Raw genomic sequence first — 61328 nt, forward strand, 5'->3', positions numbered from 1 at the left:
TTTGTTTGAATAAGGGTTTATTCCTAGTGGTCTTTGTATTGCAGAGCTTAACAAGTTTAGATCCCACTGAGATTCTTGCTACTCTAACCTGGACCCTCAACTGGATGGTAATGTGCACATCTAGAAATCCCTTTAATTTCCCCCTTAGAGTCACCATTGTGCTGAAACTGAATTCAATTATTTCAATGAGTTCTTCAGTGATGGGTTTTTGGGTTTTATCCTGGGAGTAAATTCCACTGGGACTCTTTGCCTATCTGATTAAATATATATTCATTTTCCTTGGTGAAGGTCTGCCAAATCTTTGATTTACCATTAGCCATCCTGTCTGTCTATTGTCTACAATACTGCTACATGTCTAAGGAAGTTCACAGAACAGAAGACAGTTATAGACCCATTAAACCTGTCCTCCAAGCTTCCCTTCCAAGGACTGATAAGTTCACAAGGTCTTGATAACCCGGCATCATTTGGGCAAACTTTTAACAGTTTGAACTTTTTAAGACCATACAGCAATGTTCTTCAGTCTTGCCTGTGCGTGAAAAATTGGCTTTGGGAAAGATATTCTCTGTATATTCTCTCTGCCAGGAGACTGCTGATTAATGACCAGAGACTCACACAAGCAATAATTTCCCTTTTAACCTAAACAGCCTGTTTGTCCTATGGTTTATCTCAAAAGACTTGGGGTATCTGCTAACAGAACTCTGACTTCTATTTTCTCATTTTTGCATATACCTCTCTTCATGACAACTTCACCAAAGGCAGTTTAGAATTACAAGTGGCCACTTAGGGAAACTTTTGCTCATTTGAGAGGTACGTTAAAATCAAAAGAGGAATGAATCAGATGATAAGGGCTCTTAAAATCTACAGGAGCTCCTGTTCTAAGTGGCTTATATGAAATGTTCACATAAATTTCAAGAAATAATTCAAGAAATTCCAAAAGAGGGGAAAACCTCCTAACGCTTTACATTTTGGCTCTTCTAAGGAAATTTCTGCTTCAACTGTAACTTAAAAAAAATTTTAACTGCTATTAGTTAAGCAAAGAGTTACAAGAAGAAAACCAAGGCATTCGGAGCTTTTAAATGTAATTTAAAGTCTTCTAATTTTTTTTTTTTGAATTTCAATCAGCAGTTTATTACACAAATTTCAAATGTGGAAGCAATTACCTCTAAGATTTCTTTGAATTGAGTTTTATCAGACAAATACAAATAATTGTAAATAGTCTTAAACCATCTTATGGCCTTTAAAGAAACTCAACTCCTGTCAAAAATATTCACATTCAGTTATGACCGCTACTCCACCTGTGGGCTTTCTGAAGGAAGTGTTCACAGATACAAGCTTTTCACTTGTCAATTCTGCTTCTTTTTATTTTAAAGAAAAAGTGTGATTCATCCACTACACATATGTTTAAGTTTATCTCAATGACATTCCTGTGAAATTCAATAACTACCTTAATTCAATGTCTGCACATATATTTTTATAGATTCTGAGAAGAATCACTGAAAAGGATGAAGAATCTGAGCTGGAAATGTATAGCGTGAATTTAAAGCAGAAACGTACACATTTTTGTAAAGTCTTCTAAATTTGATTTATGTATGCAGGTTAATAACTTGTATTCAAGAAAAAGTTCATTGGGACTTCCCTGGTGGCGCAGTGGTTAAGAATCTGCCTGCCAAAGCAGGCGACACAGGTTCCATCCCTGCTCCAGGAAGATTGCACATGCAACTAAGTCCGTGTGCCACAACTACTGAACCTGTGCTCTAGAGCCCATGAGCCACAACTATTGAGCCCGTGGGCCACAACTACTGAAGCCTGTGAGCCACAACTAATGAAGCCCATGCACCTAGAGCCCATGCTCCGCCATGAGAAGCCACAGAAATAAGGAGCCTGCATACCACAGCAAAGAGTAGCCCCCGCTCACCACAACTAGAGAAAGCCCGCGTGCAGCAACAAAGACCCAACACAGCCAATAAATAAATAAATTTTTAAAAAAAGAATATTAATGAACATTAATTTGATAATCTTGGATAAACAGACGATATAATTTTACTATACATGTGCTCTTATTTAATAACTGGAGTAGGCAGTTCTTAGCTATCAGGTTCAAAAGGATGTTCAGATGCCCTTAGATTATGTTGGTATGCATGTACATTTTGAAAGAATATAAAAGAATTTGTGTAGGTAAAGGGATGTCCATGCAGAGTAACAAACACTTTTTCTCCCCAGATTAAAAAAAAAAAATTACCTTAAAACAAAAAGTGTCTAGTTGTGCTAGAATATAAAAAAGTACTTTCTGTAAAGACAAATTTAAGAGTATACAGAAAATGTAGGTTTGAGGGGTGAACTTTGGGTTCATAATGAGCTACAAATAATAGGTTAGAAATAATTAATAAATATGTTAAAACTGTTGACAAAGTTGGTTTAATATGATGAATGTATTCACAGGGATAGGCTCATGAAACCATTACTAAATGTTGTTACACAGAAGATAAACAGAAAGAGCAAAACTATAATTTAGATTCTTTTTGTCTGGGAAAGCAGCAATGCTATCTCTGTGCTGAGAATTTTCTTCCATCATTATTAAAGAATACCACGCTGAACATTTTGATATACTGAAATCATTTCTTTAAAAAGTTCCTCACTTTTGAAAATAATAAGTTCATAATAATCTGCCACATATTCTTTCATCTTTCATATTTGTGCACCAAAATTAACAACAGTAGACTATTTTTCAACAAATGGTATTGGGACAACTGGATATCTACATGCAAAAGAATGACTTTGGAGCACTTCCTCACACCATTCACAAAAATTAACTCAAAATAAATCAAAGACCTAAATGTAAGAGTTAAAACTATACAACTCTTAAAAGAAAACACATGAATAAATCTTCACAGATAGAATAAATCTTTTCTTAGATATGACAGCAAAAGCGTAAGAGACAAAAGGAAAAAGATAAATTAGACTACACCAAAATTAAAAACTTTTGTGCTGCAACTATTACTCTCATCAAGAAAATGAAGACAATTCACAGAATGGGAGAAATATCTGCAAAATCATATATCTGATAAGGACTTGCATCCAGAATATATAATGAACCGTTATAATTCAGCAATAAGAAGACAAATAATCAACTAAACAATGGACAAAGGATGTGAACAGACATTTTCCCAAAGAACACAAACGGCCAATAAGCACACGAAAAGATGCTTAATATCATTTGTCATTATTAAACTACAAATCAAAACCAGAAGGAGATACCACTTCACACCCACTAGAATGGCTACAATCAAAGAAAACAAAAACTAGTGTTGACAAGGATGTGGAGCTATTGAAACCCTCATACACTGCTCAGGGGAAAGTAAAAGCTTTGGAAAATAGTTCAGCAATTCTTCAAAAAGTTAAACATAGTTACCATATAACCTGGTATTTCCACTTTTAGGTATATACCCGAGATGAAAGCATATACCCACATAAGAACTTATACATGAATATTCATATAAGCATTACTCATAATAGCCAAAAAACTGTAAATAACCCAAATGCCCACCAATTGATATATGGATAAAATGTGGTATAATCGTACAATGTAAAATTATCAGCAATAAGAAGGAATGAAGCTCTGATACATGCTATAACATGGATGAATCCTGCAAAATTATGCTAAAGGAGGTGAGTCATTAAAGACCACATACTATATGATTCATTTATACAAAATACTCAGAAAAGGTAAATCCATGGAGACAGAAAATAGATTCATAGTTGCTTAGAGCTGATGGGGGTTCTGGAGGCTGGGGATTAAATACTAATAGGTATGGAGTTTCTTTTGGGTGGATGAAAATGTTCTAAAACTAGATCATGATGATGGCTGTATAATCCTGTGAGTATACTAAAAAACATCGAATGGTACACTTTGAATGAATTTGATGTTAGGTGAATTACATTTTAATAAGGTTTTTAAGCAGGCAAATACTGAAAGCAGGTATATACACAAAAGTTGTGGAAATAGAAGATGCAGAATTTAAAAACTTGATCATTCTAATAAATCCATAAATCTAAAATCTAAAAATGAAAATGTCTCACAACTATTGACCTAAGAAGACAGCCATCCTCTCTTCAACAAAATTATTGGCTATCAGTTTTCAATTAATTCTTCATGTATTGCATTTTGACAATACAAGAACCAAAAAGTAATAAGGTAGAACCTATTAGATATGTATTTGAAATCTAGAATCAGCATTTACAAGATGGATATGTTCCAGGCTCATACATGACAACTCATGTATAAATTCAGAAAACAATGCCCTTATCGGGTACAAATATCATCAAACTATGAAAATATGAAACATATTTGAGGTTGCTATTTTCTCCTTATTTAAAATTCTAATAAAGTCCTTTACTATCCTTTTTTTTAATTCAGTAAATTATTCAAAAAGTAACTTAGAAGCATTTTTAACAATGGATCTATTGGGTATAGATGGTAAATGATATTACTGTTTTTCCCAGTACACTATAGATATTGCCTGAGATTACTTCTTGCCTTTGGATATTTTTTACTCACGTTCGTATCTTGTCTCCTCTGACAACTCTTTATGATTTTGCCTTTCCCATATTGAGGCATAATAAAATTGTTAAGATGTCTTTTTTGCCTAAATTCTCTGAGTTTCCTTCACTCTATGGAAAAAAATGAGGAAAAAATGTTTGACATTCTCAAAATTTTAATAAATTCAAAACTATTCTAAAAGTTCTTTTTAAAAAATCAAACTTAAAAACCCATGGGCAAGAATTTTGTAGTTTCACTAAGGACTTGAGGGGATTTGTAAAGCTGTCAGATGATAAAATTGAAAACTGGGTGTTTTGATATGAACTTGAGTTGCCGAGGGCTCAGCTATCTACTTGGTAGTGATCTACTTTCTATGGATTTATGTAGTTATTTTCTGCTGTTGCTATTGTATCATTTACCTATATCAAATAAACGTGTATCTTTTGCTTGTGAAAAAAAAATCAAACTTAAAAGGAAAAAAAATTGACAAATCAAGAGTTCAGCCTTCCTAGGTTAAACTATGTGTAAGTAAAATTTGTTGATAAAATGTTTCAGTGTGTCTTTGTCCCTTCAAGCTGCTGCAACAAAATACCAGGGAAATCCATAGTATATAATTAACAGAAATTTGTTTCTTACAATTCTGGAGGCTGTAAGTCCAAGATCAAGGTGCCAGCGTGGTTAGCTCAGGGCCCTCTTCCAGGTCACAGAGGTCTCCGTGTATCCTTACATGGCAGAAGGGACCTTTGGGAGGAAATTGGTCTCCTCAGGAGTTTACAGGAATAGCTATTAAATCTTTTACTGTGGAATTTGACTGTGAACCTGTCAAATTCCACTGTGAAAGATTTAATAGTTGTTCCTTTAAACTCCTGAGACCAATTTCCTCCCAAAGTCATCTTCTGATATTTGAACCTTCCTCATACCATTAGCCCCAGTCTTCATTATTATAAAAACTGAAACTTTACCACAAGTCAACAAAATACTTCTGCTATAATCATTACAGCACTGTCAGCAGAACCACCCTCACCAGGGGAGAAACAAATGCTGCAGTTATTGTCACTGCACTGGTCATTTCCTCCAAGATTTTTCAGACATCTATGAAGGAACTAAGCTCCACTGAGAATGGGTCCACCTCAAGGAAACAATTACTGGCTTACTCTTGTTGTGACAAAATATATCTATATTCCTGATATTATCTGTAAGTCACCAGGAATTATGACACCAACACCAGGCTTTTGCCTCCCTCCTACACCCAAACCTATCTTGGGTGTATGGAATAATTAAGAGGCTTTCTGATACTTAAAGCCCTTTTCTCTCCAGTGTAGCATGTATCCTTGAGAAGGATAACAACAGACTTCCAAAATGAAGCTGGTATTGGCCACTTGGGAGAGCTCTCAGAAGTGATAACAGACTCTCTTTATGCATGCTGTGCAAGAGTACTACTCCAACAGCAAGAATAATACAGTTAGAAAAGTGTTCCAAATTTTGCCTCACCCTCTGCTGTGAAAGCCCAACAAATCAGTTTAAATACACTACCCAGGTCTGTCATGGGCAATCACACAGTCTTTATATTCTCTTGGCAAGCCAAGGGACAATTTATGTTTAACTAATATTTTGTATTGTATCTCTATAAAGATCAATGAACAGGTGAGATCCTGGTGGTTTTTGGTCAATGGGCATCACCAGAGTAAGGCAAAGGGTCCCCTTTGAATGAGACACAAAGGCTTTCTCTTCATACATAAAAGTAATGAATGCCATATTCTATATATACAAATGTATAACAACATTACCAATATTAAATAAAACTTGATCGGGGCTTCCTAGGTGGCACAGTGGTTGAGAATCCACCTGCCAATGCAAGGGACACGGGTTCAATCCCTGCTCCAGGAACATCCCACATGCCGTGGAGCAACTGAGCCCGTGCGCCACAACTATTGAGCCTGCGCTTTAGAGCCTGTGAGCCACAACTATTGGGCCCAGGTGCTGCAACTACTGAAGCTCACGTGCCTAGAGCCTGTGCTCCATAACAAGAGAAGCTACGGCAATGAGGAGCCTGCACACCACAATGAAGAGTAGCCCCCATTCACCACAACTAAAAAGAAAGCCCACGTACAGCAAAAAAGACCCAACACAGCCAATAAAATAAATTAATTTAAAAAGAAAAAGATTTAAAAAATAAAAAAATAAAACCTGATCAATATTAATTATGGCAATTTTGTTAATGAAAAATGTATGAATTTGCAGATACAAAAAGTGACAACCAATCTGTTAATGGAAAAAACTTTTTTTTTCTTTTTTTTTTTTGATCGCACAAGGCTTGTGGAATCTTAGTTCCCTGACCAGGGATTGAACCAGGGCCAAGACAGTGAAAGCACCTAGTCCTAAACATGGACAGTCAGAGAATTACCCTGAAAAAACTTTTAATCTTAAGAAATACTAACTGAAAATAATTTCTCCATATGTAAAAATGTATATTTGATATGTTTTTCCAAAAGTCCCCAAATTTTGATATAGTTCATTTTAAGTTAACTATTCTAGCAAACCACTGTAAATATAAATGAAAAATTATAAATGCAATGCATTTGGCACACTATTGTGAATATGCTTTATTTTTAAGTAAAAAATGAATCATAGCCAAAACAAAATGTTTTGCCTCTGAATATTTTCAGTCCAGTTTAAGGGAAAAAAGTCATTAATGATGAACATATTTTCATTTACCAATGTTTTTAATTTTTTATAAAGATTTTAATTACGCTTCATAGTCACTAAGCAGTTTTTAAACTTAGGCTTCATGATGCTTTTGACTTCATGCTTTCAAACAGAGTCATTATCTTCAAAACATGACAAATTTCAGAATCCATTAAAAATTATTTTATTCAAATTATGTTTTCCAAAAGAGAGGGTTCTGTGCTAGTCGTCTTTGAAAGTTTTCATACCTACAAAAGAAAAAGCATATTTATAAGAAATTTAATTAGAATCTTTCGTAATCTGACAAATGATTCATCAAAAAGTAAGTAACTTTACATGTCATTTCTAAAATGCTAAGATTAAACACAGAAAGCTAAAAAGTTAATCTGGGAATTTAATTATTAACTTATAAAAAGACAGCAAGCATAGTGATTTAACTGGCTGTATCAGAAAGCACAAATCATAATAAATTTTATTAATTTTTTTATCTTTTGAAAATCTGAGAGCTAGAAGGGACCTAAGAAAAAATGAAATCTAACTCCTCCTCCCTCATTTCATAGATGAGAATAATTTGCTCAAGGTCACATAGCTACATTATAACAAAGCTCAAACCTAATACATTCCAGTACAATCCAAGCTATATACCATGCTACCACTTCTCAAGAAACTCGCCCTATGCATCTCCCCACCACTGGGATATTCAAAGTGAAAAGAAATATCTACAAAACAGAAACAAAGAAAAGCTGAAGAAACAGATTTATTAATGTACAGGGTGCAGTATAAACCACTCTGATGTTTTATACATGTTTACTTTAGATCAAGACTTTCTAAACTTACAGAAAAAAAGTTTTCATTGATATTTCAAGCCTCATTGCATTCACAACTCAAAATACAAAAAAAAAAAGTACAGTCCTTAATTGTGGTCCCTAAAACATAAGAAATTGTATTTTCCTGTCTTTGTAAATCCAAAATGGCTACTATATAATGGAATAATATTTGGGGTAAAAATTATTCCAAATCTGAACTCTAAACTACATACTTTTTAATGGCACACAAATGTTAATGTATGCTGATGTCCACCAATAAAAGAATATTTTTAAATGTCAAAGAAGAAATACATTCACAAGCAAATAATATATATACATTTGTTGTAGGTTACTAGAAGCCTTAAACATGAGAGCTACAAAATGCCCCATACCATTTCAGAACCACATTTGCCGGAATGAACATTTCAGAAGGACTTGGTGTCATCTGGGCCTGAGAGACAGCAAATGATGAAGCAAAATTGTAGAAGTTGTCCAACATCTTCTGTGTGAACTAAAAGTTAATAATAAGTAGATTAACAGAGTATACTAAATACTGCATTTAGACCTTAGTATTTTTAATTAAAAATATCACATTAACTTGTTTTAAGGACTGTTGAGTTCTAAGACAGTCTAATGCTGAACCTTAAGGCAAGTCATAAAATGACTTATGGCACAAAATCATAACAATCTGCCTTATGTACTTTCTTTACCACTCAAAGAATTTCTATGATTATCAAATATTTTTAAGTTTATAACATAATCATTTTGGAAAAAAAAAGAAAAAAATGTTTTTTCCTTCAAAATATCTTCTTTCATCTCTACCTCTGGAGATGCCCCTCTCTTCAAATACCACCCTCATCAAATCAACCTGTTTTCTCATATAAAATAGTAACCATATCTAGTAAGTCTTTTTCTTGCCAGAAAGATAAAAACAGGTATAAAAAAGGAGCAACTGGTTACTTGCCATCAATTACAAAGAAGAGAAAGGTGACACTACTCCATTTCTATTTCCTGGCCTGTTTGTTCTCAATGACCCTCAAATGGGTGAATCCACTAACATCCTCCAAGTCTCCTTGGTAGAAACAAGAAGTAAAATGATTCACATTTCTTGAGAATCAAACGGGTTTAAGCACTAAATCCAAAAGTTAATGAACTGCTAATGATAATACTACCTTTTATTCGCTCAAAAATAATCTTCCCAATATCACTTTCTCAGAAACAGAAAACTAGCCATGAAGTTTCTTGCTGTCTCTTTTCTCCATGAGAAGAAACATCTTATTAGGGTTTTTGTCTGTTTAACAATATCAAGACAATCTAATCCAAGCGACTCTACTGTTAAGGTATTTGAACCAATATAAGAGTTCAGTAAGATCACTAAATAAAAGATCAGTAACAGGAGAAAAAAAAAATCAACAGCAACTCTCCACACAAGCCACAAAAATTTTTAAATGTAACTTTAAGAAGATCCAATTCATAAGAGAAACAAGCTCTGTCTAAGACACCTTGGGGAAACGCTAAGACAAGCTGATAATAAGACTCCTGTGGAAAATGTTTTAAGACTGTCTTGAGAGACAAGAAAGAAAACAAATGAAAGGACTCACACCATGTTAAGTGGAAAGACACGATATAGTCATGGACAGGAAGACTTAAATGTGATAAAGGCATATTAAACCTATAAATCCAATGTTATTTTCAACTAAATTCCAACAAGATTTTTCATGGCATTGACAAGCTGATACTAAAATTATTATGAAAAATACCTAAGCCTATTTTGATAATGAGGGGGAAGGACTTGGCCTACCAGATATTAAGATTTTTACTGGCAAAGGGATAAGCAAATAAACTAGTTGGAATAAAAGAGAGAGTGAAGAAACAAACCTAAGCATATGTGACACATAATACATAACAAAGATGCTATTACTCAGAATAAAAAAAAATATGGACTAACTATTCACTTAATGGGACTAGAACAACTAGTTTTCCATAGGGGAACAAAAAATGAGTTTCGATCCCTTCCCATACCACACACAAACACAATTCAAAAAGCAAAACGTTAAAAGCCTTAAGAACTATAAAAGAACATAACAATCTTCACATATCAGGGTAGGAAAGAATTTCTCAAACACAAAAACCCACAAATCATAAAGGAAACAACTGATAAAACGTGTCTACAGAAAAACAGGTCTGTATGCAAAAGACACCATAAACAATACTAAAGGAAAAGCTCGGAGAAAAAATTTACAACATATACAACAAAGGATTATTATTCAGAACACATAAAGGCCTTTTCCCAAAAAGCTAAAATTAAAAAGTGCTAAAAATAACACAATAGAAAATTGGGCAAAATTATATAAACAGTCAATTCCTATAAAAGAAAATACAAATGCAAGCCAAAAATGTGAAAAATGCTCAACTTCACCAATAGTCAAAAAAACAAACCAAAACAATAGTAATATTGTTTTCACCTACTAAATCTGGTAAAATTTTAAGGTCTGATAAATATTACTAAGGATGTATAAAAACATCTACCAATAAGGAAATGAAAAAACAAACTGTGGCTCACTCGTACACATGACATATGACAATTAAAACAATCAATTCCATGTATCAACATAGATAAATCTTTACAAATAATGCTGAGTGAACAATAGCAAGCTGTAGAAGTTTGTGCAGTATGATACCATTTATATCCATTTTCAAACATATGAAAGAGTAAATTAATAAGAAGGAAAAATAGAAGAGCCAGAAAAAAAAGGGATTCAACACAGAAGAGAAATAAAACGAACTTCTAGAGTAATAGTGAAAGAAAATAATACCTTGACAACAGCTATGCAACAGACCCAGAGAATAATCAGTCCACAGTGGAACAACAAAGAGCATTCCAAGAGGAATATTTCCATGACAAATTTTAAATTGCTATATATATTGAATGTGAATTTACACTTGGCAGAGTTTGGGCATAAATTATTAGAAATGGAAACACAGAAATCCATGTAAAGGAAAAAAATGAGGAATTTATTAACCAGGAAAAATGAAAAGTTATACAGGACAAGAAATATAATCATAGCACTAAACATGGCTCCGTTCTAAAAAGTATTTACCAGGTCATAATACTGAAAACTGAATACTGACAATGAAAATCTATATTGGAAAGGTGGGGAGAAAAGATATCTGTGTATGTTAGGGAACAGAGGATTAAGAGAGCTATATCACCTTAGGTAAGTCAATGGAAAAATTGCTATTACGTTTCTTCTGACACATGGAAGTAAATACAAGAAGAAAGAGGAAAAAAATGAGGGGGGAGGTTGAAAGTGACTGCTGCTGAGGAGCAGAATATAAAAGGTATAACAGAGCACAGCTGTTTTGCATGTAAAACTACTTGACTTTCTAAACCATGTACTACTGATAAAAACTAAAATGAACTAAGAGCATAAATTAGAAACATGCTTAAACACACATACAAATAGTACTGTACATATTTTGTGAATATGAAAAAAAATTTTTAAGTACTGAAATACAGATGGTGAAGATATATAGTTAGAAGAGTAGCTACCTGGAGAGGAAAGGGAAGAAGAGAAGCAGAGAGCAGTGGGCTGTATCTGTAACACTTTATATAATTTTTTAATTAGTAGCAAATATAGCAAAATGTAACAGTTAAATCTAGGTGGAAGACACATGGAATTCTTCAAATATACCCCACTATAAAGAGAGCTCCGGAAGGATGGGTATTATTTTATTTTGTCTACCTATTTTTATCTATTCTTAAAAAATGCCTCGCACATAATAGGTACACAATAAATATTTGTGGAATGCACTCTTCTATATATTAAAATATTTCATAATAAAATGTTTAATAAAAAATACATATGCTTCATTAAAAGCTCAAATAATTTATAATTATAGAGTAAAAAGTCTTCTTGCCCCTCTCCAGGAATAACATCACTTTGCCATGTATTTTGCAAACATTTTTCAAATACAATCTATATGGGACACTCTAAGTACTGTTTTACAACTTGCTTTTTTTCAGCAGTTAATTTTTTTTAATTACTGACAAAATTTTAAAAACCCAGACTCTGTTATTCTTTAATTTGGCCCATTCTCAAGAGATCATATGACAAATTGGCGCTTAAATTCATGGCCACAATCCTCAAAAATGTGCTGCCCAGCAAGCCCAGAAGGTTTCCCTAGTGCATTCATCTTCCTCCTCTCCTAGAGGACTTATTTAATAATCCTTTTGGTTTAGATTTCCAATACTTCCTTTCCCCTCAGTCTTGGCTGATGACCTTGCTCCCTATTTCACAGAGCAAAGAGAAGGAATCGAGAGAGTACTTGAACAAGTTCTCATCAGCACATTTAGCCTCCTCCCGTGTCTGTCTGTGCCCATGTATTCACTACAATAAACACTGTCCGTTATCCTATCAAAAACCTCCCAATATGGTCTTATTTCCTACTCAAGGACACCACTTTCGCAAGTCTCCTCACTTTCCTGTAGCATCAATTTTTCTGTCACTAGTGCTTCATTCCTGTTGGACACGATATAATATCTACCATTAAAAACAGAAAGACAGCTTTGCACAGTGGCAGTATTGTAGCCAATGAGGTTTATCCGACGTGTGATTATTGCTAATTGAAAAACAGAAAGACAAAAAAATTCCTTGTCCCCATACCCCGCCCCGCCCCAAGCAACCAGACCATTCATCTGCTGTCCTTTATGACAACACTGGTCAAGAGTCATCTATATTCACTGTTTCCATTCCCTCCTCTCCAACTCACTCAACCAGGCTTCAAACTCCCTTTGCACCTCTATGAACTTTTGTTAAAGTCTTTAATGACTTCTACCTTGCTGAATCCAATGGCTAATTCTTAGCCTTCATCTTACTTGACCCATCAGCAGTGAGTACTATTGATCACTTCTTTTTTCTTAAAAAACCAGTCTTCTCTTGGCTTCCAGAACACCACTTTTGGGTTCTCCGCCTACTTCAGGCTGCTCCTTTCCTTTTATTTCTCTGTATCTCTTAAGTGTCTCAACTTCGAAACTGGCCCAAGCTCTGTCACTGGTCAATTTTTCTATTTACAGTTACTTCTCAGTGATCACATCCCCTTCACAACTTTAAATACCACCTCTACACTGATGACTCCCAAATTTTCATTTCTTGAACTCTAAACTTGTCATCTCCAGTTGGATATCTAACAGGCATCCCAAAGATAGTACAACCAAAATTCAACTCCTGATTCCACTCGCAGCCCATACTTGTTCTTTTCACAATATTCCTGTGTTCTATTTCTTGGATCCAACATCAATGGAGCCACAGTTGATGTCCCTATATCAGACCTCATATATGATCCACACCATGAAACACTACTGCCCCCATCTTCAAGTTATCTCCAGAAATCAACCACTTTTCATCACCTCTATTTCTACTTCTTCATACTCCCTGGTTCAAGTCATTAAAGTCTCTCACTTAAGATTTTCACAAGAGCCTCCTAACTAACCTTTCTCCTTCCATCTTTGCCTCACTATAGTTTCTCTCCAAAGCTGCAAAACTGATGCTTTAAAAATATAAGTTAGAGGGACTTCCTAGGTGGCAGAGTGGTTGAGAATCCCCCTGCCAACGCAGGGGACATGGGTTCGAGCCCTGCTCTGAGAAGATCCCACATACCGTGGAGCAACTAAGCCCGTGTGCCACAACTATTGAGCCCATGTGCCGCAACTACTGAAGCCCATGTGCCTACAGCCCATGCTCCACAACGAGAAGCCACCGCAATGTGAAGCCCATACACCACAATGAAGAGTAGCCCCCACTCATCCCAACTAGAGAAAGCCAAAAGCCTGTGCACAGCAACGAAGACCCAATGCAGCCAATAAACAAATAAAATAAATTAATTAAAAAATAAAAAAATAAAAATGTAAGTTAGGGGTTTCCCTGGAGGCGCAGTGGTTAATAATCTGCCTGCCAATGCAGCGGACGTGGGTTCGAGCCCTGGTCCAAGAAGATTCCACATGCCACGGAGCAGCTAAGCCCATGCACCACAACTACTGAGCCTGCGCTCTAGAGCTCGCGAGCCACAACTACTGAGCCCAGGTGCCCCAACTACTAAAGCCCACGCACCTAGAGCTCATGCTCTGAACAAGAGAAGCCACCACAATGAGAAGGCCATGCACGGCAATGAAGAGTAGCCCCTGCTCTTCCGCAACTACAGAAAGCCCGAGCGCTGCAACGAAGACCCAACAAAGCCAATAAATAAAAATAAATAAATAAAATCTAAAAATAAATAAATAAATAAAAATTAAATAAAGGATTACTAATACATAACAACAACAACAAAAGTAAGTTAGATCACATTACTCTCCTGCTCCAAACTCTCTTATGTTTTCTCTTCCAAACAGAATACAAGCCAAAGTCTTTACAAAAGCCAATGAGGTCCCATATGATTTATCCGGCAGCCACCTCCCCCATAATCTGCAACCTCATCTCCCATCTCTCACCCTTGCTCACTCTACCCCAGCCATAAAGTTTCACTTTATTCTTCAAACATAACAGATTTCTACCTCGGGGCTTCTGTACCAGCTGTAAGTCTGCCTAGATCATCCTCCCCTTCAGGCCTTTGCCATACAGGTTAAAAGTCAACCCTTATGGAACTGTGTCACTTTAAGCTTCACGAGGACAAGGATCTTGCTTATCAGGTTCACAACTGTATACCCGCAGCCTAGCATACTAATTGTGGGAGGAAAAGGGGTAAAGTTAATATTTAAACCCATTTTTAAAAATCACTTTGAGCTATTTTATCACTATAAAAACATGTCTCATCAAAGCATTTTAAATTTTAAAATACCTACAGAGAGGGAAACAAACTAAAAATATTCATGGAAGCCAATAACATGTCATACGTGTTTACCTTCATTTTCATATGAATTCTACCACCAGGCTAATTTCTAAAGTACAGAATGTGATTTTTTAATTATTTTAGAAAATAATGAAATGTGCATTCCATTACCTGAGTGAATGAGTCAACTGAAGATACAGCAGCATTACCTACAGGAGTCTGCTGAGCCAGGCTGTCCAATAATTCCACTGAAATTCCAATCTGAGCAACAGATGGAGTTCGGACAATATTCATGGCTCCAAAAGGGTGTTGGCTTCCTTCTCCTGAAAGAAATTAACATGTGCCACGTATTTTAAATTTAACTTGTATACACACAAATTCCTTTATAAAGATGTGAAGAACATCTGCTCCATATGCACTAAAAATTTCTGTTACATGAAGGTTTGTCTCTTCTCAAATAAATGTAAAAGGATGCCTAGGCTTTACCATATTAACAATTAAGAAAAATGAAATTTTCCCCACCAGAAAAATTGCTGTTATTTTTCTAAAACTTATAAAATTATTGCAGCTAGAAATGGAAATTAAGAGAAGAGAAAAACGAGCATTAATTAGATAAAAGATTCTCAATGCTAACTCTGAGGGAAGGATATTTTTAAAGATTTTTAGAATTAGTTTTAATATTTTCTCATTATTCCACTAAAGAGCTTTCAATTGCCATTAATACTGGTAATGACACAGTATTAATGTGTCATTAATACTAAATTTTTTAATTTACTAAATTTCTTAAATCACCTCACTCAACACCTGATGATCTGTTATCAAATAAACAATAAAGAAATTTGCAGCTTATTTGGAAAAGACTTAATTTTCTCTTTACAATATATAAAAAATAAAATAAAATATATAATACATACATATATAAAATATATCAAATGTATATTTGATATTTCTGAGCCTCTGTCAGCTAATTTATATGTGAAAAAATACAGGCCAGTTTTATTAATCCACATAAGACATATTCAGAAAAGTTAGTCTGATGAAAGAAAAAAAAATCATATTATGAATAGATTATTGGTTTATCTGGTCTTTTAATATGACTATACAATGTCTAAACAAATACTACAGAACAAAAATCTGGGACAACACACATTCCTAATAACTAGAACACTTATTGCAAGTATCAAAACTCTTACTAAATTTTGAAGCATATGAATACAAACCTGTAACTGTATTTTTCTGCGCTTTAAAAACACACACACACTTCACTGCATGTGACTGGTTTAAGATATTTTTGGTATTTTTAAATTGTTTTACTTAATTTTCACATATTTGTGAATTTTCCAGGTTTACTTGTTATTTCTAATTTCTATCAATGTGGTCAGAGAACACAGTTTGCATGATTTCAATCTCTTAAAATATACTAAGACTTGTTTTATGGCCTAATATATGGCTATTCAAGGAAATGTTCCATGGGCACTTGAGAAGAGTGTATATTCTGCTGTTGTTGAGTAGAATATTCTATATAAGTCTGTTAGGTCTAGTTGGTTTATTGTGTTGTTCAAGTCTTCTATTTCCTTGATGATCTTCTGTCTAGTTGTTCTATCCGTATTGAAAGTAAGATATTGAAGTTTCCAACTATTATTGAACTGATTATTATTTCTCCTTTCAACTCTGTCAATTTCTGCTTCATGAGACTTAGGTACAGAAAAGTTTGTAATTGTTTTATCTTTTTGATAGACTGACCCTTTGACATCAGTTTGCATAATTTTTTTCATCCTTTACTTTCAACCAATTTATATTTTTGAATCAATAGTTGTATCATGTTTTTTTAATCCATTCTGCAAATCTCTATCTTTTAAGAGCCGAATTTTGTATTAAATAGATACTTGCCAGTGTATCATTTTAATTCCCCTATACTTTCCTTTACTATTTTTTAATTATATTCTTTTAATTGTTGCACTGGGGACTATAATTAACATCTTAATATATAACAACTCTAGTTTGGATTCATACCAATTTAATTTCAATAGTATACAAAAACATCGCTCCTGTATAACTGCTTCGCTCCCTTATGTTGTCACTGTCACTAACCACATCTTTATACACAGTATGACCATAAGCAGACTTACAATTTTTGTTTTATGCCATTGTCTTTTATAACAGATAGGAAAAAAAAGTGGAGTTACAAAGTATGTATTAATGCTGACTTTTAGAATTACTTGTGTAGTTACCTTTACCTGTGTTCTTTTTTACTTAACATGAATTTGAATTACTATCTCAGGTCCTCTCATTTCAGCCTGATGGACTCTTTGACATTTCCTATACAGAAGTCCTCTAGCCACAATTCCCTCAATTTCTATTTATCTGAGAATATCTTCATTTCTCCATTTCTGATGGCTAGAAAATTCTTGACTGACCTTTTTTCTTTTAGTACATTAAATATGTCATCCTACTGCCTCTGGACTCAATGTTTCTGATGAGAAATCAGCCATAATCTAACAAGGACCCTTGTATGTGATGAGTTGCTTCTCTTGCCACTTTCAAGATGCTCTGACTCTGGCAGTTTATCATATCTTCAAGTTTATCCTACTTGAGTTTGTTGAGCTACTTAAGTGTGTAGATCGTTTTTCATCAAATTTAAGAGTTTTAGGGCAATATTTCTTCAAATATTCTTTCCGCCCTTTCTCTCTTCTGGGACTCCCATTATGCATACGTTGGCATGCTTGATGCTGTCTCACAGGTCTCTAAGGCTCTGTCCATTTTTCATTCCTTTTTCTTTCTACTCTTCAAATTAGATATTTTACCTGTCTTCAAATTCACTGATTCTTTTTTGCACCTACTCAAATCTGCTTCTGAAACCCTCCAATTTTTCATTTCAGTTACTGTACTTTTCCACTCCATAATTTATGTTTCCTTCTACATGATATGTTCTATTTGATGATACATTATTCTCCTGATTTCCTTTAGCTCTTTGAGCATATGTGAGACAGTTTTCTTAAAGACTCTATTAGGTCCAATGTCCCAATACTTCCTAGGGACAGTTTCTATTCTTCTGTGAAAGGGCACTGTTTCTTGCATGCTTCACAGCTTTTTGTTGAAAACTGGATATTCAATAATGTGACAACTCTAGCAATCAGATATTTCACCCCTCCTTAGGGTTTACTGCTACTGTTTGTTGTAGCTGTTTCCTTGTTTAATGATTTTTCTGAACTAATACTATAAAGTCTATATTCTTGTCATTTGTGATCACTGAAGTCTCTGTTCTATTAGCTTAATGGTTAGCTAATAAATGGAAAGAGATTTCCTTAGAAGCCTGAAACCAAACAATTCTCCAAGTGTCTGCAGATGGGCTCTATGTGTTGAGACATGCCTTCAATGCTCATGCCTTCAGAATCGACCAGTGGTGAGAGCTTACGACCTTTTTAGGTCTTTTCCAAGCATGTGCTTGGACACCCTGGACACCCATGTGGTCTTTCAGATTTCCCAGGAATTTCCAGGTCAGAGAATTTCAAACCCCTTGTTCCCCAAAGTATCTTATTCCCAGCCTTTCCTTCCAAGCTTTCTGGTTAGTCCGTTATTTGTCCCAACTGTTGTCACTGCCTCAGGCAGCAGTGACTAATAACATTTACCTGTAAATATTTTTGACAAACACATGCAGGAAGTCACTTTAGCAATGGAAGTGTTCCAAGTTAAAAGAGATAAAAGGTGAGCCTTTTAAATCAGTCTTCCAGGGAACCACAGAACAAAACAAGTTAATTACAATTAATTGTGAATGAGGTCCATTCTGCTCCCTCTGGTATCAGTACCAGTACCAAGAATATGGTCTGTTATTTTCAAGGCCACCACTGAGCTGAGGAATAAGGGTGGGGATCACGGTAGATTAAAATGCCACAAAGCTCACTGTTCCTATAGAGATTCAGTTTTTTCTTGACTAAATGTCCCTCTGGTTGCGACAACCATTTGGTTAGTTTCCAGAGTCCTGAAAACGTTGATTCTGAGTTTTTGCCAGTTTTTGTTGTTGTTGTTGTTTTTGCTTTTATGGAGGGATGAACTTTTGGAGTTTCTTACTCCACCATTTTAATTGCTTTAAGCCTAGAATTATGCTAAGTCCAGAAAATGTACTGCTATTTGCCTGTATAACAGGCTCCAATGATCTCAATCAAGGAAAGTAGTTCAATACAACCTACTATTGCCTTAGTTATAACTACCCACGCAGTGACCTGCTCAAGCAGAAAGCCTTGTCATCTCTAACCTCCATCTTTTATCACAATGAAGTTCTTCACAAATGAGTGGAGCCCTAAGTAAAACTGTCTAAGATTTGTTGTAAAAACTGGGGCTAAGGAAATATTCTTAAAATTCTTAAAATTTCATTTTAAAGCTCTCTGGGACTAACACAGCTTAAGAGGAAGAAGAAAAAAAACCTCAAAATCTTCAGTAATTTTTAATCTATATTTTCAAAGAAATCTGCTGTGCAATTAAACCATTCCTTTAGTCAATCTTATTCTCAAAACAGGCTTGATACAGTAGTTGATACCCTCCCAGTAAAAAGGTTCTTGTTTACAAACCATAAAATAAAATACTGGGAAGAAGCATTGGAACATAATGTACAAACTCACAGTGAGTGTTTAATTTTGGATATGAATTCATGACAGCCAAAGTAAAAAGAAAAACATGACCAGTTACACTGAATCTTATACTCAAAAAATTAAAAAAACAAAAACAGCAGTGAGAGTAAAACATCTGACCTGGTCTTCAAAAAAAAAACATACATTACATAAAGTCCTCACTAATATTCTAATAGTAAAAGAAGCAGCAAATCTTTAAAGGCTGTTTCTCAAAGTATCCCTCCTCACTAGCCTAACACAAGGCACAGCTCAGAGGAGAAAATCCTATAGGAAACTAGCTTTACTGTCAGTCTACGAGGAAAAGCATTCATCATCATTTACTATCTGGGTCTAACTGACTCTTTTTAAAACTATATACATTTCAAGTCATTTCACAACAAATGCTCAGAAGAGTAAAGAGACAGTAAAAAACAAATTTATTAGAACTTTTAATAAGTACCAAAGTACAGCAAACTCAAACATCCATTCCAGACTTCCCACATTTGTCTGGTTTTTAAGATATAAATAGCCAAAATGGGCCACATTCTCTGAATACAACTGTTCATCATCAAGTGTCACTAATAAATGTGGAACACATTCATTTTATAAATCTGACTCCTGATTTTAAACACATCTCTAACAGGTTCAAGCTTATCATTACTTCTGGTCCTTCTTCTGGCAATTGCAATGTCAAAGTGCAATACCTGAAATCTTGAAATTTTGAAACTTTTAACAGCTCATAATTTGCTAAAGAAAGCATGGTCATCTTCTTTGATCTGTAATTTGCAAAATATTTTCATTTTTAGATTTATAAACATTATTGAAAATAATAAATCCAATTATTTTATTCATTTCTACATTTATTACCTTCTCATCACCTTTGTATACACATCCACTTTCAGCCATGTCCACTTACAAACTGTATGCAGTCAAATTTGGAGCCCAAACATAAGAGATGAAAGAATACCAGCACTCATCCTTTACCACATGTCCAAGATTTTGTCACAAAACACTGTGATTAATTTCTCCTTGGTGAATGGCTAAATGGGTAAGAATACCATTTTCTTTTGGCCCTCAGAAATATACTATTCAATCATTTTTTTTATTTGAGAAAATTCACCTAAGAGACCACCATCTAAAGATTCAGTCTCGAGATTTTGCTTACATGATCAACTATACCACCATCATAAGAGTCTAGAATGCTCCTATCTGCCTCTTTGTATTCATTTTCTGATTCATGAAGTAATTGTGAAACTTGTTCCTCTGTCAATTTTCTTCTCTTTGCCACTATGAACAAAATATGAAAAGTAATTAATTCATAATTCCGTCCAACAAAAGCAAAACGCAGACAGTGAAGATGGTGTCTCCAGTGTCCTTTTATACTTCTTGAAAGATGACATAATCCTTTGGACAATGCAATATGAAAACTGTAGGATAATGCAATAGCAAACTAAGGTACACATGCTAAATCTGACCCATAACTTATTTTTGTACCACCTGGAAGCTAAGAATAGTTTTTACATTTTTAAAGGGTTGTTTAAAGAATATGTCACAGAGACCATGTGTAGTGCACAAAGCCTAGAATGTTTACTATCTTAAGCTTTACAAAAATGTTTGCCAAGCTCTGCTTCAAGTAATTCCATCATTTTTCCTTTTTCTTATTATTTCAGCCTTTTTTCCCACAGTGAGAATAATTAATGAGTAACGATGAAATAATTCCTTGGATGAAATAGCAAAATGTCTCAAGATATAGATAAAATAAGATCACTAATATCCCCCAAAGCACATTAAATTTATAAAATGGTCCAGTGGACCCATATGGTAACTGCAAGATCGAATGAGTTTAAAAAATATGTAAGTAAATGTTTTCTCTGTTCTTTGGAAGACCTCTACAAAAGTATAAAACTCATGAAATATCAATCTTTCTAAGAGATATAAGTGCCCTAAAAAAGAAACCAAAAAACTAAAAGTGAGTCTACTGGTTAAGATATTTTTGGTGTGCATAGCAGCAAAGAAATGAGGACTAAAGAAAACTATTATGTCAAGAATAAGCAATTCACTATGAAGTGGCATTTGAATATGACATATGCAAAAAAGCTACAGAAAAACAGCTTAATTATGCCTTCTGAAAATCCTCTTAGTACTGAATGTAAATATTTAGAAATCATATATATATACATATATATGTAGATATATACCTAAAACCTCTGCTTTATTTCTATTGATAGCCTGACGAGTCTGAAATTACATTTTTTACTAATGCATATTCTAAGAGCTGTGTGACTTCCAAAGGTTTATCAATAATAAATATTTTAAACCAGATGAAAATGGTAACTTACCTGACATTGTAATATGTCTAGAATTTGGATGTCTGAAATATATTTAAACTATCAATATTTACCAAGTATCTAAGGTCCATCACTGTGCTCTACACACTGTGAAGAAAATAAGGTAAAAGACACAAACAGTCCCTACTCTCAAGGAGCTTACACTCTAATAAGGCAATAACAATTACTTAACCTTTCTGAACAGGTTACTTTATCTGGATGATTTTTAAGATTTTAAAGACCTAGAGCTATCTTTCTATAATTTCATAAAAACATAATAACCACTTCTTGAGCACCAACTATGTGCCAGGTACTGTAATGCATTTTGCATTCATTATCTCTAATGCTCCCTAAAACACATGCACTGTAGGTATTATCATCCCCATTTTACCTGAATTCTCCTATAAGGTTAAAGAATTTGGTCAAGACTACCCAGCTAATAATGAGTATCACTGGGACTCAAATGGGTCCAGCAAGCTCCAAGGCTGATGCTCATTCCCGTTCATTATCCCACCTGTTTATTCCAAATTCTGTAGTATGAACTCTTTACTGCTTTTTATTCATTACTTACTTCACAATAAGCCATTCAAGAAAGCAAGTCAAGAAATGTCAGGAAGTAAAAGGTTTCCATTCTGGCTTTAGTTCCACTGCACTTGAATAGACTAATAGCAGTATCTTGAGGATTTTTTTTGTCCTTTCTAATCCTCTTGACAAGCTCAACCCAGTTTTAAAATGAAAACTAGAAGAAGTTTAAAAGTCTTCGTGGCAACTGAGCTAGATGAAATGAGAGACCGTATATGTCATGTGTAGAAGCCAAAATGATGACACTAAAATATGGCAGCAAGCCCAAAAATAAAAGAGCAGAACTATAAAGAAGAAAGTCAAATGACGATTTACAGCAAACTCTAATTTTAACATTTCTTAAAAATTTCTCTTTGGTGCTAAGCCTTTTTTTTATAGATATTTTCAACATCACTGCCATGAAAGACAAAGAAAGGCTGAGCAACTATGTCATATTAAAGACTAAAGAAGTGTGACAATTAAATACAATGTACAATACTGACTGGACCCTAGATGGAGGGAGGAGGAACTGCTATAAAAGGCATTATTGGGAAAACTGGCAAAACTTTAATGCAGAATGTGTATTAGATAAGAGTATTGTATCAATGTTATATGTGCTGAATTTGATCATTATACTGTGATCATAAAAGAATATCCTTGTTCTAGGAAATATATGCTGATGCATTTAGGAGTAAAGGGGTATAGTATCTACAACTTATTCTCAAAAGTTTCAGGAAAAAAAAATATCCAGAGAATGATAAATAAAACTTAACAAAATTAATGAACAAGGGAGAAGAATGTAAAAAATGCTTTATACTATTCTTGTAATTTTTCTCTAATTTTAAAATTATTTCAAAATAAAGTTGCTTTAAATCCCAATGCAAAAAAATTTTTTAAGTATCAGAAATGATACTTTCAGAATTTCATTCCAAACTAACCATACCTTACAGTGGGGCCCAGGTCAAAAAACAAAAATCAAAAAAAATGTAAAACCCCACCATAAGATGCCTAGTTCAGGTGCCTAAACACCAAACAGCCTTTACTCATAATAAGAGTATTCTACAAAGCTCTACCACATTCATTACTCTATGTTATTCACAAAAATAAATAATCTCTCTTTATACCACAGGTGAGTTAATCAACTATTTCTTATTCTTCTATTAAGTACAATCACATTAAAGAGCTAAGGACACACAAAAAATATTTAAGTTCCACATAAGTGTTTTTATTATATCTGACCTAATGTCCTACTCCCCCACCTGCTCTTCCAATCTTGGCCTCTTCTGTTTCCCATTCTCCACTGAAGATGTCACTGGAATTCTCCCTGACTGAGGCACTGAGCCATTTCCTCATTGTATCTTGAAACACTTTAAAATAGTTAACCTACAGAGAAAAGGAAGGTTTTAAGTTGAACTTAAGTATGTGTACGAAAGAATATGTGGATGTGGCTTAAACAAACTCTTCAAATAGGATATGAACTCTACAAATAATTATCTTTGACAGATATATGCATATAAACATGTATAAATATGCATAATATAAATCTTTCAGTTACATATTTTTGGCAGAAGAAACTGCTTCCACCTTCCAAGTTCAGAATTAAAAATTTAAACCTTAATTTAAAAATATTGTACTCATGTTCCTTATACATCATGAACCAAAACTTCTTAACATTACATGGCATCTCATTATTCATGTATTACAGGTTTTAACAGATGTTTAACTTATTATAAGTGAACAACAGCACTCAGTTGACCTACTATATGAACGCTGAGTTTTTTTGTGCATCTTAACAGTTTAATAATGCTTCTAAGGCTAGTTATCAACTTCAGAACTCAGCTAAGATATTTTAAGAAAAACCTTCCAAAATTACTGTGAAAAAATATTCAAAAAGTACTGTGAGAGCTGATAATACTTGCATCACAGAACTAGAAAGAAACACTTAAATGTGTGTGGAAAATGAATTTCTAATTCTAATTACAGATACCTTTTGTGTTAGTGAGATGGACACGCACCAAAAAAGCAGCATATCTCCCAAAAGACCTCATTAAGAAAACTAAAGACGCAGTTCACTGAGAAAATTCCCAGTACAACCTGGACCTGACCATGAAATGCTTCTCTGGACCAGATTAAGTCAAAGCAAAGGTGAGCAAATAATCCCTGTGCCTCTGTTACTAAACTCTGAAGGATGTGAAAATTCTGAACTTTAGCGAAAAAATGTAGAGTATTTATAACAGATCTTTAGGCTTCCTATTATCCATATCTGATTCTCTCACATGCTACTAAGAGATGCAATGCTTAACTTCATTCTGAAGATGACGAGAATGGAGATGTCTTTAATTCAAAATAAATCACCAAAATGTGATTTTTGCCATAAAGTTTTTGTTGTCATATTCAGAATTTCGCTAAGTGAGCTGACATAACAAGGAAAAGTGGAGATGACATGCTATAAAAAATGACCAAATCCAGGTTCATAGCTGTCAAATAGAGATGTTTATTTTGTTAATATTAATTCATGGAACAGTGTGAAACGTTAACAATGCATATAATAATTCATAAAAGAACCACTAAAAAAATGCAAAGATAGAAGTAAAAAACCAATAGAAGAAATATGGGTTTTAAAAATGCTCAATTCAAAAGAAGGCCAAAAAAAGAAAAAAACAAAAAAGGAAAAAAACCCCCAGCAAGACAAAAACTTAAACCTAACCACATCAGTAACATTAAATATTAATGGTCTAACCACCTAATTTAGAAGGCAGAGATAGAAGTTTAAAAAAAAAAAAAAAAAGGCAGCATCTAATAATATACTCTGCTTACAAGAGATACACAGATTTACCTCAAAGGTACAAACACAGAAAAAATATACCATGTAAACACTGGAGAGAAAGAAAGCTGGAGAAGTTTTGTCTAATTTTAGACAAAGTAGACTTCAAGACAGAAGCATTACCATAGTAAAGGGCATTTCATATTGATGAAAGGGGCAATTCATTACCAACCTTAGACACTCATAAAACAGAAGAAGAGAGAACTGTTATGCCTTTTATTTCTTTTTCTTGCCTCACTGCACCCTTACTACTTCCGTTCATAATGCTCAAAGGTCTGGGCAATGCAATAAAGCAATAAAAAATAAATAAAAGGCATAAAATTTGCCAAAAAATTGGAAAGAAGTAAAAATCTTTTTCATAGATGTTACAATTATCTATATAGAAAATTCTAGGATGCAACTAAAGTATTAATAAGGGAGTTTAGCAAAATATTCAGTGTGTTACCCTTTCCTTCATTCTTCAGGATAAAAAGTCAATATACAAATATCAATTGTATGATGACACCAAATGCTGGCAAGTATGTGGAGCAACAGGAACTCATACACTGCTGGTGGGAATGCAAAATGGTACAGCCACTCTGGAAGCCAGTGTGGCAACTTCTCACAAAACTAAACGTATTCTTACCATAATATCCAGCATTCACGCTCCTTGGTATTCAAAGGAGTTGAAAACATCTATATACACAAAAACTTACACATGAATGTTTACAGCAGCTTTGTTCATAACTGCCTAAACTTGAAAGCAATCAAGATGCTCTTCAGTAGGTAAATGTATAAGTAAATTATGGTACGTACAGGGAATGGAATATTACTCAGCACTAAAAAACAAAAGACAATGGTCTATCAAGCCATGAAAAGACATGGAATAATTTTAAATGCATATTACTAAGTGAAAGAAGCCAATCTGAAAAGACTTCATACTGTACAATGCCAATTACATGACATTCTGGAACAGACAAAACTAGAGACGATTTAAAAAGTCAGTGGTTGCAGGGGCGGCAGGGGGTGGGAGCGGTGCATAGGCAGAACACAGAGGATTTTTAGAGCAGTGAAAATATCCTGTATGATATTATAATTATAGACATATGTCCTTATAATACATTTGTCCAAGGCTATAGAATGTACATAGAACGTACAACATCAAGAGTGAACTCTAAGGTAAACTGTGTGTTACAGGGAAGAGCTAAATCGGACTCCATGTTAGATGTTTGTTTTACATTAACCTTTGCATTCTATTGCTTTTGTTACAAGTATAGAATGTTACTTTATAGCCTGAAATATGCAGGATAGCCCATTCTCAAACCTCTGATCTTTAAAGTTGCAGAACAGAGAATAACATTTGCCCTGCTGGAGGTTTATAGGAACACCATGACCTGATCGACCTGGACAGCTGCAAGAACAAAAGATTCTGGCAAAGATTCTGGCACTGGGAAGTCTGCAATAACCAATAATACCCCCTCCCCTTTCTAGTATAAAAGAAGCCTGAATTCTAACTCAGGCAAGATGGTTTTTTGACAGACACGAGTCTGCCATCTTCTTGGTCTGCTGGCTTTCCAAATAAAGTTGTATTCCTTGCCTCAACACCTCCTCTCCGATTCATTGGCCTGTTGTGCAGCAAGCAGAGCGAGCTTGGACTTGGTAACGTGGACTTTGGGTAACTATGTGTCAATGTAGGTTTATCCTTGGTTTTTTAAAAAAAAAAAAGTACCATTCTGGTGAATGATGTTGATAATGGAGGATACCTATGCATATGAGGGAGTAGGGGTATATGGGAAATCTCTGTACCTCCTTAATTTTGTTGTAAAACCTAAAACTGCTCTAAAAAGCATAGTCTTTAAAAAAAAAATCAATTGTACTTCTATCTACCAGTAACAAACAACTGGAAACTTAAAGTATGTTCAAATTTGGGGAGGGAAGCCAAAATGCCTAACAAGAAATAGGTAAACTGTGATCTATCAACAAAATATAATTCTATACTATCACTTTAAACAAGTAGAAAAAAGGACCATATACTCTACATCAGCGTTTCTGAAAACCTTTTAAATCAGATCATCTTTTCTTTTTAAATAAACACAAAACTCTCATCCTTTATTCCCACTCCTGCCCATCTAAATATCAAAATGTGTCTTTCTCACTCTACTTGGTTGATTGCAAAAGGAGGGTTAAAAAGAAAAAAACTAAATGTTTAATACTTTTGAACACAACAAAATTTCATAACCTATATAAAATAATATTAAGTAAAAATGGCAGAAAACAGCAGTTACAAACATATGAACTATATATACATATAAAACAATGGAAAGGAATGTGAATGTACTTTGCTCCTTAAATTTATTTTGGGAAGTGAAAAGACCTATTACATTTAGAATAGTGAACTAAAAATATGGTTATCTAGATTCTAATCCCCGCTCAATTCTAGAAACTCCCCAAGTCTTTCTAGATCTCAAGAGTCTCAACAGTAAATTTAAGGATTGGATTAAATTATTTTCAGGGCCTTCTATTCTAATATTCCATGGCTTATTCTGTTAATATACTTGGCAAGGATATGCTCTATTAGTTCCTTATGTAGTACCAAGTACACTGTACCTTTAATAAGACTCTCTAAAAACTGCCATGACAATCATGATCCATTATCCATATTCAGTACCCTTTTTCCACGCCTCCTATAACATTTGTTTTAAAGGCCACTTTAATCCAGGAATTCAGTTCCACTTCTAGGTGTTTCTTCTACAGAAATACAGTGCTAGAAAATATGTACAAAGATATGTATAAGAATATTTACTGTAGCATTGCTAGTAAAACATTTTAAACAAATGGAAATAATCCAAACTTCCATCAATAGGGATTAGTTAAATAAATTTTGGTACTGCCTTATAACATACAACTGTTTGAAAGAGGTAAATCCATACATATTGCCTAAAAGTTGAAAAAAATATTCAAAATAGTCTTCTCTGAGCAAAATATTTAATTTCTTTGACATATCCAGTCTCTTGAAAACCAGAGGCCAATAATAAAGATTAAATAGATAAGACTAGGATCAATACATATACACTATTGATACTATGTATAAAATAGACAACTGATGGGAACATACTGTATAGCACAGGGAACTCCACCTAGTGCACTGTGGTAACCTAAATAGGAGGAAAGTCCAGAAAGGGAGGAGATTATGTGTGTGTGTATAGCTGATTCAATTTGTTGTGGAGGCTAACACAACACTGTAAAGCAACCACACTCCAAAAAATTAATTTTAAAAAAACCTCAGAAACTAACACAACATTATAAATCATCTTTACTTCAATTAAAAAAAAAAACCACTAAAAAAAAGATTTAATAGATAATACACACAAAAGCCTAGCATAATGCACTGCATAAGCAGATATTCAATGTCACCCTTTCCTTCATCCTTCAAACGTTATAAAATCTTCCTAACTGGCTGCTCTGGCTCTAATCTGAATAAGATTCTCCAAGCCATCTCAGACAATGATTTTCCTAAAACATCGTTTTTTAAAATATCATTCTCTTGCTCACACACTTGCCTACCAGAAAAAAATGTAAACCCCACATAGCATGACCATCACACAACAGCTCCACTTTACCTTTAAACCTTAACCCCTCCCCACCCCATAACTTCCCAAATAGAAGTCTATCAGGCTACCTTTAAAAGTCTCCTCCTCACTGTCACCTTAAGGTGCAGTGTATAGTACTACTTTCATGACTGATGATTTCGAAATGCAATTCCCATCCTCCCACTTTCATCCCATCCAAGCCTATTCATACTTCAAGTTCATGCTCCAGTCTACTCTTCCACAGAGCCACTTTCAATGATCTCAGCTCACTAGTCTGTCTCCTTTAAATACTGTCTTGGAACACAGATACTGAGACCCTAAATGAAAGTCATCAATTTGAAATGTATGTGCTAAAAATGAAGTAGATATACAACAAAGGCTTTACACAAGCAAGTACTTTTTCCCTCTGTAACCTGTTTAATGGAAATGTCTAAAGTAATTTCTAGTATATTTCGCAAGCTTTCACAATGTAAAAAGACAACTTAAAAATCATGACATAGCAAGACCTACAGTGTCTATAGCTACCCACTTTTAAAAAATAAGTTCCATACAAATTTTAATTTTGTTAATATTCCCTTTTATATGTTAATGTGAGTTTGCATACAATTTCTGTAAAGCGAAAAATCTCTTTATGTAGTACTCCCAGTAGTTCATAATTTTTACTAAATTTTGGATTAAATGTCTCTTACACACTAAACACCAAGCAATGCATCTAAAGATAAAAACTGCAAGAGACTCATTTAAACTTCCCCAATTCTCCAATCATCAAATTGTACCTTCTAAGCTTGAGTCTTTTACTTTCTTTAGGATTTCTGGATCCCATGGAGGGAAGAAGGAGGGGAGAAGGGAGGAAGAAGGGAAGTTTCTTCTTGTTTCTTAACATCAAACCCTTCCTTCTATATTTTCAAGTTTAGTCCCATCCTAATTCTTAACCATCACCCTAGATTGTTCCAGCACCAGGTTCATCGTATAACTCCTTTTCAGAACCCAAGAGCTGCAAAGAATCTTCTCTCAATCAAAATGAAACTCACGGTAACTGGTTTTAAGATCTCCTACCAACTGCAATTCTCTCAACAGAGTGCTCCTGACCGTCTCCAACCAAAACCCTTCTCTGCAAAATTAGGAAATCTGTTCATCAACCAGCAGAGAACCACAAACACTACCAAAGTTTAAAATGAAATCTGCTTCACTTCAACTAACCTACCCTCCCTACTCGCATAAAATTCTGCTAGATTTTTTACTTAATAAATTCTCAGTTCAATCACAACTGCCTAAAGTTACTTCAACAAATCTCTCTTTCACCCTGATGTGCTAGTTAGCTAGGTTTGCTCAATATAGCAAAACTTATAAAGGACATCTCAAAGGTTCAAAAACATAAATCCATTACAAGTCCACCTGTTCTTATATTTCAATAATACACAACTCCCTAATACAAATAAAACATCTAATCTTTTCTGTATAAATTAAGAATTCTAATACTTTAAACATCCAAAAAGTGCTTTTCCAAACACGCTAGGAAAGAACCACCCAAAAACATTTTAACAGTATTTCATCATTTGTTTGATGTTGATAATCACTGTCTCTAAATATTTTAAGCTGCTTTTTCTTTCTTTTTTTAAAGCATTGTGCTTTACTCATTACAAATATTGCCTTGAAATTTCATTTTGTTTTCACAGATAAATCTATCAAAAGCCATGTTATAATGGAAATGATGAGAAATCGTTTATTTTTTAAGTCAGCAGAATAAAAGAACTAGTTTTAATATCATAATGGAAATAAATTCATTTTCCTGTAATGGACTAAGTATTATTTGGACTGGATTTTGGACTGTTTTATCTAACTCCACAACAGAAAACATAAGTCACTGAGTAATTATTAATGTTTAAGTTTTGGTTAGAGCAACTGTATTAATTCATTCTTGATTGCTGAATTTTCTCCAGATTGGATGAGATAACACAATAATGAAATGCCTGAGTTTTATTATCTCAGAATGTATGCACACTGCCCCCAACCTTTTGGGTGTCACAAGAGAAAAGGGAAAAGATATCCAAAGGCAAGGCAGAAATGACAGAAGAAAGCACTTTTCACTATTTCCAAAGCATCTCCTTCAGGGAATATACTGATGATCATAAATGAAAAAAATGTCACACCCCTTTCCCAACTCAAAATGCTGGCAAAGCAAGAACAAAGAGAAGAGACAGTAAGGTGAGAACAATTAAACTGACAATTGAATTACTATGTCTCCAAAAACAACCAGTGGGTCCTGGTGTACTAGATGGTGGCCAATATTTACCTTAATTAATGCATATGAGTCTGGGTACAAAATAAGTCTGCACTTTCCAACTATGCAAAGGTTAATAGTTGGCTGGCTATTAGCCTATTGCTATACAAACAAAACCCACCACTTTGTTTAAAGCACTGCTGTCACATTCCAAAGGCTCCTCACACCCAAACCTAAAGTATTCTCTCTCTCTTGCTCCCAGTTAGTTGCCCTTCCACCTGTATTGCTTATTACTATTAATAGTTACTAGCATTCATTTAATTTTCTAGCATGTCTTCCAACTAGTAATTTGTTTATAAAACTATATAATAGTACCTATTTCCATTTCTCTTTCCTTTTTAAATCAATATATATTCGTATAAACATCTACATAAACATTCATTTATGTACTTTATGTTTTACTTAAAAATGGAGTACTTTGAGAGCTCCCAGGTGAACATCAAGTGAATGCATTAGATGATGAATGCAGAAAAACGTCATTACTTTCTCTTTTAACAAATGGTGTTGGAACAGTCTGATATCCACTTGCAAAAAAAAAAAACTGAACTTTAATCCATACCTTGCACTAAACACAAAAATTTATTTAAATTGGATCCCAAATATAAATGTAAAATCTAAAACTAAAAACATCTACAGAAAAACTTTTGTAACCTTGGGTTAGCCAAAGATTTCTTAGATGAAACACTAAAAGCACAATCCAGAAAAGAACAAATTGAAAAACTGAACTTCATCACAATTAAAAACATGCTCTATGCAAATCAACCATACTTCAATAAAATAATTTTTTAAAAGATGCAAGGGAACAAATCAATAAACAAGATGTTTGTAAAAACAAAACAAAAAACCCCACAAAAACATACGCTCTATAAAAGATACCGTAAAGAGAAGACAATCCAAAAACTAGAAGAAAGAAATTTCAAATCACATATCTTATAAATAACTTGTATCAAGAATATATACACAACTCTCAAAACTCAATAAGAAAACAATCCATTTTAAAATGAAAAAAATAAAAAAAACAGGCAAAAGACTTGACTAAACACTTCACCGTGGAAGACAGGGAGAGCAAATAAGCACTTGAAAAAAGGCTCAATATCATTAGTCACAAGGGAAACGCAAATTTAAAACCTAACGGGATACCACTATACATTAGAACGCCTAAAAGTGACCATGTGTTGGCAAGGACACGGAGAAACTGGAACTTTCATATACTGCAGACTGAAATGTAAAATGGAATAATCATGTTGCAAAACAGTTTGTCAGGTTCTTAAAAAGTTTAACACAGAAGTACCATATGATCCAGTCATTCCACTCATTATATAACAGAAATGAAACCATATGTCCACACAGACTTACTCACAAATGTTCATAGCAGCTTTATTTTTATGAGCTCATCATTTTATTAGTCTTTTCAAAGGATCAGATTTTTATTTCATTAAGCCCCTCTATTGTTTCCCTGCTTTCTGTCATTAATTTCTATTCTTAGCATTACCATTTTTTCATCTACTTTCTTTGGGTTGCTTATGTTAAATACTTAGCCCACTCATTTCAATTTCTTTTCTCATACACATATTTAAGCCTATGAGTTAATCTGTTTAGTATTAACTCACCTGCATTCAAAAGGTTTGATATGTTATGTTTTATTTTGCTTTGGTTTCTGCAGAAGTTTAATTTCTATGGTCATTTCTTCTATGATCCATTAATTATTTTAAAATATTTTTGAATTTCTAATTATGACAATGTTTTATCTTTTGATTTGTAATTACACTGAATTATGGGTTGCATATAATAATCTCCCATTTGCTACGGTTTGCTTCATGACCTGGCATGTGGTCAAATTTAATAAATGTTCTGTGTGCTAAAAAAGTGTGTATGATCTAATTATTAGTTTCAGGGTTCTATAGTGTCCATTAGCTCAAGCTTGTTAATTCTTTATTCAAATTTTCCTTCTTTACTAGTACTTTATTTACTTGATGTATTAATTATTGCGAGGTATATTAAACTATTGATTGTGAGGTTGTCCATTTACCATTGTAAAATCAACTTTTTTTAATATTTGAAGTTATATTTTATATACACAAATTCATGACATTTACTTTTTCCTAGAAATATTTAAGTCTTCCTAGTGAATTAATTCATTCTCAGTGAATGAACCTCTTAATCCTTGATAATGCTTTTGCCTCAGCCCCATTTTTTCTTAAACACTTCTTTGACAGCTTTTTGGGGGGCTCCTTGTGTTAGAATATTTTAGACACGTTACTGATAAACATCACTATAATTGTTTGCTGCCTTTAAAAAAATCCCATCCTGGTGTCTCCATGCTTTCTCTGGTAAGTTTAGGCTGTTTACATTTATTTTGATAACTGATATATGTGAAATTATTTCCACCATCTTGTTTGGTTTTTCATATACCATGCATTTTCCCTCTTTTTCTTTTTTTTAAATTTTCCTTAAAATTTTAACAAGATTACTTGAAAGTATAATCAATTTTATTACTCTTTCTAAACAGCAGGACCTCAGAAAGCTTACTTATTAGATCACTACCCCTCCTATCATATGCACTGTTTTCCAGTACAGTATTTAATTCTTATGCATTTAAGTTATTTGCTGTATTGCTTTATATAATCAGGTTGTCCGGATTTGTCTATATGTTTACCAATTTCTTTGCTAACTTTGAGTTCTGCATCCCTTTCTACATTCAGGGATTCAGTTCCCTCCTATTAAAGTACAAGTACCTTCAGAAGTGCTTTCAGTGATGGTCTATTAGTAGTAAACTCCATTTCCACGTAAAAACACATTAATTTCTCCTCCACTTCACGACAGCTTTGTAATTTATTTTATTTTTCCTTGGCACTTTGAAGATACTAATCCACTGATATTTGACCTCTATTCATGCTGATGATAAATCTGCTAAACTGACTAACTGTTGTTCCATTATAAATGACTTGTCTTCTCTCTCTGGTTCCTTTATTACTTTCTCTTTATATTTAATGTCTCTTTACATTTAACTTCACTAGAGTGTATTGAGTTGTCCACATTTTTTTTCTACTAATAGATTGTCTACTTATTTTCAGGCACAGCTACAGAAAAGAGAAAAAGTGATTTAATAATGACGATTTTCTTAATTCTCCCAAAGACTGTTCAGAACTAATACCATGCTGTATGTATAAGAGGCATTATTTATTAACATACAGTGGATACCCTAGGACAATGATTCTCAAACTTCAGAAGGCAACAAAAACACCTAGGGAACCTATTTAAATACCTGAACTCCATCCAAGTTTTCTGATTCAGTAGGTCTAGAGTTCCACCACAAATCTGGATTTCTAACAAATTTCCAGGTAATGCTGATGCTGCTGTTCAGGCAACCATGCTTTAAGAACCACTGCCTTAGGGATCAGGGATAATTATCTCAGGGAACCCCCAATGAGAAGGACTGTAAGAATTTGTCCTGTTTCTTAAATCTAGAGATTAGTATTTATTATCAATCTAAACAATTTTTAGCTTTAAATATTACTCTTTCCCATTTTTTCTCACAGAATTCCAGCTACATAGATAACAGCAGCTAATAGTTCATCATCTGGCCAAAACTGTTCCAGTTCATTCTTCACACAGTCTTCAGGGTAAAAACAAAATCTGATCATATCATTCTCTTACTCAAAATTGTTCACTGGCTCCCCCATACCTACAGGGACAGTTCTTCATGGGTAGGGACACAGGGATGGGCTTCAGAGTACATACAAATTTTTTACTATTTACACTATGTCTACACTATGTTTATATTACACATACTTTTTATGACACTATCAAAGAGGTCCATGATTTAAGCATGTTAAAAATTGCTGGGCTTCCTAGGTGGCGCAGTGGTTAAGAATCCGCCTGCCAATGCAGGGGACACAGGTTCGATCCCTGCTCCAGGAAGATCCCACATGCCACGGAGCAACTAAGCCCGTGTGCCAAAAAAAAAAAAAAATGCTAACCTATTAAATTCAAACGTCAGTGTGATACATAAGCTTTTCACCTTTTCATGATTTGTGCCTGCCTATCCTATACACCATACCTTGTGCCGTTCTGAGCACATGATTTCAAACCTTCATCATTATACTCATATTACCTCCACCTAGAAAAGAATGCCCAATAGGCCTCTCATAGGCCTGACAAACTCCTACTTATCTTCTCAAAAGGTCCAATATCATCTCCTCCCAGAAATTTCCCCCAACCTACTTAAGAGTTAATTGCTCCCTTACCTATTCTCTCTCAGCACTTTGTACAAATATCCACAATTACTTTTCACCCTTCTAAATACTGGTCCATAGAACTATCTTCCTTTATAAGAATATGAGTTATCTCAGGCAAGAACTTAATTACTATCTTTAAATGCCTACAGTAGATACCAAAATGTTCGTTAAATATATAAACATGTTGTCTAAATACAACTTTGCTTTAGACTCCACAGACTATTTCTAGGAGAATACACATTTATAATCTAAGACTTTTCATGTCTGTTTTTATCTAGACTTTCAAAGGAACCAGATATTCAATGGGAGTAAATGGTACCTAGTTTCGTTCTCAACTTCTAAACAAAATGCCTCAAGCATCAAAGCAAGGATTGTCCCTGTAAGAGCTAACACCTGCAATGTCAATACAACCAACCAACAGAAGAACACTGAAGGGGTAATCAAATTTAGGAGCTCAAAACTCTTCACAGAAAAAAAGGTCTCTCATATTTCCCATACAAGTCTACTTGGTTTATCTGTTTGTTTAAACACTGATGTGCATATTACAAATTATGAGAAGATCTGCCTATTTATTAAAACACCCACTAATTCAGAAAACTCCCTTTTCAAAGCCATATCCCATACAAAGAAGACCACAGTGAGTGGTTCTCTCCAGGGGCTGAGGATGGGAGTGTGAGGTCTTTTCACTTAACATTTTTCTATTGTGTCAGTATCATCAGATTTTTTTTGGCGGGGGGGGGGGGGGGGGGGGGGGGGGGGCACGTTATGCACTCGGCATGCGGAATCTCAGTTCCCTGACCAGGGATAGAACCCTCTGCAGTGGAAGCGCAAAGTGTTAACCACTGGACTGCCAGGGAAGTCCTTGAGTTTTTTAAAAAATAATGTTATATATTACTTTAGCAATCAGAAAAAGATAATGAAAAGTGAAAAAAGCCATATTCTATGTTACACTATTTAAGAAAAAATTTAAAAAAAAAAAAAGAAAAAAGTTTAATTATGAAACTATTTTAATATATTCTTACCAGATTTAAGACCTGAAATTTTGAAGATGGCACTTGGTTTCCCATTCGTGACAAATCCTAGGAGTTGCCATACTGGCATTCCATTTGAATCAGGATAGGAAAAGTAGACAGATCCTCCCATTCCCTCAGGAAATGGGACTGTTCCCAGCATAAAAACCACAACATGGTTGATATTTTCATAATCAGGCAAATCAAAAACAAATTTATCCTCTGCCACTTGCTGTGCAGCTGTTTGCACCTAGAAAATAAGAGACTCACCTTAGTTCAATAGTTTGATAAATTTCTATAGATCTTTTAGTACTGCTGTAAGCTCTGTTACCAAATATAGTCAATTATAGTCATTATACCAAGTATAATATTGGGTCAATCTGATACTCTATGGAATTACCACTTATACCAGGAAGAGTGCTAATTTTAACTGAAAACCTAAAAACATATATTTATCCTTAAAATGATTTAATGAATGTAATCTTTCAAAAACATAACTAAATTATTTCAGAAGTGCCCTGAAAGGATTCTACTTACATAAGTAAATCACTACAGCTTCAGAAAGTTATAAAAATGAAAGGCTGTTCAACATACCATGACACCAAAGCTTTATCTTCTAGTTTGAAGGTAAAGAACCTCGGGTAATTAAAATGGGTAAGCAATTCAGAAGTTATTACAGTTAATCCTCATTTATTTGCAGATTCAATATTTGTCATTTTGCCTACTCACTAATATATTTGTAACCCTCAAATTATTAAACCCTCCAGTTTAAATACAGAGAATAAAACAAAGGAAGAAAGAACATAAGTATAAACCAAAATGCCTATATTAGTATTAAATTCCATTTTACCAGTTTTTGGCACACATAATCTTAGAAGGCACATAAAATTATGGTATTTACAAGTCTTGAAATAATCATCAGGCAAAATAAATATTTCTTAAATGTCAACTCTGTCAAAGGCACCAGACATTCTGTTAATCTGTATTAGGACACGCTAATCCTCGACTTTAGGAAAAAGGGTTCCTCTTTTACTTAGGAAAAATTTTCAAGGAATGAAAACTGAGTCCGTAACTTTAGATCAGGTGGATTTTTCTAGTAAGAGGATAATGTAGTTGTGTTGAGGTATCTCTAGGTCTATTTGCCCTTCATTTTGATTAACGTGTTCAAATACTCCAGAATTAAAGTCAAACACCGTCAAAAACTCCTGTCATGAAGGAACCCCTACTTGATATCCATTACAGAGATTAGGTGTTAGGTAAATAGACACCGGCGTTGCTATAACTAAAATTTTTTCCAAATTAGCGGACAACACGGATTCCACAGGGCCTTCCCATCAGGAGCAGGAGCAATCCAAAGTTATCTCACCAGTATTATCAACTACCACCATTACCAAAAGGGGCCTCCCAGTCATTCAAGGGACAGACAAATTTTCTGAGGCTAGCCATCTCTAATTTATCTCTGTGGCTCCTTAGAAATGTGTAGACTACAGTGTCAATAAAAATAATTCTAGGTGAAAGGAATAGGTCTGGAATGGATTTCTGAGTTGCTTCTACGGAGGAAAGCAAGATTCACCCTCCAGATTATTCCAGAACAATTTCAGTACTTAACTCATTTACCTAACAATTCATCAAGGAAGGTTAAGGAAACTTGCTGCTCACATCCTTCTGGGGTCATCACAGGTATAGCTCACGCTTAAATTTCAGGCGTTTCTATAAGCCAATTTCCAATTACATTAAGCATATTTTTACTAAGACCCTTCCAAAAGGAACCAGAAGTTACACTTTACCCGAGCACCTTAATCTTCGACAAACATAACGCTACAGACTAGACTCAAATACCAGATTTACCTCGAACTCACTTTATGAACTCACGCTAGTATTTATACTGCCAAGTGAGCTTAAGTTCCTCAACTACAAAATGAGAATAAGTAAGTTTGCAGTGCCAATCAAGCGCTACAGAGAAGGCTGAGATGACGAGGAATGGACAAAAGGCGTGCATTGCCTAGGATAATGCACACTCGATAAATGGCAGCTAATGCTGTGACTGCTACTTAAACGAATCTGAAAAGTGCTGGGAGCAAACGAAAAGGAACATCCCAACATCCCACTCCCCACCCTCACACTCTCAGCTGGCAAGGAGACAGGAGGGGGTTTCCCCACATCCCGCTTACGGACGCGCCCTCCCCTTCCCGGGGCCTCGCCCTCGCGATCCTGCCCCCTTCCTGAGACCACCCGGCCCCATCCTCACCAGCCTCCCCGCCACCAAGCAGCCAAACATGGCGGTGGCGGCTCCGTTCAGCCCGCAGGGACCCGAAGCCGGGGACTAGAAGTCCTGGGGCTACTGCCCTAGTCGAGCCCAAGAACCTTCCAGAACGTGGAAGAGGGCGCCTACCCCTCCGCTACATAGCGACTAGGCCAGCGGCAGGAACGCCTTCTGCCCCCGCGGCCTCTGACCTCTCCATCCTAACCAGCGCCCCTCTCAGGCGACGAGCACTTCCGGGGCTCACGCCCAGCCGCCCTTACTATTGATAAATGGGAAAGGCGGGCCTGATCAGGTATAAGACTACAAATCCCAGAAGCCCCTGCGTCGGTTTCCGGGAGGGGAGCGCGGAGGATTTGCCTGTTGGGATTGGTAGGCAGCATCCCAAATTTACGAATCCAAAGTGGGGAGGAACTGTTTCTCATGTTTGTCTGACATTTTAGAGATTGCGGGGCGCTTTTACAATCATTTCGCTAGATCTTTACAAAATCCCTGTGTGGTAGATATTATTATCTGCATTTCGTTAGCGAGGAATTCGCCCAGAGGGATCAGCCGCAAATCTTTACACAGCACTCAGGGATGGAGCTTGAATCCAAGTCCTGATTCAAATCTGGAGTGCTTTCTGCTACACAGTCGCTGAAAAGTACAGATTTTTAATCAACTGTTTTGTACTTATTGACAACTTTTACTGTAGTTCTTTCCAGCCTTACTTAGCTCCTCCATTTATTTGCCAACCAAACAAACCTAAGCGAGTTATATAATATCATCTTTGTGCTTTGATTGCACTATTTGTAAAATAGGAATAATAATTGTGCCTGTCCCCTAGAGTTGCTGTGAGGGGCAAATGAATTCATAAATAACCACTTAGAACCTGGCAGAACTTAACTAATGGCTGTTTGATTGTAAAATGTCTTATTTTTTTCTCTGTGCATTTGCAGAAAAGAGGAACTGGCATCACGTACTGACTGCCACCAGTACTCATTCTTCCTTTCACAGCTTCAGTTACCTTTCCTCTTGGTTAGGAATAGGAAGGTAAAATACCTCCTCCCTGAAGGTCTCTGCCCAACTTGAAATATCTGAGCTTAGTCCACCAGCCACCAACAAGTCTGTCTTCCTAAACCCAGGTTATATGTAGAAGATCAGAATGTTTGGAACAGTCCTCTGGTCTCCACTCTGGTTCCATAAACTTGGACCACCTATCTTGTCTCAGATACTCCTTCAAGATAGCCAAAGATGAATAGATAGAAGAGGATCTTTCTACCAGTGTCTCCAACTTTCTACCTAAGAAGTTCCAGAATGTTCAGAATAAAAAGGCCATTCGTTATGAGACCATTTCATGAGGGGCAAACTGCCTGCATTCAGAGCCCATCTCTGTCATTTATTAGCTGTATAATATTAAGCCAGTTACCCTAACACTACCATGCCTCCTTTTCCCCATCTGTAAAACAGGATAATAATAAGCTTGTTATGAAGGTTATTACTTGTAAGGTACTAAGTGGTAGTCAGAGTATAGCTTAATAAAATGTTAGCATTTATTTAAAAAAAAAAAGTTAGTATTTAGCAGTATTACTTTTCCTGAATGACTTTTCATGTTTTCATATCCACCTTGTACCCTATGAAATAATAAATAAATATATTGGTCTCTGCTTCCTGTTCCTGACACACGGCTTCCGAAACCCCTGTAAATTCCCAAGTGATAAGAGCACTAGGAGCAATTTTTTCTAATGAGGGGACCCTGGGTGGCTCCTAGATGGGGGCTGGCCACCAGAAAGATGAAGCCTGATTAGAAACTTGGAATTTTCAGCGTCTCCCCCCATTCTGTTGAGAGGGGAGAGGGGCTGGAAATGGAGTTAATTGATCAGGCCTACATGAGGAAGGCTCCATAAAATCCCAAGAGTAAGAGGTTTGGAGAGCTTCCAGGTTGATGAACACATCTGCCTACCAGAAGGATAATGCACCCCAACTTCACCAGGAGAGAAGCTCCTGCACTCCCAGACCTTGCCCTAAGTATTCATCTGTATCCTTTATCATATTTTTTAATAAATTGGTAAATATAAGTGTTTCTCTGATTCTGTCAGTTGTTCTAGCCAATAATCCAATCCAAATGGGGGGGGGGGGGCGGAGATCATGAGAACCTCCAGTTTGTATCCATGCTGGACAGAAGTTGTGGGTAACCTGGGCACTTAACCACTTGCAATTGGCATCTGAAGTGCAGGGATGGAGGGCAGTCTTGTGGAACTGAGCCCTTAACCTGTGGGATCTGATGCTATCTCCAGGTGCTACCTCCAGCTTGACCGTGTCAGGATTGAGTTAAATTGTAGGACACTGAGCTGGTGTCACAGAATTGCTTGGCGTAGGGAAGACACACACATCTCATGTTAGAAGTATTGTGAGTATTGTAGTAGTGTGAGAGTAAATGAGAAATATGGGTAGAAGACCAGGTTTTTTCCTTGCATACTATAACTGTGTATTTCTGTTCTCTGAGCAACTTGTATTTTTCAACCTTTCTATGCTTATGCAACTTGTTTTATCTACCTGTAATATTCACTTGGAAATTTCTTACACATCCTCCCTGGCTCAAGTATTTTCTTCAGGTTGGAGGAAGAATTAGAGTCACTGAGTTTAGTACCCTTTCTCCAAACTATGAAAGCCAGCCTTCTATTCACCAAACTATGTTATTTTTAAATACAACAGTTCTTTGTAACTACAGAGAGCAGAAGTAGATACAATGTATGAAAGTGAAGAAAAGTGTTTCAGAGGCAAAAAAATCTTTCCAATAATCACGGCTCTCTGAAATAAGAATAGGCATATATGGGATAGTGAATTCTCCCATTCACACTGATATTTTAACCACTGCTGAAACCCACTTATACTGTTAAGCAAATTCATGGAAAACTTGGGAAAATTAACCTAGGACCTCAAAGATACCTACCAGCTCTCAGACTACATATTGCTTCTGTGGACAAAGAACACATCTTAGTTCAGCTTTGGCCAGGGAATCAGGAACTGAATTCCGGTTTTAGCTCTTCCATTAACTAGCCTAGGGACGAAGTAATTTATTTTATCTTTTTAGGTGTTAGGTTTTCACACTTCTATAATGAAGGCATTGAATTCTGATTTCAAGAGCAAAAATATTTTTCCTCTTCTTCTAAGGAAAGTTTCCTCTCCAAAACAAGGAGGACAAGAAATAAAAGCACAAACTCCATCTTCTTTGAACTAAGAGATATCTGTTAACTCCAAGTCACAAAGATATCAATGGAAAATGGATAGAAGAAAGAGAAGTGACTTAGCAGAGCAGAATAAGGTCAGACTCAAGTACCTATAGAGAAAGATAATAAGTACAAGAGAAGTTCAGGAATTGGAGATACCAGGGGCCACAGAAGGCAGGGGTAAGGCAATAAACTGAAATACGTAGTTGCTTAAAATTGATGTAATAGTTTATGTCTGACTCTCATCAACACCTCAGCCATTGTTAAGAAATCTCTAGAAAAAAATTGAATCAGAGAGTCCCCAGGCACTAGGAAACCAGATACTAAAAAAAAGTGGTTGTGGGGCAATGCCGAGACCAGCTCGGCGACTCGAGGTGAGTGACGGGTGCCGCAAGCTTGAAGAAAACACAGACACAGACTGAAGCGAAAAGTGGGACCAGGGGACTCAAGACCTCTCCGATCAAGAGCCTTGCTGACTCATCCCACGTTGCTTTTATTGGTTTCTCGGCTAACACTCCCAGGTTAATCCCATAAACAATCAAAGGCCTCACATGACTGGGGCAATTATCTTTGCCTCCTGGGTCCGATTTGAGCAGGTGTGGATCTGAGCTGGGCGTGGAGAGCAAAACAGCCCTGGGGGCAGGAGACCTCTCTCAGATATTAGGGGTCTGTGCCCCACCCCTGTTGGCCCCTCTGTGACTGTGCCTATCTTAGGTTGTTCCTCCCTTGAGGAATCTTACCCGTCTCTGGCTAACCAGTCATCCTCCAGGGCCAAACAGGGTGATATAAGGAAGGCTCTATGCACCACCCCTGTTGGCCCCTCTGCGGCTGTGCCTGTCTTAGGTTGTTCCTCCCTTGAGGAATCTTACCCGTCTCTGGCTAACCAGCCATCCTTCAGGGCCAAACAGGGTGATATGAGGTGTGCAGTGAGAAAGGGGCTGCGCCCCTAGAGACGGCCAACCCTCTGCCTATGCCCCCATAGTCTCCACGCCCCGCACCCTCAGCTCCTCCACTGCTCAAGCAGGACATTCTGAATCCCATCGCTCGGCCCACATACTTTAACATTTTCAAGGTTTCAAAAAGGCTCCTGAATGTCTTCCCACAGGGCAAGGCCACCATGTACAGATTAGGTCCTGAATAAGAGTGCCGGGTGAGAGAGGAGCACTTGGCTCACCAATTCAAACACACTAATGTAGGACTGTACCACCCGAAGAGGGGTGCCTTTTCTAAAACATCCACTTGGAGGATGGGGAGGTGCCTTTTTCTATATCATCCATGCAGAGAGGGATATCTCCTATTAAGTCATCCATAGGGAAGGAAGGTCACTTTTCAAAAATTCACGTAATAATCCAAAACCCTTTCTTTTCAACATTGTACTGGAGGTTCCAGCCAAAGCAATGAGGCAAGAAAAAGAAAGAAAAGGCATCCAGATTGGAAATTAAGAAATAAAACTATCTCTATTTGTGACATGATCTTGCATATAGAAAATCCTAAGGAATCCATTAAAAACGATTAGAAGTTATAAACAAGTTCAGCAAGGTTGTAAGATACAAAATCAATATACAAAATTCAATTGTATTTCTAAACACTTAGAATGAACAATCCAAAAATAAAAATAAGAAGGCAATTCCATTTACAATAGTATCAAAAAGAATAAGATACTTAAGAATAAATTTAACAATGGAACAGGATAGAAAGCCCAGAGAAAAACTATGGTCAACTAATCTAAGACAAAGGAGGCAAGGATATACAATGGAGAAAAGGCAGCCTCTTCAATAAGTGGTGCTGGGAAAACTGAACAGCTACATGCAAAAGAATGAAATTAGAACACTCCATTATACCATACACAAAAATAAACTCAAAATGGATTAAAGACCTAAATGTAAGGCCAGACACTATAAAACTCCTAGAGGAAAATGTAGGAAGAACACTCTTTGACATAAATCACAGCGAGATCTTTTTTGATCCACCCCCTAGAGTAATGGAAATAAAAACAAAAATAAATAAGTGGGACCTAAGGAAACTGCAAGGCTTCTGCACAGTAAAGGAAACCATAAGCAAGACAAAAAGACAACCCTCAGAATGTGAGAAAATATTTGCAAATGAATCAACAGACAAAGGATTAATCTCCAAAATATATAAACAGTTCATCCAGCTCAATATCAAAAATACAATCAACTCAATCAAAAAATGGGCAGAAGACCTAAATAGACATTTGTCCAAAGAAGTCATATGGATGGCCAAGAGGCACATGAAAAGCTGTTCAACATCACTACTTATTAGGGAAATGCAAATCAAAACTACAATGAGGTATCACCTCACGCTGGTTAGAATGGGCATCATCAGAAAATCTACAAACAGTAAATGCTGGAGAGGGTGTGGAGAAAAGGGAACACTCTTGCACTCTTGGTGGGAATGTAAATTGATACAGCCACTATGGAGAACAGTATGGAGGTTCCTTGCAAAACTAAAAATAGAGTTACCATATGACCCAGCAATCCCATTACCAAGCATATACCCAGAGAACACCATAATTCCAAAAGACACATGCACTCCAATGTTCATTGCAGCACTATTTGCAATAGCCCGGACATGGAAGCCAACTAAATGTCCGTCAACTGATGAATGGATGAAGAAATTGTGGTACATATATACAATGGAATATTACTCAGCTATAAAAAGCAATGAAACTGGGACATTTGTAGAGACATGGATGGATCTAGAGACTGTCATACAGAATGAAGCGAGTCAGAAAGAGAAAAACAAATATCATATATTAACACTTATGCGGAATATAGAAAATTGGTACAAATCAACTTGTTTGCAAGGCAGAAATAGAGACACAGATGTAGAGAACAAACATATGGACACCAAGTGGGGAAAGTGGGGAGGGTTGGGGGGGAATGAATTGGGAGATTGGCATTGCCATATATACATTACTAATAAAAAAAAATACCAAAGTGTACACTCTAAATATATGCAGTTTATTGTATGTCAACTGTATCTCAATAAAAGTTCTTAAAAAAAAAAGAATAAATTTAACAAGGAAGGCATAAAACATACTCCAGAAACTACAAAAAATAAGAAATTAAAGATGTGAATAAATGGAAAAACAGCCCACGTTCATGGGTCTGCAGATTTAATATTGTTAAGATGGCAGTATTCCCTACATAGGTCTATCAATTCAATAACTCTATCAGAATCGCAGCTGACTTTTTTGTAGAAATTGACAACTTGATTCTAAAATTTATAAAAAGTCCCAGAATAGCCAAAACAATCTTGGGGGAAAAAAGAAAGAACAAACTAGGAGGATTAACACTTCTCAATTTCAAAAGTTATTGCAAAGTAGTGATAATGAAGACAGTGTAGTATTGGGACAAAAATAAATATATAAATCAATGGAATAGAATTGAGAATCTAGAAATAAATGATATGTCTATGGTCAACTGATTTTCAACAAGCGTGCCAAGATCATTCAATGGGGAAAGAAAAGTCTTTTCAACAAAGATTCTGAGACAACTGGATAGCAACATGCAGAAGAATGAAATTGAACCCTTTTCTCATGCCATATATTAAAAATTAACTCAAAATCCATCAAAGGTCTAAATGTAAAACTAAAACTATAAAACTTTGAAGAAAACATAGGGATATATCTTCATGACTTTGGATTTGGCAAAGGATTCTTAGATATGACACCAAAAACACAAGCAAAAAAAGAAAAAAAAAATACATCATCTGAACTTCATAAAAATTAAAAACTGTAGTGCTTCTAAGGAAACCATCAAAAAGTGAAAAGACAACCACAGAATGGGAGAAAATATTTGCAAATCATATATCTGATAGGGGACTTGTATCCAGAATAAAGAACTTTTACAGCTTAAAAACACAACCCAATTTTTAAGTGGACAAAGGATCTTGTATTAATTTCCTAGGGCTGCCATAACAAATTACTACAAACTGAGTATCTTAAAACAACAGAAATTTATTCTCTTACATTCTGGAGGCTGAAAGTCAAGATAGGTGTTGGGAGGGTCATGTGCCCTGTGGAGACTCTGAGGAAAAATCTATTCCATGCCTCTCTTCTAACTTGAAGGGGTTTCCAGTAGTCCTTAGCATTCCTTGATTTAAGACTCATCATTCCAAACTCCGCCTCCATTTCATATTGTGTTTCTGCTTCTGTGTATATGGGTCTCCTCTTTGACAGACCTCAGTCATTATGTTTAGGATTTGCCCTAATCCAGTATGCCCTCAACTTAAATTGATTACCTCTGCAAAGACCCTACTTCTAAAAAAGGTCACATTCACTGGTACCACCAGCCCAACTTGAATTCTGGGGAGGACACTATTCAACCCACTGTAGACATCTGAATAGACATTTCTCCAAGGAAGGTATATAAATGGCCAATAAACATGAAAAGATGCTCGACTTCACTAGTCATCAGCGAAATGCAAATCAAAACCAAAATGAGTATACTTCACACCCACTCCAATGGCTAGAATCAGAAAGTCAGAAGCAAGGATATTGGAACCCTCATACACTGCTTGTGGGAATGTAAAATGGTGCAGCTGCTTTGGAAAACAGACTGACAGTTTCTCAAATGGTTAAACATAGAGCTACCATGTGACCCTGTAACTCTGCTCCTAGGTATATACTCAAGAGAAATAAAAACAGATGTTCACACAAAAACTTGTACATGAATGTTTATAGCAGCATTATTCATAATACCCAAAAGGTGGAAACAAATGTCCATCGATGGATGAATGGATAAACAAAATGTGGTACGTCGTACAATAGAAAATTATTCGTATGTTATTATGTATGATTCCACTCATATGAAATATTTAGAATAGAGAAATGTATAGAGACAGAAAGTAGATTAGTGATTGCTTAGGGCTGGGTTAGGTGTTGATGTGGAGATAGGGGTGATAGATAGATAAAGCGTATGGGTTTGTTTGTTTTTTAACCATCTTATCTATTTTTTTAAAGATTCATTTGTTTATTTGTTTCTTTATATATATATATCTTTTGGCGTCATCGTGTCTTTGTTGCTGTGCACGGGCTTTCTCTAGTTGCAGCAAGCGGTGGCTTCTCCTGTTGTGGAGCACAGGCTTTAGGCACATAGGCTTTGGTAGTTGCAGTACGCAGGCTCAGTAGTTGTGTCTCACAGGCTCTAGAGCGCAGGCGCAGTAGTTGTGGCACAAGGGCTTAGTTACTCCGCAGCATGTGGGATCTTCCCTGACCAGAGATTGAACCCGTGTCCCCTGCATTGGTAGAAGGAGTCTTAACCACTGGGCCATCAGGGAGGTCTCATCTTAACTATTTTTAAGTGTACAGTACAGTAGTATTAACTATATCACCTTGCTATGAAAATCTCTAGAATCTTCTCATCTTGCAAAACTGAAACCCTATGCCTGTTGAACAATTGCCCTGTTCCCCTCCCCTGGCCTTTTTGAGGGAATGAAAATGATCTGAAGTTGACACTAGTGATGTCTGCACATAACTGTGAACATACTAAAAACCACTGAATTATGCATCTTGACTGAATTGTATGGTACGTGAATTATATTTCACATTTCACATATGGCAGGCGAATTATATTTTTTAAAACTATTTTTAAAATCAGTGCCACTTGGCCTCTTGCCTGCTGAGATGGCCCACACTCTGTGGAGTATGTATCTCCCTGAATAAACCTTCTTTCACTTTAAAAATAAATAAGTAAAAAAAAATCAGTACCATTTATAACAGTATCGAAAATAAACAAAGCAAAACAAAAACAAACAAACAAAAAACCTCATGCAAAAGTTCCTGTGAGCGGGCTTCCTAGGTGGCGCAGTGGTTAAGAATCCGCCTGACAATGCAGAGGTCACGGGTTCGATCCCAGCTCCAGGAAGATGCCACATGCCACGGAGCAACTAAGCCCGTGTGCCAAAAAAAAAAAGTTCCTGTGAGCAAGTGGGTAGTCCTGGAATGGCGACAGCAGGGGTTATGTGAAAATCTTCCCCCTCCCCCACGACACTGACATCAAGGCTCATATTCACCAGGTAAGAGACTGAAGCATCCTTCTCAGGAAAAAGTGAACACCCCAGAGCTACAGATATTTTGAAATCTCCAATGACAAAACTGACAGGCTGCCTAATAATAGTGAAACACTCTAGTTAACAGCCTCCTCACATTTTTTTGCTTTTCTTTTTTTTTTTTTTTTTGGCTGTGTTGTGCTGCTTATGGGTTCTTAGTTCCCTGACCAGGGATCAAACCTGTGCCCCCTGCAGGGGGCCGGGGTGGGGGGTGGGGGGGTGGCGGGCCCAGAGTTCTAACCACTGGACAACCAGGGAATTCCCCATGTTTTTGCTTATAAACAGAACATGCCACTAAGGATCAACACACATTTGAGGAAAATTGCTATCATGAAAGAGAAAGACAAAGGCAAATAAGTAGTCGGGGCAGTGGGATGAATTGGGAGATTGAGATTGCTGTATATACATTATTAATAAGAAAAAATATCAAATTGTACACTTTAAATACATGCAGTTTATTGTATGTCAATTGTATCGCAATAAAAGTTCTTTAAAAAAAATAGTCAGGGCAGCAGAGGCAGGGGAATAAATCAGTAGAAATAAAACAATGCAATGAGCAAAAACACTTAAGAAAATCCTATAGATATCATCCAGAGAGAGAAATAGACAGATTGCGTGATTGAAACAAAAATTGAATGCTATAAAAGGCAAATCAGAGAACAAGAAAGAACCTATGGAACTTAAAAATATGAGGGCTGAAAAGACAGTTTTTAGAGTTTAGAAGTGTTGTAAGATAAGGTCAAGGAACTGTCCCAGAGAAGAGAGGGAAAAGAAAGAAATGGAAATAAAGAGAAAAATGATAAAATTAGAAGATCAATACAGGAGGTTTGATATTTGACCCAGCGGGAATTCCGGAGAATAAAGAAAACACTGGACAGTAAATTGTCAAATAAATACTATATATTTTTTAAACCCCAGAGCTGTTGAACATGAGTCTCCAGAAAGAAAAGGCTCATGGACTACCCAGCAATATAAAAAAAAAACCCACACCAAGGCTCACCCTAATGAAATTTCAGAATATGGAACTAAACAGAGATTCCATGAAGCTAAAAGAAAAAATCATATGTAATGATTGTGGGCCAAAGTGAATTGACCTCTGTGTAGCAAAACAACGCTAAAAGACAAAGGAAAAGTGCCTTCAAAATTCTGTAAATAATTTCCCATATTGAATTCAATATCCAGCCAAAATTACAATCAAGTGAAGGACAGACTAAGATATTTTCAGGACTGCAAAGTCTCCAAAAAAAAAAATTACCTCCTGTATATCCTTTCTCACTAAGTTACAGGATGTGCTCCTCCCAAACAAGGAAAGAAGCCAATAAAGAGGAAGACATGAGACAAGATTCAGAACACAAGAGATTCCACTAAGGAGAGTGATAAAGAGAATTTCAAAGGTGATGGCAAAAGAAGTCCCAGGAGATTATGCCAAGAGCACCCAATTCAGGAATCCTCAAGAGGGATTTTTTGTTGTTGTTGTTGAAAAAAATGAATAGATTATTTGACATGTCTGCAACATGCAAAGGTATACAGAGAGGTGTTTCATGGAGCTGGTGGGTGGATGAAGACTTAGCCTAGGTCAGATATTCAAACTAAAGCTGAAAAAGAGGCCGTTATTTAGACCAGAGAACAATATTTTCATGAATATATTTATTCCATATGGCTGCTGTAACAAAATGCCACAAATGTGGCGGCTTAAAACAGCACACATTCAGAAGTCTGAAATCAGTTTCACCTGGCCGCAAACAAGTTGCCATCAGGGCTGCACTTCTTCCAGAGGCTCTAGGAGAGGATCTGTTTTCTTGCCTCTTCCAGATTCTAGAGCTGAGTTCTTGGCTTATTCCATCTTCAAAGTCAGCAGTCTTACTTCAGTCTCCACATTGCCTTCTTCGCTATGTCAGCTATCACCCTGCTTTCCTCTTACAAGGCTATTTGTGACTGCATTTAAAGTCTAAAGAAATAATTCAAAATAATCTCCGTATCTCAAGATCCTTAGCTTAATCATATTGGCTAAACCTCTTTTGCCGTATAGGTCCTGACTATTTGGGATTAGGGATTAGGACCTGACTATTTGGGGAAGGCATTATTTAGCCTACCACCACGATCTTAATAAAAACTCCAAATGTGGGTTAGCTAGAAATTGTTATTTAACTACATTAAGAAGATGGGAGAACAATGGAAAATAATATGAACAAGAATATATGTATGTATGTATGTATAACTGAAACACCTTGCTGTACAGCAGAAATTAACAACATTGTAAATCAACTATACCTCAATAAAATAAATTAAAAAAAAAAAAAAGAAGACGGGAGAAAAGGAAGAGGAAGTGTGAATAGCTAAAATCCTCTTCTAACAAATGCTGTCAGGAAATCATTAATAACAATTATACAGTATAAGAATTTCAGCTCAGAAAAAGATACATTGGTGATTTAAAAGTTCCCAAATGATAGTTCTGTCCTGAAGGGAGATCTGAATGGCTTTCTCAAATTACTCATCTTATCACCTGTGGTAGATTACAAAAATAGCACAAATTCTTCCTCTCCCTGTGTCCATGACCTTGCAGTGTCACTTTCCAGAGACAGCCTGTTTCTTTACCCTCCTGGCCTTCTTACTTGATTTGACCAGAAGAATGCAACAGAAGTGATATTGTGCCATTTCCATGCCCAGGCCTCAAAAATAGCTGCAAGTGGCTGCTCTAGTTCTTTGAACTTTGCCAATCTACCACAGGAACAAGCCAAGGAGAGTTTGCTGGATAATGAGGCCCCATTATCTCAGCCAACAACCAGTCAGACCCCAGGAACAGAGCTACCTGACGAAGCTGACCAGACTCATGAATGAATCCAGTCAGGACCAGAAGAGCCACTCAGCTGAGCTCTGCCCAAATAGAATCATGAGATAAATAAATTTGAAATGCTTTGTTATGCAGCAAAAGCTAACTTCTATGTAGTTCTTTCACTATCTGTGATTACTTTTTATTTATTAATTTTCCTTCCCTGTGACAAATACTGGTAGTTATCTATTTACCATCCATCCCCCGCTCCGCTTCTTCCTTGTTAACCCCAATTTTGTTCAGGAATCCACCCCTCCTCCATGAGTCTCAGAAGCCCCAGAAGACTCTACTTAATCTAATTAGCAAATTTCCATTCCCTTGACAGGAAGTCTTCTGGGGGCTTCTGAGAAAGGTTTCTTGGTCTTAAGAAAGTCACACAAAAAGATGGTCACTTTCTCCCTCTACGTTGATATATCTGAGAGTGACACCTAGAGTTGTAGCAATCATCTTGAAACAACCTAAGAACAACCTGAGAAAAAGCACACTCAGGAAGAGCAAAGAGATGAAAATAACTTAAGTCTTTATAAATGTCTTATGCTGTTGAACCAACCAGCCCTGGGGCTAATCCTACCTCTGTACTTACGGTTATGCAAAATAATATAGTTTTTTCTATTGCTTAAGCCAATTTTAATTGACTTTGTTGTTACTTATGGCTGATGTTATAATTAACACAACTCTTACTAGAATACAAGCTCCAAGATGCAGGGAATGTGTCTGTTTTTTTTTGCCGCTGTATCTCCAGTGCCAAGCCCAGTATCTACCCCCAGTAAGCATTTCATAGTTATTTACTGAATGAATGAAAGTATATCGGTAATCATTAAGGTCATCTGCAGTTGACACTTGACTAGATAGTATAAAGATCTAATTAGGGAGCCTAACTATTCTTGATTGTGAGCCCTACAAGAACGGGACTCTGTGTTTTCTCCCCAGTACCTGCATACAGTAGATCCTCTCTACACATTTGTTGAAAAAATGTTCTATGTTACTGAATTCTGCCGACTCTCCAGCAGGGGGTGCACACAACCAGATGTTCTGGGCACTAGGCACTCTCCTTTATCAGCCCCTCAGCCTCTCCTCTGCCACCTTCCCTGCCACCTTCCCCACGAGGAGCTAAAGACCACAGCAATGCCTACGGGGGAGTCAGGAGAAGGGACTTTTCCATATTCAGAACCTCAGAGTCTGTCCTGTCCCAGCTTCCAACACCTGTTAGAGAAAGTTGAGAACATGCTTCTATAAACAGAGAAAGTTCTCTTTAGGTCAGGGTCAAGCAAATGTTTTCTGCAAAAGGCCAGATAGTAAATGTTTTAGGCTTCCTAAGCCATAAGGTATCTGTGCTGACATGCCCCTATAACACCAAGAATTGTGGAACCAACCAGCCCCAGAGACTGCCCTACCTCTGTACTTCTGGTTATGCAAGATAATATATTCCTTTATTGTTTAAGCCAATTTTAGTTGGCTTCATTGTTAACTATAGCTGAAGATAAAATTAACCACCCACATCTAGAATATAAGTTCCAAGAGGGCAGGGAACTTAATAAGTATATACATAAAAGAATAAGTAAAATAAGTAAAAGGATGAGTGTGGCTGTGTCCTAAAACTTTATTAACAAAACAGACAGCTGGCCAGATTTGGCTGAGCCCAGCTTTAGGTAAACAAGGCACTGCCTAAGGCAGTGGATTTCAAACTTTAAGGTTTATCAGAATCACCTGTAGGGTATGTTAAAACACTGGTGCCAGGACTTCCCTGGTGGTGCAGTGGTTAAGAAACTGCCTGCCAATGCAGGGGACACAGGTTCGATCCCTGCGCCAGGAAGATCCCACATGCCACAGAGCAACTAAGCCTGTGTGACGCAACTACTGAGCCTGCGATCTAGAGCCTGCAAGCCACAACTACTGAGCCCACACACCACAACTACTGAAGCCCATGTGCTTAGAGCCAGAGCTCCGCAACAAGAGAAGCCATGGCACTGAGAGGTCCATGCACTGCAGCTAAAAGTAGCCCCCGCTCTTCACAACTAGAGAAAGCTCGCATGCAGCAATGAAGACCCAACACAGCCAAAAATAAATTAAAAATAAATAAAAACTATGTAAAAAAAAAAAAAGTATGTCCCAAGTATTGCGTTATTTATTGTTTATCTGAAAATCAGATTTAATTTGGTGTCCTGTATTTTATTGCTAAGTCCCCAAGTGATTCTGATGCTGCTGGTCCGGGAACCACACTTTGAGAAGCCTGACCTGTATCGTCTCTTACATGTTGGAGCTTTGCTAGTTCAGAGGCCTTAAGCTGGAGAGAAGTAAATACCCACCAGCCCAACTCGAGAATCTGAACACTCAGTCTGCACATGTGAACATGTTCCTCCTTCATTCACAAAAGGGTTTTTTGCCAAAAATAGATACTTAAATATGCACTAATTTTTTTTTAACAATTATCCATTTATTGTGTACTTACTATGTGAAAGCTTGTCTGTAGGCTCTAGAGATAAAACAAGGAATGAGGATGATCAGGCCCTTGTTCTCATAAGAGCTGACGTTTAGTGGCTGTCTGGGGGTAGATATGACTGGGCATCCATCTGAGAAGTTATTGGCCTGCACATTGTATTTACTTAAGGTATTTACAAGGTATTTACTTAAGACACATAAACGATGCTGTCTATCACCATGGCTATAAACAGGGACCCTGGAGTTAGAAATTAGTTCAGATCTCAGCCCTACCATTTACGACACTGGGCAAGGTATTTAACAACTTTAGTCCTCAGATTCCTCTTCTGTAAAATTGGGACAATAATTTATACTTCATGAGGTTGTTGAATGGTAAATAAAATAACTCATATAAGGAACTTAGCATAGTACATGGTAGGGAATAAAATGGTCAGTGCTCCACTAACAGTATAGCTACTACAATTGAAAATTCAGTGTTTTTCAAAGTGTGGTCCTTGGGCCAGCAGCATCAAAAGACCCACAGACCTATTAAAAATGCACATTCTCTGGCCCCACCCCAAACCTACTGAATCAGACAGTCTAGAATGGAGCATCAGCCATAGGTGATTTAACAAAACTTCCAGACAATTCTAATGCATGTTAAAATTTGGAAAACACTACTAAAGAAAATATTATAAGAAGCCAGGCACTGTGTGCTAGGGGTTAAGAATATCTAGGCCAATAAGACACGAATCTTCCCTTGCTTTTCCCAGGACAGCATTGCATAAGGCTTAATGGTGTTCATCTCTCTGTTCATACAATATGTGTGTGTGTGCGCACATGCGTGCACACGTGCATTTGTAGTCCATATGCCTGAAACCCATCAGAAATTCATTTAAGCAAAGATTCTTAGTTCATTTTTCATTCATACCACATTTCACTGGGGACTTCCCTGGTGGTCTAGTGGTAAAGAATCTGTCCTGCAGTGCAGGGAACATGGGTTTGATCCCTGGTCGAAGAACTAAGATCCCACCTGTCACGGGGCAACAAAGCCCACACACCACAACTACTAAGCCCGTGTGCCACAACTCGAGAGAAGCCCGCAAACAGCAATGAGGGATCCCGCATGCCACAATGAAGATCCTCGTGCATGCCACTACTAAGACCCAATGCTGCCAAAATTAAAAAAAAAAAATATTCATTGAATGCCTACTATAAGCCAGTGTGTTGAGATTGAGATTCAAAAAATAAGGAAATAAAGCTCTCATGTTTCAATAGCTCTTACTCTGGCACTGATTTCATAACATGAGAAAACACAACAGTGCATGCATTTCAGTGGGATGTTAAAAGGAGAGTTTCAACCAGAGATATTATGAAGGGAGGTGGAAGAGAGGCAGTAGCTCAAAAAGATAGAAACACTTTCCAGAGGACAAACATTTAACTGAGCCCCTACAATGTGAATACGGAAAACAGCTCGACTACCCCGACAGCCTCTGCGTAAACCTGGCAAGGCCACCAGAAGAAAAAAGAAAGGGCATTGACTAAGTGAAGGGCCCTGGCCAGGAAGAAGAGAGAGACTCCAGTCTATGTGCAGCCTTGAATCGTGCCTGTCAAGCCTGTTTGCAGCTGACTCTCTTGAATGACCTGATCTTGGTCGTGGCCCAGACGACTAGAGAACTAGAGAGAAGAGCCATAGAAAGAGGGGAGTCCTGGCAGGAAGCTGAATCAGGCCCCAATCTGAGACCTGCACAGAAACAATGCTAAATCCCAGACTCAGAGGTGACTCAACAGACAGCAGAACAATTAATTCTCCACCACTCCCACCAGTAGCCTTGAACATGAGTTTGAGAGGTACTAGTTAGCCACAGTGAGGAAGCTTCAAAAGACTGGAAAGGTGTGTGGGGCTGGGTTAAGATAAGCATAATCTGTGCATCAGAATCATCTGGGTGAGTTTTTGTCTTTTTTTTTTTTTTAAATACTGAATTCGAATCTCTCAGGTTGGGGCTCAGAGATGAGTCATATGCTCTCCAATGATTCTAGTGCACTCACTCTTTCCACCGACCAGCATCTGGGAATCATTGCATGGCACAGGTTTATATGAGGACCTAATTAAGGTAACGCTTTGCACACCTGGCCAATTAAGTGTATAAATAAGTGATTCTCTCCTGTTTACTAGGAGCTCACATTTTAAGGCAAAGGTAATAAATTATTATTTTAGAGGGCCCTTCACAAAGGGTTTTGACTTCCAAGAGTTACAAACACTGCTGCAGCCAGCTTTACTCAGGGATTTGAGGGAAACAATGCAGCGACATAGGTAGCTACTCAGAACTGGGATTATTAAACCTTGATTTGCAATCAGTCTTCAGAAAGATAAACCAAACATTTTTTATACGAAACTTTAGCAGTTTAAAAAGTAATTTTGTATCAAAAAAAAGAAAAAAGCAAATAATGGCCAATACAGTGCTATACATTTCTCACAATGATTTTCTGACAACCCATGATTAAATGGTTTTAGAATTAAACACAAATACACACTCAGTCATTACACAAAACATAAGAGAAATCACCCAGCTTTTTACATTTCATATCAATCTGGGGTAACTGAAGCAAGGAAGGTGAAATGAGTCTCCTCTTATTCATCCGAAGTCTTGCTCTGCATCAGAAAATAACCACAGAATACCAAGAATCTCTTTAGAAATCCACCAGTTCAATTCCAAAATGATAGTCATTTTCTACAAATCACAACAGGGGAAACCCACAGGTGAGAAATGTAAATAGGGCAAGTTACAGACTTTACAGCCTTGAAGATATGTGCTGTGCTTAAGGAGACCATGTAGCACTTTTTTTTTAACGTATGCTTGTATTTCTGACAATGTGGGTCCTGCTCCCAGTCTCCTTGGTAAAAGCCATCTAGATTCATTTCTCCTAGATCAGTGTTTCCAACTATAGGCTAAAATCCATTACTGGGCTCTGAAATCAATTTAATGAGTCACAACTAAATTCCAAAAAAAGAAAAAGATATACAAAATTTCAGAATACATCATACGTGTAAAGTGTGTTGTTTCATGGAACTTTTTGTGTGATTGATTCAGGGAACTTCTGTCTGTGTGGGATTCGGATATAATATATATAGCCTCTTTCTTACTGTGGGTAGTATTTTTTTAAAAAGTTTAAAAACTACAGTCCTAGATTACCTCATCCAAGCTCGAAGAGGCAATTAAGCAGAATGACTATCCCCTTTGCCTCAAATGAGCACTTTAATTCTTTAAGAGTCTGGAGAAGGTGACAATTTTTTTTTTTTTTTTAATATAGATCCCTGTGCTATATCACCCACTCGTTTTATTTTTTATTTATTTTTTTAAATAAATTTATTTATTTATTAGCTGTGTTGGCTCTTTGATGCTGCACACAGGCTTTCTCGAGTTGCAGTGAGCAGGGGCTACCCTTCATTGTGGTGCGCGGGCTCCTCATTGCAGTGGCTTCTCTTGTTGCAGAGCATGGGCTCTAGGCGCGTGGGCTTCAGTACCTGAGGCACATAGGCTCAATAGTTGTGGCTCACGGGCTCTAGAGTGCAGGCTCAATAGTTGTGGCATGTGGGCTTAGCTGCTCCGTGGCATGTGGAATCTTCTTGGCGCAGGGATCGAACCCGTGTACCCTGCATTGGCAGGCAGATTCTTAACCACTGCACCACCTAGGAAGTCCTGACAATTAATTCTTTAGACCTCTGCCCTTCTCAGGCATTTGCTTAGAACAAAACAAAACAAAAAAATAAAAAACAAATCCTTTAAAAATCATTGAGCTTCTATCCAGCCCTTTTTCAATATTCTGTAGTAGCATGATACACCTAAAGCCACACCCTAGTCCTTAGCCCATTTTTCCTCTTCTAAATGCCCCCTAGACTTCATTGTACTTGTTATCTCTAAAACAGCAACCATCTACTCTGCCTCACAGATTTCTTCAGACTCCAGTCCCCTCCCCAGAGAGTACAGTATGGCTCTCAGCCTCTCCGCTAGTTCCTACTCCTGAAACAAAGACAATTATTTTTCTTTCGGGGGCAAATGTGGGGCAACAGGGAGAAGGTGGATAACTGTTCTATTCATTTTATTTAATGGATCAAAGACATAGAGTCAGAAAGAGACTGATAACAAGATTAAACAGAAAAGAAATGAGAACCTATCAACAGAGATGTCAGCATCAGATGGAGCTGCTGGAAAAAGAGGCACAGGACTTGGTCAGGCCCCGGCAGGATCAGACTCATAGGCCTGTGACCTGTGCAGTAGTGCAGGGTACTCAGATCAGAAAGACTCCATTTTCGGTTTAATGCTCTGCTGTGCCTTGACATTCTTAATAATTTAGTCTTTGAACTTGCATTTTGTAAGTAAAGTCCAATGGGACAACGCAGCATGGTGTGAATAGAGGGGGTACGTGCAACACACGTCTGCTGTTCTTGCCTCTCTGTTCACATGTGACATTTGTGATTCCCTATGAGCAAGGAATTCCACTGGACTCATAATATATGGAATTCAGTAAGACTCAAAAAGAGTGCAAGGTAAGCGTGTTACATCTACAGCTGAGTAGGCAGGGGTGCTGACAGCCTCTGATTTGAACCAGAATGTGTTTTGAACAAAGACATGACATTGTAACAAAGTCAAACAACCAAGGAACCCTATTCTTGTTTATGTCACTTCCTTGTATTAGTCAACTACTTACATCAAAGATTATGACACAGAAGAAAAGGGAAAGACAGGGCAATCGTTTATTTTCCTTTCAGCTTGTCCTTATACATCAGTAAGTCAAATGCAGACCATGTTGGTAGAGAGTATGATACTAAGAAGTGAAATAAAAAGTTGAGTTACTTTTGTCCAGCATTCCCACTCTACTCGTAAGAATACACATGAATGTATGAGCTACAAAATACCAATTCTGTAATATCAATGATTCCACATAGGAGTTAAATGCTTTTATATTTGCATTGAAAACTGTCACTATACAATATGAAGATGAATGGTAAAATTTGTATTGCTAAACTTCTTTTCACTTATTTTTATTTTTTAATTTTTTTGGCTGCGTTTGGTCTTCGTTGCAGTGCACGGGCTTCTCATTGAGGTGGCTTCTCTTGTTGTGGAGCTCAGGCTCCAGGAGCGTGGACTTCAGTAGCTGTGGCACACAGGCTCTGTAGTTGTGGTTCATGGGCTCTAGAGCGTAGTCATGGTGCATGGGCTTAGCTGCTCAGTGGCATGTGGGATCTTCCCAGACCAGGGATCAAACCCATGTCCCCTGCATTGGCAGGCGGATTCTTAACCACTGCACCACCAGGGAAGTCCCAGTATTGCTAAAAATTTTTTAACTTTACTTAGAATGGCATTTAAAAGCAAATTTAAAAATACAAGTTAAGAAAGAAATCACAGAAGGGGAAAAGCTTTACATTTTAGTACCTTACCTTTTTCCTGCTCTTTAAACAGGAGGTTTGCATTTTCATTTTGCACTAGGCCCTGCAAATTATGAATCTGACCTTGCCTTCAGGACTAGAAACAGGATCAGTAGCATCCTGTTCTTCTTGAATTACTCTACATTTCTTTCCAAAGAGCTGGGCGTTTGGGGCCCATGAAGCACAGGGGCTCCAGGAAGACTTCGTTCTGATTTCCACAGACGGGAATTATGTGTCCCTTACCCAAGCATGTGTCATGACATTGGCTGCCTTGGGAGCAATGAACACAAGCTTGGTCTGCATGGACAGTATCATGGTGCTTAACACCTCTGCTTGAACAGGGTTTTTTGTTCCCTTTTGGGTTGGAGGTCCAGGAGAGCTAAGTGTGTACCCTCCCTCACTATCTGAAATGCAATTGTAATCAAGGAAGAAAACAGGTTCCATGATGTGGAATTCAAAATGGAGAACCTGTGGCTCCTCAAAGCACTGGAATACCTGTGGCAAATTACTGGAAGAGGAAATTTAGATGAAGCATCAGACCCTGGGTAGGCCCATAGTGTAGGAATACCAATCCTTGGATTCCATTGTTCAAGAAACAAAATCATGCAGGGACTTCCACATCTTATTGTCCTTCAAATTATGCTGCAGAAGGCCTTGGAAAAACCTGTCCTGGTAAGCACCTTGCCTCACCACAAAGGCTACAATAGGGATATGTCATCAGTTGGCCACTCACACAGCTTGAAATAAACTGTGGACGCTTTTTCTCAGGATATGAGTAAGACTGGAGTGAAGTTCTGGGCTTGGTAGAGAATGAAGCAGATGGCATATTAGTGGCTATGACTACAAAGTGGGAGGAGACATAATGGTATGGAGGATGCCAGAACCACCCACTCTCTCCTTGTTCTATCATACATGCCCACATGGCACTTAGGTATCATGGAAGCAAGTAAAAGAATTACTTCAAATATTGCCTATCCTTCACTTTTTTCCAGATCTCCAGATAAATGTATCATTAGATCTTTTCGTTTTATCCTCTATAGCTCTTAACTCCACATATTCCCCATTTTGATTCTCTATGTATGCCACACTCTGAAGTAATTCCTTAGGCTTTCCGTTCATTAATCTCTATTCAAGCTGTGTCTAATCCACTAACCCATCGAGTTTATTTCAATTTTTCATTTCTAAAAATTCTACTTGTTTCTTTTTGAATTCCTCCTGGTCCGTCTTGGGAGTCTCTTACTGCTTGCTCATTTTTGTGATTGCATCTTTTGTTTCATTCATTCAACAAATATTTATTGAGCCCCACCAAGTGCAAGTCACTGTTCTAAGTACTGGGGTTATACCAGTGAAATGAAACAGGAGAAAAAAAAAAGTCTACTCTCCAAAAGCCTACATTCCAGTGGGAGAAATACAGCAAACCAGTATATTAGGAGACAATTGATAAAAAAGAAAACAAGGTAGAGAAATGTACAAGGAGAATTCAATTTTAAATGTGATTCTTTTATATTCTGATAATTCTGAAATCTCTGGTGGTCTCAGTATATTGTGTATTGTTTCAACTGTCACAGCAGCTTGTTTCATTTTCTACCTGGTGCTCTTTGTGAACTATTTAACCTAAATTTTTAGCAATCTTAGAAGCCTCCTTAAATGTTCCTTGTTTCAATAGCTAACACCTACAGCAAGGTATGGCTTATAGGCTGAACATGGCCCACTGCTTGTTTTTGTAATTAGTTTTAGCAAGGCTTATTCATTTACATAATGTCTGTGGCTGCTTTCACACTATAGCAACAGAGTTTGAGTGGAGATAACGGAGACTGTATGGCTTACAAGACCTAAAATATTCACTACAGAGACTGTATGGCTTACAAGACCTAAAATATTTACTATCTAGCTGTTTACAAAAACGTTTGCTAATCTCTATCTACTGAGATATACACAGGAACCAAAAACAAAACTGAAGCAGGTATTAACATACACTGTTGGAGAAATGACTTTGGTTCAACCTTAATAAAAATGCCCTTTTACTTATTCTGACAAATGAGCCTAAGGAAATAATCAGAGAGGTATAAGAGCCTTGTATACTGGGCTGTTAAGCAAAATATTACATATAATAGCAAAAAAACAGGAAGCAATTACCATGTCCAGAAAGGTATTAAATAGTGGTATACTCACAGAAATGTATGGCAAGATTTTATAGAAAAGGTTCATGAATACAGAAACTTGACAAAATTCAGTCTTTTGTATTTTACCCTGGTTCCCCTCCTCTCACTTCCTACCTTATCCTTATGATTGCTCAGGCTTTCTTCATTCTTCTGCTTCAGGTTAAATGCTCCACATGTCATCCTGGTCCTAGCTCTTTGGGGATTTTCCTGGTCTTTTATACTTTAATTCTAGTCTTGGTACTGTTTTCTCTTCCATAAATATAAGCAAAGCACCCTATGTTTGGGATGAAATCACCAACTACTTTCAACCCTAAGAGATGTTCAATTTACTTTTTTCTCTTAACCAATACCCTTCTAGAAAAGGGGGCAATAACTCACTATACAAACATACTCTTCATTTCTTTCATTTTTCAACCCACTGCATTTAAGCATCTATGTCCTCTCCTCCTTTGCTTTAATGATATTTCCACTAAGATTACTAATGATCAAGTTGTAAACTGAATGGCAATAATATTTTTTAACTATAAAGATAGGTTATTAAAACACTGCATGTCACAACTCTTACAGAATTGACTTATTACAAAATTATCATAGAAGAAATCATCAAGAAATATAAAACCACAGGAAATACAATTTTCAATAAAGATAAGGGTTTAGTATAGTCAAGTACTGTTCTAAT

General features: G+C 36.5%; 1 protein-coding gene and 1 pseudogene across 4 annotated transcripts; one reads left to right on the forward strand and one right to left on the reverse strand.

Moving 5' to 3' along the window:
* Positions 1 to 7115: 7115 nt before the first annotated feature.
* Positions 7116 to 38771, reverse strand: HIKESHI (heat shock protein nuclear import factor hikeshi). 4 transcript variants are annotated; one of them, XM_057695068.1, is made up of 6 exons: positions 38516 to 38746; positions 37885 to 37977; positions 36280 to 36517; positions 15025 to 15176; positions 8421 to 8539; positions 7116 to 7470 (listed from the first exon to the last, which is right to left on the reverse strand). In XM_057695068.1, the coding sequence occupies exons 3-6, from the start codon at positions 36428 to 36430 to the stop codon at positions 7416 to 7418; spliced, it is 477 nt and encodes a 158-aa protein (XP_057551051.1). In that variant the 5' UTR covers positions 36431 to 36517; positions 37885 to 37977; positions 38516 to 38746; the 3' UTR covers positions 7116 to 7415. The 4 variants fall into 4 exon arrangements, with proteins under 4 accessions (XP_057551051.1, XP_057551049.1, XP_057551052.1 ...); XM_057695066.1 differs by lacking the exon at positions 37885 to 37977 and having other exon boundaries at positions 38516 to 38771; XM_057695069.1 differs by lacking the exon at positions 37885 to 37977 and having other exon boundaries at positions 38660 to 38715.
* On the forward strand, positions 12595 to 12669 carry LOC130829602 (U4 spliceosomal RNA; annotated as a pseudogene).
* Positions 38772 to 61328: the final 22557 nt, after the last annotated feature.

Source organism: Hippopotamus amphibius, chromosome 9, assembly GCF_030028045.1.
Source record: "Hippopotamus amphibius kiboko isolate mHipAmp2 chromosome 9, mHipAmp2.hap2, whole genome shotgun sequence".
Lineage (NCBI taxonomy): Eukaryota > Metazoa > Chordata > Mammalia > Artiodactyla > Hippopotamidae > Hippopotamus > Hippopotamus amphibius.

Coding starts and splice junctions, on each gene's coding strand:
- HIKESHI (XM_057695066.1), bottom strand. CDS start 38,545: ATGTTTGGCTGCTTGGTGGCGGGGAGGCTG. Junction 15,177..36,279: donor AATTTCAGGTCTTAAATCTG/GTAAGAATATAT, acceptor AATTTCTTTCAG/GAGAAGGAAGCCAACACCCT. Junction 7,471..8,420: donor GCAAATGTGGTTCTGAAATG/GTATGGGGCATT, acceptor TTTCTTTTGTAG/GTATGAAAACTTTCAAAGAC.